General features: G+C 44.4%; 1 protein-coding gene across 1 annotated transcript; it reads left to right on the top strand.

The window, feature by feature from the left end:
- Positions 1–26,011: 26,011 nt before the first annotated feature.
- On the top strand, positions 26,012–60,706 carry LOC144668229 (retinaldehyde-binding protein 1-like). The gene is made up of 8 exons (XM_078529998.1): positions 26,012–26,160; positions 43,945–43,991; positions 47,349–47,480; positions 51,855–52,059; positions 53,741–53,919; positions 58,642–58,800; positions 59,360–59,470; positions 60,299–60,706. Exons 2-8 carry the CDS (start codon positions 43,980–43,982, stop codon positions 60,455–60,457), a joined length of 957 nt encoding a protein of 318 aa, XP_078386124.1. The 5' UTR covers positions 26,012–26,160; positions 43,945–43,979; the 3' UTR covers positions 60,458–60,706.
- Positions 60,707–60,948: the final 242 nt, after the last annotated feature.

The raw sequence follows: 60,948 nt of genomic DNA on the forward strand, positions 1-60,948 counted from the left end.
AGCTGGGTTTGTTCTCCTTGCAGCAAAGGAGATTGAGGGCAGATTCGATAGAGGTGTGCAAGAATATGATAGGTTCAGGTTGGGAAGACAAAGCTGTTCCCAATAGCTGATCGTGTAAGGACTAAGGGACACTGATATGCAGCAAGTCATAATTTCCTGGAACTCACTGACTACGAAGATGATGGAAGCGTGGATAATCGATGATTTCAAAAGGAAATTGGATGGGCATTTGATGCCATGAAGCAGGGGAAAGGGACTGGCTAAACTGTTCTACAATGAGCCACCATATGGACTTAAAGGGCCGAATGGCCTCCTGTGTTGTTATCACCCTATGACTGTCACATTGAGCTCTGTAACACAAACAAACTGCGGTTTTTCTTCCCAACAACCTGCTTCCCAATTCCACCAACACTGGGGCGGAATCTTGCTGAGGTGTCGACAAGTCCTGCCCACCGGCAGGAGAGCTGGCGAGAAGGCAAGAAGAGTTGGGAAGGCCCGCCGAACTACAAGCCATGAATCAGGCAGTGGCGAGGCTGCCAGTGAGCCTTCCCCTGAAATGAAACCCCGGGGCTGGAAATCCTGCTTAGCGAGAGCTGCGAACCATTCAGAGGCCGGCAGCTCTTGCGCTCAGCAGCACCACTGGGAAGGCTGTGGTTGCTGCTGGAAGGACACCCCCAGAGACCCAGGATTGTGGAGGACCCAGACTACAGTTAAGTAATGGGGGTGGAGTTTTATGGGATGGGGGTTGTGGGGAGAAGGGGATGGGGGGGTCGGAAGCAAGGGCAGGGGTGTGGCTCTCAGCTCCCGCCCCCACCCCTTCCTGATGTCCAGTCTCTTGATCAGGCACTAAGTGTCTTTAATCAAGGGACAACCCTCACCAGCCAAGGTGACAAGCATCCCACACCGTTTGTGCACGCTGCATGGTGACAGGCCTGCCCGCCTGCAGCTGGGTTGAGGCCCTTAAGCGGCGATTAATTGGCAGCGGGGCAGGAAGGTCGACCATGGGCCTCCCGCCCAGAATTTAATTCTGGTGGAGGCAGAAACACAGCAGGGTTCAGGTAGGCCATCAGCCCGCCGAATTAAATATCCTTCCCATTTCCAAGTGAGAGCAGAACATTCCGCCCCAACTCTCACTGAGGTATAGGTTCAACGGGCACTGGGGATGTTCTGGTAACTCTACAAGTAGGAACTCTTCATGTGTGATATTCAGCCATGGAACATAGGAGCTGGGAGAGTGGTTTAATCTCCCCAACATTTCTTGACCCAAAAGGCTCTGAAGTTCAAATAGACTAGAGCATCTTGAAATTATTTGATCTACATCCACTATTTAAGCACAATCAGATTCCTTCTGATTGGATTACAAACTATACCATTTAATAATAATGCAATTTTAATAAAAAGTCTTTTTTTAATATATTTTCTAAGTGTAGCAAAATTTTCGTAAAGCTCCATAAATGTTTGTAGTAGGAGTTGGAGTGGAAGAACTTGATGGGACTTCATTTCCCTGAGAGGTCAGGTTTGACCTTCTGCACTGCCACATTCACAGGGACAGGAACGTGAAGGTGTCTCTTCTGCTGTCAATGCGCCAGGAAAGCAGCTTTCATGAAGTTTCATTTCCTGACATGGTACCAAAGCACACATCGGATTCATTCCTGATTGTAGAGGTGCTATAATTCGCCTATGCAACCTTGGGCTCACGAGGGTCCAATCAGCCAGGACTCCTACTGCTGATTGTCAATTAGTGGCTTCATTGGAAAGTGTGCATGTGTGTACATCAGGATAGGATAGGGGAGACTCCTCATAGGCAAATAACTTAGCAGCACTCCCTTGCCGAGAAATAAAGAATGGCTACTTGGAGGTTAAGTGTTGGAGGAGGTGACTTTTTGCCCATGTAATTGAACTTCAGCAAGAGCTATGACTTCAGGAGAGGAGGGAGAAACAGGGTTTTACCTAAAATCTGTTACTTTTGCTTAAACAGAGGTGAATCGTCCAAATATTTTCATAGACTGCTTGAGATATCTGATCTGAAAACTCAAAGGGCAGCCTGTAGGAATGTAGCCTGTTTACTTCAATAGCTGCCTGTGTCTCAGACTGATTGATAAGGACCCAGAGGCACTGTGGCATGAGGCATGACCTCAGTAATACTGTCAGTACCCCTTGCCCTCAAAGTCTAATACTAACGGAGGAAACTGCACTTAAAAGGGCAGCATCATCGTGATAAAGTGCTTGGAAAATGTTTTTGGGGAGGAAGGAATCCGGATAGATTATGGTGACTCTAGAGCAGACTGGTTTCATCAAGAAACAGTTAAACTTTATTACAGAGACATTTTGAGTGCTTTCATGCTCACAGATCTTTCATTGGAAAAGCCCCGCCCCGCAGATTGCCCGCACTGAGTTCACTAGCTGGAGCGTCCACAGTACATCACATGACCCGTGATTGACAGGAGGGAGTGACTATACATCCAGTTACCACATTTCCTCCCCCTTTAGTTTTTCACAATTACTCTTTACAGAAAAACATTTAAACAGTCCAAACAATCCAACAAACATACCTATAATTTCAGGTGATTATAAATCAAGCCTCTGAGGTGCTCTTTTTATACAGCTAGAGCAGCGTAGTTCTACCACTGGAGATTCCTGAACAGGATCGACAGGATCTGGAGCTGCACTTTGAGACTTATCATTGGAACTAGGCAGTTCAGGATTTGTCAACTCTTCTGAAACATCTGGAATGTCTGTTCTAGGTCGATTACACACCTCAGAAGTCGACAGTACAACGTTAATCACAGGTTGATCAGTTAATTGTTGGGGTGTCTCTCTGGCATGGATATGATCTACGTGCTTATGGACGATTCTATCTCCCACTTGTACTTGGAAAGATAATGGACCAGTCTCTGAAACAATGGCTCCCGGAGCCCAGCAGGGCCCCCGCTGTCGAAATTTCACACGTAAACCATGTCACCTACACTGTGAGCTATACCGTGAATGTCATGGTTAAATATCTGATTACTCTGGTTTTGCGCTACCTTCGCCTCTAAACCTGGAAACACCGAGTGTAAATGTGTACACAAACAGCGTTTCATTAATAACTCCGATGGTGCTGAACCCGTAGATGAATGTGGTGTTGTACAATAACTGAAATAGAAACCGGGAAAGTCGAGATTCCAGAGCGCCTTCCAAAAGTTTTTGCATACCAGACTTAAAAGTTTGTACAGCCCTCGCTGCTGGATCATTCGATGAGGGATGCTAATTTTAATATGTCAGATTCCGTTCAGATCCATAAATTTCTGAAATTTGGTGCTGGTAAAGGCTTTATCAGAAATGACAATTTTGGGTAGGCAATGTATGCTAAAACAGTGACGTAGCTTCTCAATAGTTGCGTTTTAACGTTAGCAATTTGACTTCATATACATCCACCCATTTTGAATGTGCATCTACAATTAACAAGAACATGGTACCTAAGAATGGTTCTACATATTCGGCATGTAGTCGAGCCCAGGGTCAACCAGGCCACTCCCACAGATGCAGGGGAGCTGAAACAGGCAACTCCTGTTGCTGCTGACAGTGGAGACAGTGCTTGACCATGCTCTCAATGTCACTGTCAATACCTGGCCACCATACATAGCTTCATGCAAGCATTTTCATCTACCACTCGTGGGAGTCTTTGCAAAAGGCTCTCCATTGTTCTCTGGAAAATAGTGCATGCTAACGAGACTCCAAAGGATAGATAAGTGTACTGAGAGAGACCCTTGTGTGTATTAATGGTCACATTTTTTTCTTGACATGATATCCAGTTCTAATTGTTGATAGGCGTGGCTCATATCCAGTTTTGTGTAGGTCTTGCCTCCAGCCAACTTGGCATATAAGTCGCCTGTCCTTGGACTGGGGTACTTGTCTAGTTTTGCTGCCTTATTTACAGTCAATTTATAATCTCCAGAGATGCGTATGGTGTGATCAGGCTTAACCACTGGAACTATGTGTACGACCCACTCAGAATTGGACAGGTTGGATGCTGCCCAGTTTTTCTAACCTGCACAGCTCTGCATCCACCTTTTCTTTCAAAGTATAAGGCATAGGTCTGACCTTAAAGAAACATGGTGTCACCTGAGGATCAACATATACCTTGTCGTGCATGCCTTTTAACTTCCCTAATTCATCACAAAAAACCATGCTGTATTTCTGTAGAAGTTCTGGGATTCCATCTGATTTTAGGTGAAATACCTCCGACCAGTCGTGTTTGACCTCTGTAGCCAATCCCAACTAAAAGACTGGGTCCCTCTCCTTTCACTATTATTACAGCAGTTGGGCTGTCTGTCACTTGTAAGAGACTGGGACAGTGGCGATGCCCTTTACTTGAATAGATTCTCCTGTGTAAATTCTTAATTTAGCGGTTGTCCGCTCCAAGTTTATTGGCCATCTTCCTTCATTAAGGTATCTGAAAGTATGCTCTCCTACCACTGTAGTTGAGGCACCAGTATCCACTTCCATTGTCAGTGGCATCTCATTTGCTTGTAGTGTCACCGTAATAGGTTCAGTCTTCACAACAGTCATATTATATAAGGAGTAAGCGTCAGGAGCAGCAGCTTCAGTCTTTGTTGTACCCATTACTTCTATCATGTTTGTTTGCTGTTTTGCAGACTACTTCAACTTTGTCCGGCATTGCCTAACCACGTGACCCTTCTTATGACAGTAATGGCATTCTGCCTCTTTGAATTTATTGGTATCTGCTCTGTGTTCACCTCCACATCTATAGCACTTTGGTCTTAAAACCGGTGATGAAGCATTTCTGTTAGGCTTCTTAATATTTCTCAGAGTGGCCATTGAATCATGCTTTAATTCTGCAGATCTGGCTTTCGTGCCACACTCAGTGGCAGGTTCCCACCCAACATGGAAGTATGGTGCTATTATTTTTTTTATCGTTCATGGGATGTGGGCGTCGCTGGCTAGGCCAGCATTTATTGCCATGTGTCACAAAGCCTGCAAGTCTCTCATGACACTTTCTATGGCGAGGGAGATTTCTAGGGCACGTTTAAAATCAATATTGACCTCGGTTAGCAATTGGCGCTGAATGGCGTCATCCTTGACTCCACATACCAATGGGTTCCACAGCATATTGTTCAAAACGCCTCCGAAATCGCAGTATTCTGTTAACTGCTTGAGGTTTGCTGCATAGGTTGCAAGGGACTTTCCCAGGGCCCGATCTCTTGAACTGAATTTAAAGCCCTGCATTAACACGGATGGCTTTGGCTGAAAGTGCACTTTCACCAGGTCCACTAATTCGCTATATGACTTGGAATTGGATGTGCTCCTGGCAGTCAGGTTACGAATCAAGTGATATGTTTTACTGCTGCATACGCTTAAGAGGATTGCTTTCAGCTTTTCTTCAGTTATTTCATTCACTACAAAGTAAAACCCGAGGTGATCAACATACTGGCTCCAATATTCAATATTAACATCACATGAGTCAATTCTTCCAAACAGCGGCATGGCTGGTGAGTAGTTTTTATTAAATTCGATTTACCCACAGTAACAGGGCAAGGTGCAGAGTCGAAGTTGATTTGACCTCGTCGCCAAATGCGATGACTCTGGAGCAGACTGGTTTTGTCAATAAACAGTTAAACTTTATTACAGAGACATTTTTAGCGCTTGCACGCGCGACCAGATCTCACTGGAAAAGCCCCGCCAGTACATCACCTGACCCATGGTTGACAGGAGGGAGTGACTATACATCCAGTTACCACAAAGATCATGAGGATATTCCTGGCAACCTTGTTTCAGTAAAATCTATGTCATTGCAACAAACTCAAATGTAAAAGGCATTGTTATACACCGACTCATGAATAAGATCGAAAGGAACTCTCAGTGCCATTTATTTATTTATTTTTTGGGGGCATCGCCAGCCAGGCCAGCATTTATTACCCATCCCTAGTTTTGAGGGCATTTAAGAGCCAACCACATTGCTGTGGGTCTGGAGTCACATGTAGGCCAGACCAGGTAAGGACAGCAGATTTCCTTCCCTAAAAGACATTAGTGAACCAGATGGGTTTTTACAACAATCGACAATGGTTTCATAACAAAAACAGAATTACCTGGAAAAACTCAGCAGGTCTGGCAGCATCGGTGGAGAAGAAAAGAGTCGACGTTTCGAGTCCACATGACCCTTCAACAGAACTGAGTATAGTCAGGAGAGGGGTGAAATATAAGCTGGTTTAAGGTGGGGGGGCGGGGGGAGAGAGAAGTTGAGGGTGGGGTGGTTGTAGGGACAAGCAAGCAGTGATAGGAGCAGATAATCAAAAGATGTCACAGACAAAAGGATCAAAGAGGTGTTGAAGGTGGTGATATTATCTAAGAAAAGTGCTAATTAAGAATGGATGGCAGGACACTCAAGGTACAGCTCTAGTGGGGGTGGGGTGGAAAGACTGACAAGGTATTAGTTGTAGATTTAAAAATAATGGAAATAGGTGGGAAAAGAAAAATCTATATAAATTATTGAAAAAAACAAAAGGGAGGGGGAAGAAACGGGGTGGGGATGGGGGGAGGGAGTTTAAGATCTAAAGTTGTTGAATTCAATATTCAGCCCGGAAGGCTGTAAAGTGCCTAGTCGGAAGATGAGGTGCTGTTCCTCTAGTTTGCGTTGGGCTTCACTGGAACAATGCAGCAAGCCAAGGACAGACATGTGGGCAAGAGAACAGGGTGGAGTGTTAAAATGGCAAGTGACAGGGAGGTTTGGGTCTTTCTTGTGGACAGACCGCAGGTGTTGTCTGTGACATCTTTTGATTATCTGCTCCTATCACTGCTTGCTTGTCCCTAGAACCACCCCACCCTCAACTTCTCTCCCCCCGCCCCCCCACCTTAAACCAGCTTATATTTCACCCCTCTCCTAACTATACTCAGTTCTGTTGAAGGGTCATGTGGACTCGAAACGTCGACTCTTTTCTTCTCCACCGATGCTACCAGACCTGCTGAGTTTTTCCAGGTAATTCTGTTTTTGTTTTGGATTTCCAGCATCCGCAGTAGTTTTTTGTTTTTATGACAATGGTTTCATGGTCATCATTAGACTCTTAATTCCAGATTTTTATTGAAGTCAAATTCCACCACCTGCCGTGGTGAGATTTGAACCCGGGTCTCCCAACTCATTACCCTGGGTCTCTGGATTACGAGTCCTGTGACAATACTTCCTCTCAGACCGCAGCTTTAATTCTTTGCAATGTTCCAAGAGATTCCACATGACACAGAAATTGTGCTGGTGGATTAGTTGGGGAAAGATGATTGAATTTTTCAGTCATATCCAAAAGATGAATTGCTGTTGTTAAGCACGCTGCTGGATGTAGTTTACAACACTGTTGTTGTCACCACCCTTCTATATGGCAGTGAGACTTGGGTCACCCACCTCTGGGCGTTGGAGAAGTTCCACCAGCGATGCCTCTGCAGAATACTCAAAGTCAAATGGGAAGACAGCCAAACAACCTCCAGCATCTTCACCGAAGCCAGTTCATCCAGCATCACAACCACAATCCGCTCCAGTGGCCTGGACATGCCAAATAATCGGCTTCTGAAGCAGATCCTCTTTTCACAATTTAAGGATGTTGCCCAATCTCAAGGAGGATAGAGAAAATGTTTTAAGGACACCCTGGAGGCCTTACTGAAAAAGAGACAAATTGACATCGGTGTGCAGTAGGGACTTGTCACAAACATATGGCAGTGTCTCATAACAAGCCACAACACAGTCAGAAACTGACTGCATAAACTCTGGTGTGGAGAGGCAAGGAAAGCAGAAGGAGAGAGAGCAGAACCCTGGATGAGAACCCCCTCTACTCAGGGCAACTCTTGTCCTCTCTGCCCAAAGAGTTGTGGGCAGAGTTGTGGCTCCAGAATTGGGATACTGAACCATCTAATGACACACAAATCATGAAGCCTGGCAGACAACATCCTCATTTCGAGGGGCTGACAGTAAAGATAGATTTAGCACTGAGCCAAACCTGTCACTAACTGCGCTTCTCAGTCTGACAGAGATTAACAGAACACGAGGGTCCTATGTTTGAACCCTGATCTGTGATGAGTTGGCAAATCTCAGCCAGGGTCACAATTAGATGGACCGGAATTAGCCTCATTGTTAGGGTTGTCAACTCTGGTTTGGTCCAGGAGGCTTCATCACATAGCCTCCCACCTCCAACAGCCCTGTTATGTCAAACAGTCTTTCTTCACCTCGCCAATATTTTTGTGATTGATAACCAAAAGTGCTCAAAGAAAATGAAAAAAAGAACCACAATTTTTTGAAGGCCCCTATGATTTTTCACCTGGGTTGCTAGCAGCAGTGTCCAGGAGATCAATCTAATCTTTAATTCCCAGAGAATCCAGGATAATTCTGATAGCTTGACAACCCCCAATCTGTGCACTTGGGCTAGAGAAAATCAGGTGCACATTTGAACCAAGTATGGACAGGCTACCAGCAGCTACAGAACCATAGCCTTACCAAACTACATAATATATAGCTATTAAAATTAATAATTTGGGCCATTCTGATCTCTAAGCAGTGGCTATAATTAAAGGTTTTGCCCCAGCAGAAATGACACTACCTTATCTGTGGGAATCAGCAGCATCTCCTCGTCATGTGAACAAATCTACCTAGCTGTAACCTTTACCCTCCAATTAAGATCAGATCATTTGCCTCACCGGTTACAACCTGCACTCTGACCCCTTTGGGTTACAGGTCATTAATGTCTTATGTCACTGAGCTTGCAAATAATCACTGGGCCTTTCACAAACATCGCTTGGGCCTCCCCTAATTGCCCTCCTCCAAAGTAAACACAGTTCACCCAATCTTTCTAAATCAAGCAATCTATTAATCATGTCAAGGTGAAATCCTGCCTGATCTGATGACTGTAACATGTGCATTTTCACAGTTGTGTAACACTTATGCTTGGCATGTCAAACCTTTCAAGGGTTTGGTCTTTAAAGAAGAATCCTCTCTGTTTCAGAAAAGGGCAGAAGCCAAAGGAACTACAGTCATTTCCTACAATGTGACATAAAGAAATTACAGGATCCCTATTAATAAAGGCAACTGTTAATAAGAGTGAGAGTAACTTGTTAAACAACTTTATTGGTGTGATGGTGTCTTTTTAAGAATGTCAGGGCAGCCATTTTTTCTTAGTAAATCAGTCTTTTTCTTTGATACCTGCAGCTGAGTTGATGGCTGCATCATTTGCCCTCAAGATGCTGGCTTTGCTACAACCAACCTGCTCAGTTGGTAGTCGTCTCGTTTCCAAGTCAGAGGTTGGTCCAAGCTCCACACCCAGAACCTCACTGAGTGCCCTCCAGCAGTGCCATACTTGTTAGCCATCTCTCCACTGCTTAGATTGGATTCCACAAAGAAGCATTCAGCTGCAGACTTCATCACAGCCTTGATCAAGACCAGAATGAAAAACAGGACATTGGAGGAGTGAGGGTAACTGCCTGCAAAATATAAGGCCGCAGTTGACCGGGATACGGAAAAGGAGTTCCAGCAAAATTGAGGTCAACGGGGACCAAGTGGTTGGAGCCATTCCTAATACACAGGGAAATAACCATGCTTGTTAGAGGCCAATTAGCTCAAGACAAAATAGGAAAACCCTGGAAATGGGAAGAGATTTGTTACAACAAAAGAGATTTGTTCTCCAGCATTTTCCCACGGATTTTGACTGTCTCCTGTTCCTACCTGAGTTTATAAATAAAACATAGTCAGTGTGCTGGGTCCATCTTTTCTCTCTATAACAGTCCCAGCACTAGGGCAAGGCCTACAGCTCTTGTGTACTGAAGTTTGGGAACCCACATTTTCACAGGAGCTCCTGGCTACAGGCATATTAAGGCCACAATCGCGATCAACCGTACTGTGAGTTGCGCTGGAGGGAGATGAACCCCGGCAAGTAATTTAGCCTGATTAGGAAGGTCAGGGAGAGAGAGGATTTGGCCCGTGCTGATTACCGTCAGCCAGGATGCCCTGCCCTCATCACTTGTGACTCCCCCTGGGAAAGGAGCGTGTGGACTTCGGCTGAGGTCAGGATCGGCCTTGGCCATGATGTGCCCCCAGCCCCACCCCCCTCCCACTGAACCTCCAAAGTGGAATACCACAAACGTTCACTGTCTAGGCTGACATATTAAGAACAGCCTAATAGAAAAGATAGAGTAGGGCTGAGGTATGGTTGCCAATCCTTCAGGATTGGCCTGGAGTTTCCAGGGGTTAGAGATTAACCTCCAGGACATGACCATGAGCAACCCTGGAGAAAAATCAGTGGGGAATTAAAAATAATTGGCTGGGTGTGGGTTTTTGTTTTCATTTTCTTTGGATTTTACTTTTTATTTGTAATAAAAATATTGGAGATGCGGAATAAAGATCTGTTTGACTGATGGCCAAGAATCATCCAATCGGACAATGAAGTTCCTTTCTGCTTTTCGATTGGTATGGGGAGGTGGGATGGCACAAGGCTGGATGTGTCAGGTGACCAATGGTGAGAGCATGGCTGGGGGAGCTTGGTTGGAGGTCATGTAATGAAGTCTCCAGGAATATATGCAACCCGAGTTGGCAACTATAGCTGAGGCCAGTAATACAATTGGAGCCCAGCAAAATGACAGTAAGCTTAGGAGAGGAAGGAATAAAACATGAAAAGTGATAACAACTGGAGCCAGAAAAATTGTCAACTAGTTATGCATTTGATTCTTTGATCCCCTCCCCATCTTGCAGACCAGGAACCTGTATTACTGTTCAATATAATCTACTCTAATATTGTTAAGAAAATGAGGTTAATGTTCACTTCACTTAAGATAACGGATTTGCAAATTGTGATTCAATGTTTGCGTCAGTAATACTGTGACTCTCAAGTGGAGAATAGGCTCCCCTGTGCAATGAAAGTCATTCGGTTCCAAACAAATCCACTCCATGAATGAGAAGCCATTGTTTGTGAGTTAAGCTGGGAGGCAGAATGTAATTTACAGCAAAGTAAACTTTCTAAGTACCACTGAAGCAGGCCTCACAGAATGTACTCTTTATGTAGAAAGGGATAATCTATATTAGGATTACTCTTGGCGAACACTTGACCCAAAAACCTGCACAGGAAGTCTTTATCCTGTTAACCCTTGTGGTGTCAAATTATCTGTTTAGTGTGATGTTCCCTCCACTTTTCTGCCTTACTTTACCACTCCTTCATGCAGTTACACCATGGGCTGACTGCCCAGAATGGGCTTCTCAGATGGGGGTTCTGTGGCTTCCTCTGGGTCAGCAAGCAGGTCTCAAACGGTCCACTGCCACCACTTCACGGCTTCTCCCAACAACATTAGTCTCGCTCCTGGATCGGCTCACCTCTTACCAACTGCTGATTGGCCGCCAATTCCAGTCAGCGCCATACCAGTCATGTGACCTGCCTGACCTCTCACCCCTCTGTCATAAGCCAAAAATTCATTTACAAACTGCAACATTAAAACTAAACCACTGCCAATATTTTTAATGCATTTTTCACTGTTCAGGTCCAATAATAAAATATTATTTTAAGAATGATAAGACCATAAGACATAGGAGCAGAAATTAGGCCATTCGGCCCATCAAGTCTGCTCCGCCATTCAATCATGGCTGATAAGTTTCTCAACCCCATTCTCCCGCCTTCTCCCTGTAACCTTTGATCCCCTTACCAATCAAGAACCTATCTATCTCGGTCTTAAATACACTCAATGACCTGGCCTCCACAGCCTTCTGTGGCAATGAATTCCATAGATTCACCACTCTCTGGCTAAAGAAGTTTCTCCTCATCTCTGTTCTAAAAGGTCTTCCCTTTATTCTGAGGCTGTGCCCTCGGGTCCTAGTCTCTCCTACTAATGGAAACATCTTCCCCACGTCCACTCTATCCAGGCCTTTCAGTATTCTGTAAGTTTCAATCAGATCCCCCCTCATCCTTCTAAACTCCATCGAGTATAGACCCAGAGTCCTCAAACGTTCCTCATATGTTAAGCCTTTCATTCCTGGGATCGTTCTCGTGAACCTCCTCTGGACCCTCTCCAGGGCCAGCACATCCTTCCTGAGATACGGGGCCCAAAATTGCTCACAATATTCTAAATGTGGTCTGACCAGAGCCTTATAAAGCCTCAGCAGCACATCCCTGCTTTTATATTCTAGTCCTCTCGAAATAAATGCCAACATTGCATTTGCCTTCCTAACTACCGACTCAACCTGCAAGTTAACCTTATGAGAATCCTGGACTAGGACTCCCAAGTCCCTTTGCACTCCAGATTTCTGAATTCTCTCCCCATTTAGAAAATAGTCTATGCCTCTATTTTCCTACGAAAGTGCATGACCTCACTCTTCCCCACGTTGTATTCCATCTGCCACTTCTTTGCCCATTCTCCTAACCTGTCCAAATCCTTCTGCAGCCTCCCCACCTCCTCAATACTACCTGTCCCTCCACCTATCTTTGTATCATCTGCAAACTTAGCCAGGATGCCCTCAGTTCCTTCATCTAAATCATTAATGTATAAAGTGAAAAGTCGTGGTCCCAACACTGACCCCTGCGGAACTCCACTAGTCACCGGCCGCCATCCTGAGAAGGACCCCCTTATCCCCACTCTCTGCCTCCTGCCAGACAGCCAATCTTCTATCCATGCTAGTACCTTGCCTCTAACACCATGGGCTCTTATCTTACTGAGCAGCCTCCTGTGCGGCACCTTGTCAAAGGCCTTCTGGATGTTTAATTGACAGCCATTCTCTCCCAATGCTTCTTTTCTCCCCTTGTGCCCTGGATGGTTTGACTCGACTGTTTTCTTAGAAATTTTGGTGTACGCAGAGATAGAAGTTCAGTGGATGGAGATCTCCACATATTGGAGAGAATGAGGGCTCTGGGTGTGAATGCTCCACTGAATTCAGCACCTCTGCAGCAGTAAAATACTTGGTCCCATTTTGTACAACCCACTTATGCAATGCTAAATTTTAAGTAATGACATAAAAGAAAGCAAAGTCCCAAGCCAGATGAACAACAACCTTAACATGCACATCCGCTTGTTGAAGATACCTCCATGTCTTGACTGAATTGTTGCTCAGCGCCAGCAGCAGGTTTCACATTAGCTAAATCTATCAATAATAATAATAATAATAAAAAATATTTGCTTGGTAGTACAGAACTTGAATGTTGCTGAAAAGTGAGACATGTTGCCAAAGCTTTTTGTCTTGCCCTCATCAGGACAAATGCAAGAATGCCAAATTTCAAATGGTCACAACAATTTATTCTGATTGGTTGGCCAGTCAACTCTGATTAATGTAGGAGATCACGTGGGAGAGAGAAGTCTATGATTGAAAATTCAGGCATGGGCTCTCAATGCTCACACACCATCCCGATTTGGAAATATATTGCCGTTCACAATCGCTGGGTCAAAATCCCTTCTAACAGCACTGTGGGTGTACCTATTTCATATGGATTGCAGCGGTTCAAGAAGGCAGCCCACCACCACCGTCTCAAGGGCAACTAGGGATGGGCAATAAATGCTGCCTTAGCCAGTGACGCCCACATCCCATGAACAAATAAAAAAAAATAGTGAATGGTTGTTGGGCTGAATGATGTTTCCTAGTTCTGGATTTTCTGATGTTCTTTTGTATTTATAAGGAAAATTTGGTCCACAAGCCAATAAAATAGAACCATTATTATACAAATAGAGATATTTTATTAGCCTAACTGATGAGCAAAGTAACTTGGGATCATTTTGTGAAATCAAGATGCCATATTTGGAGATCGGAAGGTGGAAGATTGCTAGTTTAGTTACAATGAGCCAGTTGCCTTCCCCTCACTAACAAAATAAAGTTTTGGCTTGCCTCCAGCTTTACTTGGTTAGGAAGCTCACACAATGCTGCCATTCTTCCCAACAGTAGCCTCCCACTGGTGCCTGTTTTGGGCAGGATTTTACAACACAGGCTCCAGTCAGCTTGCTCTGAGCAAGCTCCTGTTTCCATATAGGCATTTGATACCTTTCTGGAGCACAGAAAGAGTTTTCAGCCTTTCAATGAATGCAGTGTGAGGAACAAGTATTTCTCTGAGCTGCTGCTCTTCCTGCCAGCTGCTTTCCATTAGCAGTGATCAACTGGTTTTCCCTCAGTTGTCGATCTGACTGAGGTATGCCATTAAACAGTCTGAGAAATTGTACAGCAGGAAGGTGTATGCAATAAACATAACAAAACTAGGAGGCATTTGAAAGTATATTGGAGGCCTGGAAGCACCTTATTTGTTCTTATGCTTGTGTAGTTTATGTGCCCATCCATAACTGTGCATCTCCAGTCAATTAGCAGCTGCCATAGTGAGCGACTTAATTCAAATCTCCATTCTACTTGTGTAAGTCTGGGGCCTGAGTGTCCAGACTTTCCGTCTTATTTGAGATTCCTTAGGGGCATACCATGGAGGCTTGTGGCACACATAGGGAAAACAACTTTACGCTCCTGTAAATTCATATATATCCCAAGCTGTAGATATTAACAAATCTTGTCTGGATAGTGTGGATTTAGGATTGATCCACCAATGAGGCAACAGCACCAACAGCCCTTTCTAAACTTGCAAACGCACAAAATTCAAGCAGGAAAATCCAATTCCAACTGTGCCTTCAGCTGACTGGGCCCTGAGATCTAGAATTTCCTCTCTAAACGTCTCTGTCTTTCCACCTCTCTTCCCTCACTTACGGTGTATTTAAAACCAACCTCTTTGACCAAGCTTTTGGTCAAGATCAGCGCTAATGTCTCCTTATGTGGCTCAGCATCAAATGTTGTTTGATAACATTCCTGTGAAGTGCCTTGGGATGTTTTATTACAGTATGGGTGCTATATAAATGCAAGGTGTTATTGTTGCTGTATAAGAAATATACATGCACCACATCCATGCACTTGCATTTCTCACCAAGGGTGAAATATGATGGTCAGAACCAGGAAACCTGGCGGCGTTTGTTGTTCTCAAGTGGGACAACAGCAAAGTGCAAAGTAAAGACTGTAAAAAGGAATGAAGAAGCAGCTATATAACACACAGGTAATGAAGTCAATAATATTTTAACACATTGAACTCATCTGCTATTTACACATCGGCAGCAAGTATCCAGTATTAGCATTTGAAGAACTTCCTTGCACATAATTTTTTTAAAAATCAGAGCATTTGAGGACACTTTATAGAAATGCTTCCACAGGTTTTGTTTCTTGAATTATGGCTGTATTGAGAGAGTTGGCAGTTTTAGGAGAGTTTGATCAGGAATTACTGAGAGTTAATCTTTTAATCCTTTCTCTGCTTTATGTAATTCTGCTTTATATAACATCACACTTTTTCCTCACCAACACGAGTTCTTGCCATTTCACTCCTTTATCAGTTTCTGAAGCTCTCTCTTGCTTAATGGAAAACAATGCAACAGGTCAAAAGAGTCAGCTTATATATGACAGTTAGTGTCAATGATTTGATTCATGATTGGAACACAGGACTGTTCTTGTCAAGAGCAGTTCAGGCAGGAATGCATATTGCTTCAACTAAGGGTAGAATGTCGCTCTTCATAGAATCCTACAGCACAGGAGGAGGGCATTTGGCCTATGTCAGCTCTTTGAAAGAGTTATGTAATTAGTCCCACCCCCCCTGTTTTTCTCTAATAGCTCTGTAAAGTTTGCTTTTTATACATTGCAGCGACTGGTCCCTGGGTGAGGTCCCCCAAATTGTTATGCTCCCAGGTGAGGAGGAATGAACTGGCTCCCTTTCTTACTTCAACCCCTCCTTGGTTGGTCGCAACAAGGTTAATTTAAAAAGAATCCCTTCCCTCGTGGATACTTTTTCCCAGTCCAAATGTATTTGTGTTTTAAAAGGAGCCAATTTAACCAGGCTGTCTTGAGTCAAAGAAAGAGTGAGTTTATTAGTTACTAAAATGTGAGAAAAAAATAACAAAAATGCAACACACATACACACAGCTTAGAAATGAGAAGAGAGTCCAGAAAAAAAGTTAAAGAAGATATACAAATCAGTCTTTGGCTTGTCTGTGAGGAGTAGATGGTGAAGCGTTGCGGCTGTTAAGTTGGGTGATTCCGGTAGCGCTGACTTTGGCAGTTGAGCAGTGGGTTTGGAGATTCTTGGCTCTGTAGGTTAGCTGAAAGGAGTTGTCCTGTTTTCTTTTCGACTCTGGCTTTGCTGAGTTGTGACTTGCTCCCAACAACAGAGAAAGACCTTGTTACTTGCAAGCACAGGGATGCTTAGTTGATGATCTTCAGCTGTGACCTTCATAGCACACACTAGCACAGTTGATCTAGAACACCAGACTAGCACACAAGAGACCAGCGTTGCAGTTGGCTTTTAACTCCTTTTCGTGTGTATTTCTGGAAGGGAAAAACAAATGTGTCTTTCACCCAGAAGCTGCTTTCTTTCAACTCAGTTCATGTCCACAGTCTGGGATATAACTCAACAGGAGATGGTATTTGCTGAGAAGGTAATCAGTTCTTTTGCATTGCATCTCTTCCTTTGAAGTGTCTCTGGCTGAAGGAAGCCTTGACACCTTTTTATGTGCAACATTGCATTCTATCTGGATTAGTTGGTCATGTGTAACCCACATAGGAATTTTCAAGCAAGTGATTACTTTATAGTCTCAGCCAGCTTTTGCTTGTAGGGTCTTTTATATATATATTTATATATATATATATATATATAGTAAAAACCCATCTGGTTCATTAGTGTCCTTTAGGGAAGGAAATCCACCATCCTTATCTGGTGTGGCCTACATGTAACTCCAGACCCACAGCAATGCGGTTGACTCTTAACCACCCTCTGAAATGGTCTAGCAAGCCACTCAGTTCAAGGGCAAATAGGGATGGGCAACAAATGCTGGCCTTGGCAGTGATGCCCACATCCCATGAAAGAATTATTTTTAAAAATTGCCTTTAGAAAGTTATGACAGAATCTGCTTCACCATACTTTCAAGCAGTGCACTCCAGATTCTAATAACTTGCTGCATAAAATAAGTTATCATAATCTTGCCTCTGGTTCTTCTGCAAATTATCATTATCTGTATCCAATTGGTTACCAGCCCAGCTACCAGTGGAAACAGTTTCTCTACTCCAGTCTTATTCTATATCAGCCACATTCCAGTCTTTGAATGTGAACTTAAACAATGTTGGCAAGTTGTTTAACAGAGAAGGCATCAGTAAAACTTGAATCTACACATACAATTTTCAAGATCAAAAATTGAGCCTGGCTATCAAAAGTGAGGCCTTCTAATACAACCGCTCTCCCACTTCAAGATCTTTTCATATCCCACAATAATACTCAGAATTTCTCTTGCTTCAACTCAGCAACAAGAAGATGTGGATATCGAGAGCATTGTGAAATACAGTTTGACACTAAGCCACATAAGGAGATATTTGGACAGGTAAATCTTGTTCAAGAAGGTAGGTTTTAAGGAGCTTTATAAAGGTAAGCACCTGGGGAGAGAATTCCAGAGTTTAGGGTTAATGGTGAAGCAATTAAAAACAAGGAATAGTAAGAGAACATCACAGATCAAGACAGGGATACTTCTACAACCACGGTGATAGTGAAAAGCCTTTATTTAAATTATATTGCTTGGGACCATTCTCACTTCCATCGCCGCCCCCCCCCCCGCAAGTTTTATTCCAAAAGATGGTATTTTACCCACTGGAACAGTTCACTGGCACTATCACTAATGGGAGGAGACATTGGGCACTGACCCCTGATCTAGATGGCATAGTATGCTAAACTCGATAGGCATTATCTCTATAACTAGATCCTATTTTGTGAGCCAAGTTATAGTGGATGAAAGCGTCGAGTGTGCTGTTGTTTCCTTCTGAAGCCCCGGTATTGCCAAGTATTTATTGTTGAGCAATGCAATCCTTGTGTCCTCTTTCAGTTGTAACATTCCAATTAAGGCCATGGGAATTGTGCCCTATCTCAGGAGCTTATGGATAAAGCCGCAAGTTGAGAGACCAATGAATTCTTTGGGCAAAACCAACAAAGGGCTATTCAGTGCTCAAGACAATGTGTTTATTTGCAATCCTTAGTTTACAGAGTAAGTGAAAAGACACTCAAAGTACGCAGCAAGTTTGCTGACACTTGGGAAGAGGAAGCGGTTGGGGGGGAATCACAACAAAAAACAAACAAAATGGCTGATAAACTCTGAAACAAGTTTATTTTAAAACATGCTTCATTATTTAAAAATGAAGAGCTGAAATGTTTTTAATTTAAAGCCTCACTTCCCATCCTAAGCCATGATTGATCATTCCAACCTAAACTAGGCTTTGAAAAAGAATTACTTTAACTTACACTAGCTGGCAAGTAGGGGCAGGATTTCAGGAACCAGGAGGCTCTCAGCACCAAAAGGAATGGTCGCCAACAACAAGGCAAGTTGTTTCACAAGGGATATTGCGAAAGACGAGGTGTGTGGGGGTCATTCTTTTCTATTTGTTCTTGAGATGTGAATGCCACTGGCGAGGCCAGCAATTATTGCTCATCCCTAATTACCCTGAGAAGATGGTGGTCTTCTTGAAGCCTTCCTGAACCGATGCAGTCCATGTGATGTTGGTACACCACTGTGCTGTTAGAGAGGGAGTTTTTAGCCCGGAGACAGTGAAGGAATGGCGATATATTTCCAAGTCAGGGTGGTGAGTGGCTTGGTGATGTTCCCATGTGTCTGCTGGCATTGTCCTTCTAGGCCATAGAGATCACGGGTTTAAGGTGCTGCGAAGGAGCCTTGGTGAGTTGCTGCAGTGCATCTTGTAGATAGTAAACACTGCTGCTACTGTGTGTGGGTGGTGGAGGGAGTGAATATTTAACCTGGTGGATTGGGGTGGGAGTAAAGCTTCATTTTGGGGTCTTGAGTATTAGTCACCTGCACATTTCTTGCCAGAGAGTTAAAAATAGAATTGCCTCTACCATATGTACCAGGGTACAGCAACATTAAAATTAGTCTAGGAACCAAAAATGGAGGGATAATGCTGTTAACTGCAACAGTAATGCACTGAGCGCCTTAAGGACAAAGTCCAGATAAAGCACCATTGACCATAATTACAGTGATGACCCACCCAGCTTCCCAGGGTCCCAGGAGGAAGCCGGGAGTGGGGGAGCAGACATAGGAAAATAATTTGGAACATTTTCTACATCGGGTTTGTGAAAGTGCAGCGTAAAAGTGTCCATACAGGAAAATAAAGAGTTTGTGAGCACAAAGGACAGAATAATTAAGAAAGAAAATGTAGGCAGGAATCATATTGTACAGTGTGAGACAAAGTCAGAATTGGCAGATACTCGACATGAAATACAATTACACACATACTATACCACATACATCAAAAGAGCAGCTCATTGAAAATGTGATCAGAGAGGACTCACACTGACAATTGGATCAATGAAAGAGTCTGTGTATTGTGTTGTTCACTATCTGTAATGATGGTTTTTCTGTGTTTAGCCCATTCAACACAAAAGTGGCATTAGTGCATGGAGAAACCAAGTTCGGTGGGTTTGGGTGAGAAATGAATTTGTAATCTCACTGTTACTTTCACCTTTGGGACTTGAGGTCAATTTGAGTCCAGATTGGGTGAAGAGCTCCTCTCTGCGTGTTCTAATAATATCAGGAGGGACATCCTTCACAGGCAAAGTGGGTAGCAAAACCGTATTACAAATGTGCATTGTGGCAACATTAATCCTGATGGGTTTCAAGTTCCTCAGATGGTCTACCCACCTGGGCTCCCACCCACCCCGAACTCTCTGCAATTTTATGGAGGGATGGGCGAGGCCTACAGGCCGGCTCACCTGTCCTTTCCTGAAGCCCTTAAGTGGCCAAATAATGACCGCTTAAGGCCATTTCCCACCCAGCCTCAATTTTCAGGCTGGTGGGTGGAGTTCAGGGGCAGGGGTGAAGCCTAGAAAGTGGACCTGCTCAGGCCTTGGGCAGGAAGGTCGGGAGGGAGTGCAGGGAGGGGGGCCTCTGTCAACAGCCTTCTTTGGGCGCCCCCACCTCTCCCCACAAGGTCTGGTCCCTGCGGGCGCTCCCAATCGCCCCCCCCCCAACCTGGTCTCTCCACCAACACCTCTAACCCCCTGTGCCTACCCCTGGGCGTAACCTCCTTGCCCTGAGACCCCACACTTACCTGGTCCTGAATTCCTGGGACTTAGGCCCAGGGGACTGCTTGTAATTCCAGTCCTGTCCACTGCAGCTTCTGGCACTGCTGGGTCCAGAGAGCTACCAGCCAATCAGGTTGGCCAGCAGCTCTCTGAGGCAGGACTTATTCCCTACTGAAGGGTGGAAGCCTCGCCTCCAGCCAATTAATGGCTGCGGGGCAGCTAGTATTGGTGGCAATGCACTGGTCACCGACTCTCTGGGTGGTGGGAGGGGAACCCCCGCCCTCCTAAAATCCTGACCTATGTTCCAATGCTTCATCACATCACTTAAGTGGGATGTTATTTTAGCAAAATGATACCTGGCATTTCTGCCTCCTTTTCCTCCCCAGACAGAAAAAAGCATGTAGAGCCCTTGTATCTTTTGGTCTGCATTGTTCAGTTAATTTCTCTTTCTACCTTTCTTATCGGCAGCACTCACTATATCTCCCTTTCTCATTCATTTGCTCTTCCCCCCACCCGTCCTTTGGTGATTTGGGTGTAAAACTAAACAGAACTGTTCTTTAATTTTATTGTAATGGGAGGGGATACAATTGCACGTCAATGAGAGGGTGACTTATTTATTTGCACCCCATCCTTTGATAGAATCTGTGCCATGTTGGAACTATAAAATGTCAATATCGGTTGATGTTCTGACTGATCTGCTTGAAGGCCCCAAGTTCGATCTGTAGGGCTCTTAAAATTGGCCTCAGCACCCCTCGAGTGTGACCCCATTAGCAGAAGGGACATACCTTTGCATTTCAGTTAAGAACAGAATAGAGCTATGAAGGGACCCCATCTGTGGTTGATTCATCTGCCCATATTCACTTTTTGGTTTCACTCAGTGGAAGAAAAGCAACTTAGGTGAAGTAGCAAAGATCAGTGTGTGCCTGCGAAACCGAACTTCAACAAACTCAGTATGTTTAGTCCATAAGACCATAAGACATAGGAGCAGAAGTTAGGCCATTCAGCCCATCGAGTCTGCTTTGCCATTCAATCATGGCTGTTAAAAGGGGAAGGGAGAAACTTGGGAAAAAGACTTAGGAACTGACAATGCCTAGCTTTAGGCATAACCTTTTTGAGGAATCGGGGGTCTCGCCTGCAGGCTGAAGAGCTGGCGAGAGACCTGTGCTGCTTCTTTTCAAAAAGACCCCCCGACCCACAAGCCATTCAGGCAGTGGCAAGGCCAGTGGCGGGCCTTCCCCTGGAATCAGGACCCCGGGGGCAGATGTCTCACCTACTGAGATCTGCTGGCCAATCAGAGGCTGGTAAATTCTTGAGCTCAGCAGCGCCAGGAAGGAGGTGGTGGCTGCTGCCGGAAGGACAGGCACCAGAGTTCTAAATTGTGGAGTGACCCAGACCACAGGTAAGGAATGTGGGGAGGGTGGGGGTCATGGGGGGAGGGGAGAAGCGGGTTTGGCAGCAAGGGTGCCGGGTTGGTTCTCAGTAGGCACCCCCCCTTCCTGACGTCCAGTCCTTTGATCAGGGACTGAGTGTCTTTGTTTAAGGGATCCCCCACAACCCAGGAGATGACCAGCTGGCTGCACAGTTTTACCTCTGTGCACATCGCATGGTGGCAGGCCCACCCACTGCTGGGTTAATACCAGCGGCAGTGGGATGAGGCCCTTAAAAGGTCATTACTTGGTCACCTAAGGTTCTCAATAGGTGACGGGACAGGACCATGGACCTTCCTGCCTAGAACATATTTCTGGTGGTGGCGGGAAGGTTGTGTGGTTCTGGTAAGCCACCATCTCACCTAATTACATGCATTTCCCACCTTCAAGCTCACCTCCAGGGAGTGCACGAGATTCTGCCCTTTATCTCAGCCAATGTAGTCAGGATTGGAGCATGAATTCCCAAAGTCTCAAAGCACCAGCTACTTTTCACAGCCAGCCTGATCAAGCCCAAACTCCATTCAGCTGATCAGGAACTTAAATTTAGTTCAATTACAGCATTGGAAGAATTTTAAGGCCCAGATTTTCACCACGATGGACAGGCTCTTTGTCATGGTGAAAATCCTGGAAATGGCCGAAAATTCTAAGTCCCACCCCCGAATACGGCGTTTCCCATCTTCGCAGGGGCGGGACCGAAGTCAGGCCAGGGTTCACACATGCATAATTCGCAGATGCAGCTAGGCATTTAAATCACCAGCTACCTCCACTGAAGTGAGATTTTGGAAGAACAAGAGAGTGGAATCCAGAATATGCCGACTAGTACAGGTAAGAGGAGGTCTGAACTTGGCGGATTTATTTGGATACCCCTTTGGAGAGGTAAGGTATGCCTTTGGATATGGTCCTGGAACATCTTTGGCAGAGGTAAGGCACCTTTTACGAGTGGTAAGGCACCCTTGTTAAAGTTCAACATGATTATGCACTTTTTCTTTTTTTTCTATTGGGGCTCTGGGGGAGTCTATCAGTATTTGTCGTGGATCTCCAATCAGTGTCACTTTTAATAATGGGTCACCGGGGAGTGCGTCAGTATTCATTTGGCCCCTTAGGCGAGTGTGTGTGTATTTATAGGGGGTCTCTGGTGAATGTGTCAGTATTTATATGGGGTTTCCAGGGAGTGTGTCAGTGTTTATATGGTGCCTGCGGTGAGAGTGTGTGTGTTTATATGGTGCCTGCGGTGAGAGTGTGTGTGTTTATATGGTGCCTGCGGTGAGAGTGTGTGTGTTTATATGGTGCCTGCGGTGAGAGTGTGTGTGTTTATATGGTGCCTGCGGTGAGAGTGTGTGTGTTTATATGGTGCCTGCGGTGAGAGTGTGTGTGTTTATATGGTGCCTGCGGTGAGAGTGTGTGTGTTTATATGGTGCCTGCGGTGAGAGTGTGTGTGTTTATATGGTGCCTGCGGTGAGAGTGTGTGTGTTTATATGGTGCTTGCGGTGAGAGTGTGTGTGTTTATATGGTGCCTGCGGTGAGAGTGTGTGTGTTTATATGGTGCCTGCGGTGAGAGTGTGTGTGTTTATATGGTGCCTGCGGTGAGAGTGTGTGTGTTTATATGGTGCCTGCGGTGAGAGTGTGTGTGTTTATATGGTGCGTGCGGTGAGTGTGTCAGTGTATATTTGGTGCCTGCGGTGAGTGTGTCAGTGTTTATACTCTTTCTGAGTCAACCAAATAAATGAAAGCAACAAAATCAGGGGTAAAATAAACACAGCCCCGAAGTTAGGTCAGCTGTAAAAAACCAAAGACGAAGTTTAATGGAAACTTACAAACATCAAATCAACATGTGATTAAAGGGGTCGATAAAGCACCCCAGTCCCCGCGGTGCCCACCGGGCACAAACTCATTGGGACTGTCAATGAACTGTCCAGCTGTCAAGGAGCTACCCTTTTGTAATTTATTCTTTCATGGGATGTGGGCATCGTTAGCAAGGTCAGCATTTGTTGCCCATTCCTAATTACCCTTGAATTGAATGGTTTGCTAGACCATTTCAGAGGCCAGTTAAGAGTCAACCATATTACTGTGGATCTGGAGTCACGTGTAGGCCAGACTTGATAAGGACAGCAGATTTCATTCCCTAAAGGACATTAGTGAACCAGATGGGTTTTTGCAAGAGTTGACACTAGTTTCATGGGCATCAATACTGAGGTTAGCTCTCAATTCCAGATTTTATTAGTTGAATTTAAATTCTGCCAGCTGCCATTGTGTCCCCTGAGCATTAGCCACAGCCTTTAGATTACTAATCCCAGTGACATTACCGCCAAGCCACTGAGTCCCCCAAAAATCCTCTATCACTGTTCTTCCAGAGTTTCATCTTAAAAATGTTGGATTGGGAGAGGGGTGGCAAATTGCATTGGGGAGAGTTGGAGGTGGAAATGTCTCTGTGAAAAAGTTGGGAGTCAGATGGGATACACTGGGGTTGATTCTCATCGCCTTGGTGCCCCAATTTGACACTATAGTGTGGTGATAGATCAGAGAATCATGGAATAGTACAGCACAGAAGGAGGTCATTCAGCCCATCGAGCCTGCATCAAGTCTTTTGAAGAGCAAACTAGTAGATCACACTCCTCTCCACTTTCACCCTCTCCCTTCTTTTGCTTCTCCTTCATGTATTTCTCCAATTCCCTTTGGAAGGTTACTATTGAATCGGTATTCAGCACCTTATCAGGCAATGTGTTGCCAATCCTAACCCACAGATACCGTTCTCACTGGTTTTTAGGACCATCCCATTTTCTACTCAGGCCTGAGGAGTGCAGTGAAAGTTCCTGTCAAAGACAGGCAAGAGCTTCATTATCATAGGTGAGAAAAAGAGACTTGCCTTTTTACAGCCACAGCATATGCTGACTCTCAGTTCCCAGTACATCCATGAAAATCTGGTGGGAAGGTACGAGCAGCAGGACCTTTAAAGGGGCCACACATTAAAAGTGCTCCTTGTGCTTTTGATTATTTTTTTTCTCAGCTGATACTTAGGCTTTCATGAGCCTTTGTGCCAATTCGTTTTTTTCCCCAAAGCTTTTTATCATTATCATTACTGGCATAGAGTTGATGAGCCGAATGGTCTCCTTCTGTGCAATAATTCTATGACTCTCTTCATTGGCACCAGGAGGTTTGCCAGTAGGGATTCTGTGCATTTTGAGATGGAAGGGAGCTTCACACTGATCCATGTAAACCATGGTGCGTTGTGATTGGGGTGTTTGAAGAATCTTCCAGTATAAGGTACTCACATCTCATTGTGCTATATCAGCCTGGTACAGCCTCCTTCGAGAAGAGGAGAGCCTATAAATAATACATACCAAAGTGAAGTCTGTAAGTTCACTGTATGCAGAGAGCATCTCAGTGGAAAGTCATATTGGGCAGGGACAAAACGAGCAGCTGACCCATTCCTGTCAGTTTATTGCTGGGCAGGTTGGTGTGAGAAGACAGTGCACCATGAACATGAACATATTCAGTAGACCAATGGCGGGAGTGTTGGGGAGGAGCAGTGGGAGTCAGGGCATCATGAGATAAAACCTTCAGGAATATATCCAACCAGAGTTGGCAAACCTAGGTCTGAGATGTTCAAGCTAAGTAAGATGAAGCTCTGGTTCACAAGAAAGGCAAAGAACACTTAACGACACAATGACTGAATTCTTAATTAATGATGGATTTGACACTCAGTTTGAAGAGAACACTATACCATGACAGATCAATATTACATGTCCTTGGAGTGAAAAACGTAACTCACTGTGACGACATAAGAACACCCCTAAACCTGCAGCCTTTCCAACAAAGCAATGTTGTCAGCGTTAAAAGCAATTAAAATTAAAAGCAGTTGTCTTTACATATTAAGTTGATATGTTCAGAAGGGTGGAAAGCCCTAACAATTTAAAACCAGTCTGTAAATCACCAGATCAGATCAACTTCTTCAAGGAGTTATCACAAGAACTATCAACAATCGTACAAAATAGTTTCTCCACGCTATCAGGTCAGTGATCTTTGTTCTGATTCCTGAAGATACATTTCCTCAACTAACAATCAACCTCAAAACAAGAAACTTCATATACAAAAATGAACTTAACTATGATGCCTATTAAACAGTAATTTGTTCTGTTGACAACACTAAGATGTTATTTGTGCCTAAATAAAATGATCTTCTTGGTAACCTGGTTGCAAAATGCGGTGATATTTCTCCATTCTGACTGAATTTTAGTGGTCAGGCAATTCTTGTGCTGCTGATATTGGAGTTTGATCAGGCAGCCACCAGCCTTTCTGCCTTTCATCCAAGTGGGTACAATTGACCGAGAAAGTGCCCTACAAATGGCTTGTTAATAAGACTTGGAACCCGTACAAGCTTTTCTTACACAATACACGTCCATCCCCTCACCCTCTCCACCCCAACCCCCCTTCCACCTGCAGTTCACAAATGGAAGGCTTGTTGCTTTAGGCTGACTTAATTAAAAGTTGTTGTGAGTGATGCCTTGTGACAATGTAATCCACATCAACTGACTCTACAAAGCATTCTCCTGAAGATCCCTGCTTCTCAGTTGTGTCGACCTCCTAGGAGAACTGGGTGCCTTCCTTTGCCTGATACAGTGAACTAACCACTTTCTTCTGCCTTCCAATACCCGGTGAGTGACAAGAATCCCTAAATATCCAATGAGTTTACTCAATTCTCAGTCTGTCAACCTTATCAAATAGAACTTGGGTGCACTTTATCAGTTTGACATAGGAATCTGTTGATTAGTCCAGGTAAAATTCATACATTGTCGTAGCACAATGGGAAGCGAATGGATAATAAGCTGTACATTAATGGTATAGTATAATGCAGTACTTAATTAAAAAGCTTAAAATCATTGGAAACCTGTGAATACTGGAAGTCTGATACAGAGCCAAAAAACATTAGAAATACACGGCAGATCTCTCAGGGAACAAACAGTTTAAATTTTAAGGTACAAACTCTTCAGCTAAACAGTTCTGACAGAGTCCCGCCTGAAACATTTCTCTTTCAGGGACAGAGTGACTTGCTGTGTATTTTCAGCATTTTACCAGTTTCATCTCAGATTTCCAGCTTTCACAGATTTACTTTTTCTCTCCATCTTTTCTCTTTTCATTAAAATAAATTTTAGGCCATATATATATATATATATATATATATATCAGTTCAAACAGATGCTCTCAGAATGCGCTCGTGCTATTATCTTTTTTTGAACTGCAACAATACATTATTTGTCTGTGAATCTGCCTCTTCTGTGCATGACTGAACCCTGTGACCTACAAAGAATGTTTTAAACTATCGGGTAAAAGAGGAAATCATGTTGAAATCACAGCTCGCCTACTTTCTAGGAAAGTCACTTTCTCCTGGGACCTTTGATTCAATGTTTAACTAGACTGTTGCTAATTTATCTGCAGCACAGTGATGTTTAGTAATATGGGATTAATATTATAATTATAAATCTGCTGCTATGTACTATTCATGCAATGTAAAATAAAATATAACCAAAGATATTGCTAAAGTCATCAGGCGAAGCATTAAGTGTGATTAGTAAATGGTGGTTGCAATGTTTTGTGTCTGATTAAAGTTCCCTCAAATCTTGTCTCGGTGGCTGAAGTGATTGGATATAATAGATATTAACAGCCATTCTAAAGCTCAGGTTATGTGCATAGTAAGACAGGAAAGATGGCTTTGGCACAGTGATGAGACAGACCAGGAAATTTCCAGCTTCAATCCCCAGTCTGTGTTAACTGCAGCCAACCTCATGTGGCAAAATGGCTGCTACAATTGTTCTTAGCACCTCTGGGCTAGGGAGTGAAAAAAAGCAGTCAAGATTCCTGCTCTTGATCACTGTTCTGTGGGCCCTGCTGGAATGTGCAAGCTGTGAATATCAGCCAAGGACAGAATCAGGCTTCTCTGTGATATCTTCTGTAATTGAATACTTTGTTGGCACTCACTTGGCCTTTTGGCACAGGTATCAGAAGGCAGTTGGCACTTGTTAGACATCTTACCTTGAAGAGTCTGTCCCCTAAAAGGAGACTACACAAATTCACCAAACAGGGAATTACAGCCTAATATACTCAGTTAACAGGAAAGCACTAAAGTGTAATATATTTGTCTATTTGCTTCAAAATCTCTAAAATTTTACCGAAATGTTTACTATTGGTTGGATGTTTGGATGAGTTGCTACATTAGATCAATGTTAGTACAAAATTAGCATTTTTTTGTTAATATTTGTAGATTTAACCTAGAGAGAGAGGGGGACAGAAGGGTGTAGCACGGAGGGCATTGCAGCTCTGGGATGCAAGAGGCAGGGTGCAGGTATGATACCCCATCCTGTTGAGTTGCCAGTCTCATTGCTGCTTTAGAAGGGTGGCTGGTGGAGAGTGAGCAGATCCTGACAGAGAGGACATCCCTCTGCTGTTCCACTGCATGGATATGGCCTCTAAATTAGACAAGAATTGCTGGAGAACTAGATAATTGTAGCATGGTTTGCACTCAGGTCTTTGAATTTATTTAAAATGTTCTCTAATAAAGTACCTGTTATTACAATGCATATATAATCGCAATAAGGTAATATAGTCACAGGTGATGTAATCACAACATACTGTGCATCCTGTATGTACCTTGTAGAACTACTAATGGTTACATCACCAGAGTGACAGTACCCTTAGACAGCTATGCTCAGGAAACAGATACTCTTTTTAAAAATGCATTGAAAAGATCAGGGGGCTAATGATGTTAGTTACCTTGATATTGGCTCAGTTAACAGCACTCTCACTTAGAATGTTGTGGGTTCATGGGCCATTCTGGGATTTGAACAAATCATCTTGGCTGAGGCTTTGGTGCGGCGCTGAGGGGAGGGAGGGTGGGATGTGGTGGCAGATTAAATGAATTGTGATCTTCAGTGAGCTCATTCATCCAGGCCATGTATTCATCAAGTACAGCATTGGTAGGTTAAATGCAGAGTAAAGAATCCTCTACACGCTCAGGACATTTAGATCAAGCCTGGAAAGAGTGCCCAGTACTGTACCAACACAATATTTCTATCAGCCTCCATATAGAGAATGATGATTCCCTCAGAGTCCTGTTACCATGGGAGTAGAGGATAAGAGGGTGTGTTCCGGTGGATGTTAAAGATTCCATCGTTTCAAAAAAGAGCAGGGAGGTTGCCCAGTGTTTTAGCCGACAACACTCTCTCCTGCTAAACAGGTTAGCTGATCATTCAGTGTATTTGCTGTTGGAGCTGTTATCTGAGCATCTGCACACTTAAAACATAATTTATTGGTTGTGAAGTTAGACAAAATAAACTAGCATTTTAATCTACCTTTCTTTAAGAAGTGATGATATTTTAGCTCCTTTTCTCCACCCGTCAAGTTTTGGTGCCTAGAAGGTTGTATAAGGTGATTCCTAAGTCCAAATTATTTCTTTTTTTTTTGGCAGAAAATTGTGGAATCTCAACACATAAATGTGTCTGGTAGGTAGAGAAACAAGGTTAATTTACAGATTTCCCCCGCTAAGGACAGACAAGTTAAAACGCGTGCCCCCAGTTTCATTTTATTCTTCGCCTCATCCGTCGCCTCAACAAGAAACTTTTTCTCTTTCTCTCAAGTGCTAAGGAACGCAAGCTCCAACAACTCATCGACACCAACACCCATCTGGGACCCTCCACCCCTGCTTGTCCCTCCGTCCCCACCCCATCTTCCAATCCCAGCCCCAGCCGCGTATTCACTATACCCCCTGACCTTCCCCTCTCCGATGCTGAACGTTCAGTGCTCAGCAAAGGACTTAGTTTCATACCCTTACGCCCTCATCTCAATGAATTTCGGGCTCGGCATGATGCTGAACTCTTCTTCCGCCGCCTTCGTCTCCGTGCCTACTTCTTTGGGCAGGAGTCCTCTCCCCGTTCAACGGATCCTTTTACCCACCTCCAATATTCTCCCTCCACTTGGACCCCTCCCTCTGGATTCTTACCTTCTCTTGATCTTTTCATTGAGAACTGTCGGCGTGACATTAGCCGTCTCAATTTCTCTGCTCCTCTCACCCATTCTAATCTGTCTCTCTCTGAACTCACTGCACTCCGTTCTCTCAGGTCCAACCCCAACATTGTCATCAAACCCGCTGACAAGGGTGGTACTGTTGTTGTCTGGCGCATTGACCTCTACCTCGCGGAGGCTGAGCGTCAACTCGCAGACACTTCCTCCTACCACTCCCTGGACCATGACCCCACCACAGAACATCAAGCCATTCTTTCCAGGACTGTCACTGACCTCATCTCCTCTGGAGATCTTCTTCCCACAGCTTCCAACTTGATAGTCGCCCAACATCGGACGGCCTGCTTCTACCTCCTACCCAAAATCCACAAACAGAACTGTCCTGGCAGACCGATCGTGTCAGCCTGTTCCTGCCCCACGGAACTCATTTCTCGTTATCTTGACTCCCTTCTCTCTCCCCTTGTCCAGTCCCTTCCCACCTACATCCGTGATTCCTCTGACACCTTACGTCACATCAACAATTTCCAGTTCCCTGGCTCCAACCACTTCCTCTTCACCATGGATGTCCAATCCCTCTACACCTCCATCCCCCACCAGGATGGTCTGAGGGCCCTTAGCTTCTTCCTTGAAAAGAGGCCCGAACAATCCCCATCCACCACTACTCTCCTCCGTCTGGCTGAACTTGTTCTCACACTGAACAATTTCTCCTTTAACTCCTCTCACTTCCTCCAAATAAAAGGTGTGGCTATGGGTACCCGCATGGGCCCCAGCTATGCCTGTCTCTTTATGGGGTATGTGGAACATTCCTTGTTCCAGTCCTACTCCGGCCCCCTCCCACAACTCTTTCTCCGGTACATCGATGATTACTTCGGTGCTGCTTCATGCTCTCGTCGGGACCTGGAAAAATTTATTAATTTTGCTTCCAATCTCCACCCCTCCATCATTTTCACATGGTCCATCTCTGACACTTCTCTTCCCTTCCTTGACCTCTCTGTCTCAATTTCTGATGATAGACTGTCCACCAATATCCATTACAAGCCTACCGACTCCCACAGCTACCTCAACTACAGCTCCTCACACCCCGCTTCCTGTAAAGACTCCATCCCATTCTCTCAGTTCCTTCGCCTCCGTTGCATCTGTTCTGATGACGCTACCTTCAAAAACAGCTCCTCTGACATGTCCTCCTTCTTCCTTAACCAAGGTTTTCCATCCGCGGTCGTTGACGGGGCCCTCAACCGTGTCCGGCCAATATCCCGCGCATCCTCCCTCACGCCTTCTCCTCCTTCTCAGAAACATGATAGGGTCCCCCTTGTCCTCACTTATCACCCCACCAGCCTCCGCATTCAAAGGATCATCCTCCGCCATTTCCGCCAACTCCAACATGATGCCACCACCAAACACATCTTCCCTTCACCCCCCCCTGACGGCATTCCGTAGGGATCGTTCCCTCTGGGACACCCTGGTCCACTCCTCCATCACCCCCTACTCCTCAACCCCCACCTATGGCACCTCCCCATGCCCACGCAGAAGATGCAACACCTGCCCCTTCACTTCCTCTCTCCTCACCGTCCAAGGGCCCAAACACTCCTTTCAAGTGAAGCAGCATTTCACTTGCATTTCCCCTAACTTAGTCTACTGAATTCGTTGCTCCCAATGCAGTCTCCTCTACATTGGAGAGACCAAACGCAAACTGGGCGACCGCTTTGCAGAACACCTGCGGTCTGTCCGCAAGAAAGACCCAAACCTCCCTGTCGCTTGCCATTTTAACACTCCACCCTGTTCTCTCGCCCACATGTCTGTCCTTGGCTTGCTGCATTGTTCCAGTGAAGCCCAACGCAAACTGGAGGAACAGCACCCCATCTTCCGACTAGGCACTTTACAGCCTTCCGGGCTGAATATTGAATTCAACAACTTTAGATCTTAAACTCCCCCTCCCCCCATCCCCACCCCGTTTCTCCCCCCCCCTTTTTTTTTCAGTAATTTATATAGATTCTTCTTTCCCCGCCTATTTCCATTATTTTTAAATCTAAAACCTTGTTAGTCTTTCCACCCCACCCCTACTAGAGCTGTACTTTGAGTGTCCTGTCTTCCATTCTTAATTAGCACTTTTCTTAGACAAATATCACCACCTTCAACACCTCTTTGATCCTTTTGTCTGTGACATCTTTTGATTATCTGTTCCTATCACTGCTTGCTTATCCCCACAATCACCACACCCTCAACTTCTCTCTCCCCCCGCCCCCCCCACCTTAAACCAGCTTATATTTCTCCTTTCTCCTAACTATGCTTCAGTTCTGCCGAAGGGTCGTGAAGGCTCGAAACGTTAACTGATTTCTTCTCCACCGATGCTGCCAGACCTGCTGAGTTTTTCCAGGTAATTCTGTTTTTGTTTCAGTTAAAACATTTGTTTTTCTAAGAGTTGTGACCTAAAGCCAGGCTGAAGACAATGTGATGCGGGATTCTGAAAGTTAAGCAAGAATGAACAATAGAAAATATGAGAAAATAGTAAAGGGACAGGGGAGGATGAAAGATCTAAAATCAGTGAAAAAGGATGGACCAATGGTGATTGTCTCTGAAACATGCAGCATCTGGACCACCATAGTGGAGGAGACTGGATGGGCTGAAATGTATCCTCTTATCCTCTACTCCCATGGTAACAGGACTCTGAGGGAATCATCATTCTCTATATGGAGGCTGATAGAAATATTGTGTTGGGTACAGTACTGGGCACTCTTTCCAGTGTGATCTGAATGTCCTGAAAGTGTAGAGGATTCTTTACTCTGCATTTAACCTACCAATGCTGTATTTGATCTGGATGTGATTGTCAGCACAGTTGAAGAAGGAACTTTATTCTGCATAAAAACAAAAAGCTAAAAGCTACTGTGGATGCTGGAAATCCAAAACAAAAACAGAATTACCTGGAAAAACTCAGCAGGTCTGGCAGCATCGGCGGAGAAGAAAACAGTTGACGTTTCGAGTCCTCATGACCCTTCGTCAGAACTGAAGTATAGTTAGGAGTGGGGTGAAATATAAGCTGGTCTAAGGTGGGGGGCGGGGGGAGAGAGAAGTTGAGGGTGGGGTGGTTGTGGGGATAAGCAAGCAGTGATAGGAGCAGATAATCAAAAGATGTCACAGACAAAAGGATCAAAGAGGTGTTGAAGGTGGTGATATTATCTAAGAAAAGTGCTAATTAAGAATGGAAGACAGGACACTCAAGGTACAGCTCTAGTGGGGGTGGGGTGGAAAGACTAACAAAGTATTAGTTGTAGATTTAAAAATAATGGAAATAGGTGGGAAAAGAAGAATCTATATAAATTATTGAAAAAAAAAAGGGAGGGGGAAGAAACGGGGTGGGGATGGGGGGAGGGGGAGTTTAAGATCTAAAGTTGTTGAATTCAATATTCAGCCCAGAAGGCTGTAAAGTGCCTAGTCGGAAGATGAGGTGCTGTTCCTCCAGTTTGCGTTGGGCTTCACTGGAACATTGCAGCAAGCCAAGGACAGACATGTGGGCGAGAGAACAGGGTGGAGTGTTAAAATGGCAAGCGACAGGGAGGTTTGGGTCTTTCTTGCGGACAGACCGCAGGTGTTCTGCAAAGCGGTCGCCCAGTTTGTGTTTGGTCTCTCCAATGTAGAGGAGACTGCATTGGGAGCAACGAATGCAGTAGACTAAGTTAGGGGAAATGCAAGTGAAATGCTGCTTCACTTGAAAGGAGTGTTTGGGCCCTTGGACGGTGAGGAAAGAGGAAGTGAAGAGGCAGGTGTTGCATCTTCTGCGTGGACATGGGGAGGTGCCATAGGTGGGGGTTGAGGAGTAGGGGGTGATGGAGGAGTGGACCAGGGTGTCCCGGAGGGAACGATCCCTACGGAATGCCGCCAGGGGGGGTGAAGGGAAGATGTGTTTGGTGGTGGCATCATGCTGGAGTTGGCGGAAATGGCGGAGGATGATCCTTTGAATGCGGAGGCTGGTGGGGTGATAAGTGAGGACAAGGGGGACCCTATCATGTTTCTGGGAGAGAGGAGAAGGCTTGAGGGCGGATGCGCGGGATATGGGCCGGACACGGTTGAGGGCCCTGTCAACGACCGTGGATGGAAAACCTTGGTTAAGGAAGAAGGAGGACATGTCAGAGGAGCTGTTTTTGAAGGTAGCGTCATCAGAACAGATGCGACAGAGGCGAAGGAACTGAGAGAATGGGATGGAGTCCTTACAGGAAGCGGGGTGTGAGGAGCTGTAGTCGAGGTAGCTGTGAGAGTCGGTAGGCTTGTAATGGATATTGGTGGACAGTCTATCATCAGAAATTGAGACAGAGAGGTCAAGGAAGGGAAGAGAAGTGTCAGAGATGGACCATGTGAAAATGATGGAGGGGTGGAGATTGGAAGCAAAATTAATAAATTTTTCCAGGTCCCGACGAGTTTATTTTATTTAAACTTTATTCTGCAGTTGACTCATGCTCTTACAGTGCAGACCCAAACCATTCGGTCGATTAAGTTGTGTCCATGTTTTTTTTCACATGAGCCAACTGATGTCATCTTACTCCCCTGCTTGATCCCCACGCCTTTTAATATTTATCTATTTCAAGGAGCTAAGTTCCTGTAAATAGTTTGTTGTGGTTCTCAGCAGTTCAAAATAGTCACACTTTTTGACACACACGCTGGAGCTGACAGCGAGCGTATTTCTTAATTCTCGCCATGCTCTGTGGGGTGATAGATTGTTAGTTTGGCACTCTGACTATGCAGTTGTGAGTAATGTGGCATTCTGACTATACATGTAGACCACGCATTACAGCAAATCATTTTGGAATAATCTAACAATATAACAAAGATTTTACCGACTCTGCTTGCAACTTCAAAAACAGTTTGTGCAGACAATTCCACATTCCAGCCACTTTCTGTATAAAAAGCTTTTTCTAACCTCCTCTTTCAGTCTTAATGAGATTATCTTAAATTTGTATCCCTTTTGTGACTGTACCTTAAGTGTGTGGAGCACCTCCCATACCTTGGCGGCCGCCTCTCTCAAAAGGCCACCATTGACGGGGAGATCCAACACCGGATCAGCTGCACCAGCTCAGCCTTCTACAAACCACGGCAACGAGTGTTTGATAACAAGGACCTCTGCAAATCAACCAAATTCCTAGTGCACAGAGCAATTGTCATCACCACACTCCTGTACTGCAGTGAGACCTGGACTGCATATCAGTGACATGTAAGAGTGCTAGAGAAATCCCACCAGCAATGCCTCCGCCCCATCCTCTGGATTCAATGGGAGCTGAATGAATGCTAGTGTCCTTCTTGAAGCCAGCTCTATGAGCATTCAGGCAAAACTCCTGCAAAATCAACTTCAATGGACTGGACACTGTGTCCGCATGGCTGAAAAGCATCTCCCTGTCAGGTTCTGTTTTCTCAACTCTCAACTGTCCTATGTTCCAGGGGAGGACAAATAAAATGCTCCAAAGACACTCTGAAGTTCTCCCTGAAGTGCAGCAGCATTGACATGAATGACTGGGAGGTCATTGCTACCAATTGTTCAAAATGCGACAACCTGTCCATCTCAAGTTGCATCATGCTTTGAGTCCAAACACCTTAATGCATTCCAAATCCCACTACCTCCTGGGACTTCCTGCCCCATGTGCCCAAAGATCTGTGGGTCAAATTTGATCTGTTCAGTCCATGAAGACCAATGACAGAAACTTGAATCAAGGGACAGCTGACACACACAGACACACACCCTGAGGACTAAATAACACAGAAATATTAATTGGGTTTCTGTAGGGCCTGTCAGAACAGGCTTTGTTTAGCCAGATAAATGATTGGCCTTTAAAAAAACATTAGTCCTGTGATGTGGTCATTGTTGGCAAGGGTAGCTGACATTTATTGCCCATCACTCATTGTCCCAGGTGGAGGCCCTCATCTTGAAGCGCTAGAGTCTCTATGGTAAAGGCGCTCCACCAATGCTGTTAGGCTGTGAGCAATAGTAAAACACAGCTAAGTATCCAAAGAGAGTGTAAGACAATCGAAAGTCATAGCAATTGGAGAAAGTCAGAATCACAAGTAAAAAAGGAAGATGACGGCAGGCAGCCTGGCCTGTGTTAATTACTAAATTCTGACATTGTTTCAAGAGACACTTCCGGAACAACAAAACATGTTCCCAAAATGATTGACTAGGAAACAGTTTACAGTCTCCGATATCCTTTCCCCATATTTTCCCCTGAAGTATCATGTTTAGGGAAGTATATTAAGTGACATTTCTGAAATGGACCTGATTCTTTCTGACCAGTGCCTGAGATTAAAGCCAATTCTCGGAGCATTTCCAGTTGGCAGCAACTTCCACTCTAGAAGCTAATATTTGAATGAAGTAAGGTTCATTGAAAGGAAAATCAGGAATGTTCCAAGGAGCAGCATGAATGCAACAATGGAAATGAATGTGATCAGGATCCAGAGCAATCAGGAGTGGAGTAAACCTCCAGTGATCAGGGGTGGACTGGATCCAGAGTTATTCAGGGAGGACTGGATCTAGAGGAATCAGTGGTGGACTGGGTCCAAAGCAATCAGAGGTGGGTTGGGCCTAGAGGGATGAACTGGATCTAGAGCCAATGGGGTGGACTGGACCAGGGGTGGGCCAGATCTAGAATGATCAGGGAGGGTTCGGTCTACTGTAAGAGATTCTTTGGGATTTTCGTGGAATAAGATGGCTTGCACCATTGAAACATTAAACAAGGTATTCTGGAAATCTCCTGGTTTCCCATATGGCCAGCTGTGCTTCACAGTGATGTAGCATCAACCTCAATCTCACAGAATTGTTTATTAACAAAGAAACACTTTCTAACTCAGACTATTGAAATGATTCCTAAATCAATTTCTATGAACAATTGATTTCCTGGACTGCGATTGTCTCTAAAAGAGGAGCATTGTTTCTAGTTTGGAGTCTACTCACCCATGTAATTCTCAACTTTCTTTCCCTACATGCCATCAGTGATGAGGGGCTAGATTCTAAATTCACACGTGCCTGGAGGGAATTGTGCAGAAGACGACGGGGCAGGTGGGGATGGGGGGGTGGGGTGGAAATTAAGCTGTTGGTGGGAATATGGGCAGCACTCCCAGTGCATTCCCATCTCCCACCATTTTAACTGAGAACAGGCACAGGAGGGCTACCCACCACTTTCAGGTAGAGGCTTATACTGTATAACTGAGGAAAATCACAGCCCAATGATGTCATTAGCACTGCGATGGCATTTTATTATCTTTATTTGGGAGATCCACACAAGGCCAAATCATGGTAGAGGTGGTGGAGTGACATAAAGAGATCAAGGTCAGTTTAACAAGTTCCATTTTCTGTGGAGTCCTTTCAACTAGAAGCAGGAATTCTGCCCTAGAACCTTGCGAAGAATCCCTAAGGCTCCAGAGGGACTTGTCCCTCCCTCCTGTTGCCAGGATCAGTAGCACCTGCCCAGTGCTAGCTTTATGCTGACAACCAACACCCTGAGACTCCTAAGTCAGTTGTTTCTGCAGGCCCCGACATCACTCCCACCAGTTTTGGGTGAGCGATTCATTCAAAACAGCCCTAGAGTTAAAACAACCAGGGCCTCATGCTGAACTCCACATGCAGGTTCCCTCCTATCCCATACCCCCTCCTGCTCTGATCCGGCCCCGCTTAAAATCGCTCTTTAGCTTGAATTGTTTTTCCTTCAGCTGGGGAATAAGGAAGTGATCGGCAAAGCTACGAAAGTATAATTCTGCAGGCTTGGTCTCTGTGGCTGAGTGAACTTAGTTGTTCCTTGTCTGTTTTAATCTTACAGGGACAGATTTTGTATGGGCTCATTTCGCTGTTTTCTCCCCACATCCTTTCATACTCCTTTACAAATAATTATTCAGTATCTTCAATGCTACACCCAGTTACACATTGTTCCTCTCGTGGTAAAGCATTCCACACTCTGATAACACTTGTCATGATAAAGGATTCTTCTTATCTCCTCTTTTTTGTATCCATTGATTATCTTAACATGTTGACCTCTTGTGTTCGATTTTCCTACCAGTGAAATAATCTATGTATGTTTGTCTTGCCCATTCCTTTCATCACTGAGTGACAACAGGTGGCTATATCCTTATCTTACGGTGTGTACCTGTGGCTGCACAATGGATCACCACTTCTGGGAAGAACTTAATGAGTAAAACCCAACCAGGCAGACAGGGCATTTACCTAGCTGTGCAGCATTTACTGTGATTCAAGGCTCACCCTTGTAGGCAGGTAAAAATTGGCTCTCTGGTGGACATCAGTGCTTCATGGCACACATTAGAACATTGTCTTGTTTTTCTTGTCAGGTTGAAGTCAATAACGTTATTACTAGAAGCTAAGTGATTGCATCCATAATGGAATTGTTGGCGCTATCCTGGGACTTGGCATTGCACTGAACTCATCACATGCACTGATTCATAATAAAAACCAGTACACTAAGGAATAGCCCTATTATACTTAAACTGTGAGTCTGACCAATAAAATATGCTCTGTTTCCCATCACTGATATTCTTCAACATCAAAAAAAGGCATTATTTGATGCTAATATTCTAAGATTATCATGTAACACTTATTATAAGTTTAATAAATCTGGAATAAAATACTAGTCTAATTAATAATGATCATGAAACTAATAATGATCAAATAACCTATCTGGTTCACCAATGTCCTCGAGGGAAGGAAATCTGCTGCCCTTACCTGGCCTGGCCTATATGTTACTCCAGACCCACAGCAATGTGGTTGACTCTTAACTGTCCTCTGAAATGGCCTAGCAAGGCAATCAGTTGTATCAAACTGCTACAGAAACTGTGCGTGTACCTACGGCACATAGAATGCAGCGGTTCAAGAAGGTAGCGGTTCAAGAAGGCGGCTCACTGTAACCCTCTCAAAGGGCAATTAGGGATGGCCAACAAATGCTGGCCTTGCCAGTATTGCTCACATTCCAGGAATGAATAAAGAAAAAAGTTTTAAAAAATATAATTTTAGGTAGTCATTCACCAACTTCATAAGTTTATGGTGAGGGGCAGGAGTTTTAGGGGGGATGTGAGGAAAAGCTTTTTTACCCAGAGGGTGGTGACGGTCTGGAATGCGCTGCCTGGGAGGGTGGTGGAGGCGGGTTGCCTCACATCCTTTAAAAAGTACCTGGATGAGCACTTGGCACGTCATAACATTCAAGGCAATGGGCCAAGTGCTGGTCAATGGGATTAGGTAGGTAGGTCAGGTGTCTCTCACGTGTCGGTGCAGACTCGATGGGCCGAAGGGCCTCTTCTGCACTGTGTGATTCTGTGATTCTGTGAACTTGTGAATCAGATTAAATTCCAGTCACCTGCAATCCTTTTCAAATGCTTATGACACTCAAACAGAGCAGAAAGAATGCCTCCTTAAAAAATATTCAGACAATCTGCTCCATTCAGTTCCTGGTATTAGTGCGTCACTCTGTACTGATTAGCACTGTTTTGCCACTCTGGTTTGCTGTATTGTGTGTTTGTGTAGATTATAATCGCATTTTATCAGATTACTCAGTAACCTTTGCCACACTGAATGGCTTTTTATTGCTGGCACTGCAGCAACAGCATGGCTGGTTTATTACCTACATTTTACTTCTCCTAACCAGTTTTCCATCTATGCCTACTCTCATGATGGCACCAATTCTTGCTTAGATCTGGCTCGGTATCTCTGTAGAACCCTACTGTCTAAGTGCTTTTCTGTGAGTGCCAATATGCTATTCATCTGTGGAGGTCATCACAGCAGGGCATCCCCATTCCCTGTCCTGGTTCTGCATCCACAACGGTGCGCACTTTCCATTGAGAATCATTGGGATTACAGCTAATTGCTGGAACCCTGGATGTCTTTCCCCTTCCTTTGCCCGGAGTACTGAGCCCAATTGTAAGACCGGTTACAGTCCTGAAGTAACACTGCTGTGAAGGCTTTTGTGCAGAATTTTAACTTCATTTCCAATCACGAGCCTGGATATCCCAGGTTAATATGCCTAATTTTCTGTGATCTGTATAATTTTCCAAATTGATTCAGGTTAAATATGAAACCTCATTTCTCTGCCTCAATTTTAAGTTCTGTGTATAATCTGGTCCATGGAGTCAGGAGAAAATAGGAATGTGCAGAGTAGCAGATATTAGAGTTGCCATTCTAAGATATATTTTAAATGACAATTCCCCAAAGTCACACTGTTAGCAGAGTATAACGAGGGCACACTTACTGAGTGAGCGCTGTATAGCACATCACAAACCAGCTAAACACAGAGGCAAGGCTTATATCAGAGATTGGGTTATAACTCAGTGTCTTCTGGTGACAGAGTGTAATAACTGAGAATCTTAAAATGAGGGGGTGATGTGACAGAGTAACATAGTTGAAAACCTTAAAGTGAGGGTCGAGTCTATAAACACACAGCCTATAATAATTGAGAGCCAGATGATCTATCATGTTATTTTTATCCCTTGTTCTCCATTATACATAACAATTCTGTGTTCAATTCATTTATCCCAATGGTCTTGAGTGTTCAGCATCAACTGTGGATAAGGAGGGATAGACATTGTGCTTCTGGACCCTCCAAATTCCCAGTTACCTGAGTTGTACCGAGACAGGAGATCACCTTCCAGATGTCGTATCTGCGGCCAACGTGTCTTAGCTCAGCATGGAAACTGAAGAGTATAACAATGAGCTCTCAGTCATTGCACTGGGCATTAATGCTGCAACACTACATGGCACTCTGTTTTCTCTCTTTTGTCAAAGCAGCTTATTTTCTAAACTAGCTCTATTCATTGAGTAAATTTCAATGATAACATTGAATAATTAGCATTTTGCTAAAGTTTAGGGCCAATTATTATTAATAACTCTACTTCACATGTGGCCAGCAATGCTCACACTTTTTTGGCTGGTTACTTCCCATAGAATTGGGAAGTTCTGTTGTAGTCACCTAAGAGCCATATTTATGACAGAACTTTACAGAAATCAGTAAACATCAAAGAAGCAAGGTACTTGCACTTTCCCTGGTTGTCTATTCCTGAAGATAAGCTTTTTTCCTGAGGGAAACAGGAACTGAGACATGGGATGCTCTGAGCAGAGTTGCACAATCAACTCTGAAGTTGAAGGGCTCATTGATGACGGAAATAAAACCTCAAGGATAAAACCTTATCGATTTACACACATACATTGAAGACAGACATGTGGAAGCATGCAGTCAAGGCTACAATTGAACATATTCTAATTATATCTCCCTATCCTCCAATAATAACATAGCCATTGTAGACTGTGTATCATCACTGTGTTTACAACAATAAGAACTTGCATTTATATAGTACCTTTAATGTAGCAAAATGGCCCAATTTGCTTAACAAGAGCATTGCTGAAGAAAGGAAGCCTTCTTTCCTGCCAATACACATGAAACTACAAGACTCCTTGAGCTAATCTTCATGTTTGGACAAGTCTTGAGGGTGTAATTAAAATGCAAATGATCTTTCTGGACATATCTTTGAGAAGTCATGAAAATGCAAAAGACCATTCCTGTGGTTAATGGCTGCTCTTCTCCAAATGATTTAAAAAACTGGTTTCACAACACTGTTTGCAGACTTTTTCACCCCAGAGTGGAAATCCAGAGATAAAAGCAAAAAACTGCGGATGCTGGAAATCCAAAACAAAAACAGAAACAGAAATACCTGGAAAAACTCAGCAGGTCTGGCAGCATCGGCAGAGAAGAGCACAGTTGATGTTTCGAGTCCTCATGACCCTTCAACAGAACGGTTCAACAGTTCTGTTGAAGGGTCATGAGGACTCGAAACGTCAACTGTGCTCTTCTCCGCCGATGCTGCCAGACCTGCTGAGTTTTTCCAGGTATTTCTGTTTCTGTTTTTGTTTTGGAAATCCAGAGAATGGATGTGAAAAAACTCTATTTTATCACGATGGTGTGTGAACGGGTGATACATGGACCCCATTGTTTGACAATGGCCGAGCCATCAGAAACCGTTTGTGAGGACAATGGGAAAAGATGCTCAGCTCACATAACAGAAACTAGGGCCTGAATTTTTCACTTGTTAGGCACGTGCGATTGACGGGTTCAGGAGCGGATGGGAAACAGGCCCCCGACCACGATCGACCTCCAACCGTCATTTCACACAGGCTGGGCAAATAACGGGCAGCCAGCGTGAAACGTGCACAGTGAAAGGTTCAGCACTGCCTGTGGGGGCAGGAAGAGGACGGGCACTGACGTCACCGCGGGTGCTGGTGAGCGCTCCCACTGAGCTCCCTGGAGGTGACAGATACCTCAGGGAGCTGCAGACCTCCACAGAATAAACAAAACAACAAAAGTGCTGCAAGATATGTCCATGCAGCACAATCAAGCACCTGAAAGCGAACCTTATAAAAAACCAGTCCCCAGATATCTCTTCTTATTTTATTTTCCCATGGAGATTTCATCCCGCCCTGGATCAAGGTTTGAGCAAAAATGTAAAGGCCGCCTGGCCGATTGGTCCATCCGCCAACCGTAAAAGTGGATGGGCCACGAAAAATTGCTTTCAAGTGCCTCCTTAATGGGTTTAATTGCCCCGCTTAATTGTCATCAGGCGTGCTTCCAGCTGCCTTGTGTGCCTGCTGAGCAAGATATCGCACGAGCGCGCGATGATGTCAGGACGCTCGGCCGACATCTTCTTGCATTATTTCGCGGCTGGACGGGTCGGGCGTGCGCCCGCCCACGGGATGTAAAACTCTGGCCTAGGTTTCTGATAAGGAGATTTAATAAGGTGCATTTTTGAAGCAGAGTGAAGGAAACATCCAGAGCAGCGAAGAAACAAGATCCCACCTAAGAAACATCACTAGGTAGAGACTCGGGTTGGCCTTGGCCTCTTTACCTGAGGAACCGGACCAGGGTTTTGATATTGTACCTGGACTGGAGGAGAACAAGAGAAAACTGCTGCTGTGAACAATAAACAACAGCGAATCCGTCTTCGTCAAACCTCCAGACTCTTCTTCAGCGGATCGAGAAAGGATTACAGGCCGGCATCCTTTCCAGACTTCACCCCAGGGAAAAGCAAGTGTGATAAAGGACTCTTGAACTCCTAGACCTAAATGCACACTACCTCATGTATTCACCATCTCTCCTTGAGTGCGTGTGTATCTGTATAAGAGTACGAGTGGCTGTGGTTGCAGATACATATATATATTTGGGTGTTGAATAATAAACATTTATGTTTCTTTTAAAACTTAAGAGAGAACCTGTCATTGTCTGTTCCTGTCAGCTACTGTACTCCGGGGTTGAACCACTTTTTAAACCATGCTGTCTTTAGTTAGTTGGATGGTGGAAAAAGCTGGAGCCATCCCTATTATCTTTTCCCTGTCCATAACATAAGCTAATCGGGGTCCAATGACATATATAGGACCTTGACACAATTTTGAGGTACCAATGAGTGGATTGTGTGTTGATATCAGGCATTGAGTGGCCAAGCTGGAACCGTTCCAAAACCAGGGAAGTTTCTCAGCTTTTAAAGAATTGTTTGTGACAGCAGGAACATGAATACTCCATCTAGCCTACTGTTGACCTGTATAATTGCTCCATAATGGCTTCCCGCCCCACTCCCACCCCGAAAGGTAACATTTTTGCTTGGCTATGCCTAAGAGCTGATGAAATTCCCACTCCTCAAACCCACGGACAAGTTTCTTCTGAGTGCTTGCTTTGCCTTTGTAACTCAGCTAAACAGATGAGGTCCAGTCCTCAAAAGGGTTCGGGCCAAACAGGAGGATCCCAAAGTCAACCCAAAATTAGAGCCACATCCCCTCTCCTTCGCAAAGACCATCCATTCCACCTCCAGATCTTCCTGCCTCTGCCTCTCACTTAGTCCATTTGTTGCTGAAGCCACGGATAAGCCTTTGTCACCCCAATAGCTCCAGTGCTCTCCTGGCTGGTTTCCCATCCTGCATCCTCAACAAAGCTCCTGTCACAAAGTCTCATGAATCCAAACCCTGCTGACTTCCAGTCCCATAAATTTCTTATAGCCTCACCCTTTCCTATCTTTGTAACTTCCTTCAGTGCCTCAACCCTTTATTCTGCTGATTCCAGCCTCTTGTACATTGCCCAGCCCTTTTGCCCCACCATTGGTGGCTGTGCCTTCAGCCACCTTGGTCCCATTCTCTGGAATTCCTTCCCTGCAAAACCATGCAAATTCTCACCTTCCTTACCTCCTCACACCTCTGTGAAGCAGTTTTCTACATTAACTGTGCCATGTATATGCAAATCGTTGTTGCATATTTTCTTCATTATCCACTGAAATTGATGGATTCTTGCTGGAGTATTATGGGAATATGGAGCTAAGACAGGTGGATAGAGTTAGGATACAGATCAGCCATCGAAGGGGCTGAATGACCTATTTCTGTCTTTATGTTCCTATGTCTGATCCTATCTTGTTTTCTGTTGCAGAGTTTAAAAACAAAGGCCAGAACTACAGAGATACAATGGCTGTGATTGTAAGTATGTGAAGAAATCAATTTTTTTTTTGCATATTTCATAACATCAATAGGCAGCATGATGTAAAGTGTGATCTCCGACCCGTCCACACAGCGGTCACACCCACATCATTGTCAGTCTGAAAAAGAGGGACTAGTGAAGAGTCTTTCAGTTTGTACTTTCAGAGTGACTGTGGTCCAGGTACAATGGGCTGAGTGCCCTTTTTCTGTGCCGCAGGCTTCTAAGTCAAGCAGCAATTTCAAACCCCTCCCAGTCTCCACACACCCCCTCAGCAGGGATTGTGAGTGACATTGGAAATCTCCACAAAAGTGGGAATCCTCCTATCCTGAAAGACTCCAAGCCGCCTTCAACTCTGAAATGAACTTTACGAACAATTTGAATCTCACTGTGGATGTTTAAGGCAGTACTGGGATCACCTGCACTTCTCAATTACAAAATGTCTCAATGGCCAGCGTATAGAGCATAGAGAATGTATTCTGATTTTTAAAAAAAATGTTTCATTGGATGTGATCTTCGCTGGCATTGTTGTCTATTTTTAATAGCCCTTGAGCGCTATCAAGTGGCATTTGCTTAGCAATTAGCTGCTCACTGATGCCCAGTTTGGGTTCCGCCAGGGCCACTCAGCTCCTGACCTCATTACAGCCTTGGTTCAAACATGATCAAAAGAGCTGAGCTCCTGAGGTGAGTTCAGAGTGACTGCCCTTGACATCGAGGCAGCATTTGACCGAGTGTAGCATCAAGGAGCCCTAACAAAACTGGAGTCAATGGGAATCAAGGGGAAAACTCTCCGTTGGTTGCAGTCATTCCTAGCACAAAGGAAGATAGTTGCGATTATTGGAGGTCAGTCATCTCAGTTCCAAAATATCACTGCAGGACTTCCTCAGGTTAGTGCCCTAGGCCCAACCACCTTCAGCTGCTTCATCAATGGTCTTCCTTCCATCATAAGGTCAGAAGTGGGGATGTTCACTGATGATTGCACAATGTTCAGTACCATTTGCCACTCCTCAGATACTGAAGCAGTCCATGGTCTAAAAGCAGCAAGACCTGAACAATATCCAGGCTTGGGCTGACAAATGACAAGTAACATATGTGCCACACAAGTGTCAGGTAATGACCATTCCAACAAGAGAGAATCCAACCATCGCCCCTTGATGTTCAATGGCATTACCCACTGAATCCCCCACTATCAATATTCTGTGGGTTACCATGACAGAAACTGAACTGGACTAGCCATATAAATACTGTGGCTACAAGAGCAGGTCAGAGGCTAGGAGTCGTGTGATGAGTAACTCACCTCCTGACTCCCCAAAGCCTGTCCACCATCCACAAGGCACAAGTCAGGAGTGTGATGGAATACTCCCCACTTGCCTGGATGAGTGCAGCTCCCACAACATGAAGAAGCTGGAGACCATCCAGGACAAAGCAGCCCACTTGATTGGCATCACATCCACAAACATTCACTCCCTCCACCACCAACGCACAGTAGCAGCAGTGTGTGCCATGTACAAGGTGCACTGCACAAATTCACCAAGACTCCTTAGACAGCACCTTCCAAACCCACAACCACTAACCTAGAAGGACAAGGGCAGCAAATAGATGGGAACACCACCACCTGGAAGTTCCTCTCCAAGTCACTCACCATCCTGACTTGAAAATACATCGCCGTTCCTTCACTGTCGCTGGATCAAAATCCTGGAACTCCCTCCCTAACAGCACTGTGGGTGTACCTACACCATATGCAGCAGTTCAAGAAGGCAGCTCACCACCACCTTCTCAAAGGCAATTAGGGATGGGCAATAAATGCTGGCCTAGCCAGCGAAGCCCACATCCCGTGAACGACTAATAAAAAAAAAAGGCAGTGGTGCAATGCTTTCATGAACCTGTGCAGTCCATGTGGTTTAGGTACATTCACCACAATGCCATTAGTGAGGGTGTTCCAGACCCACTGACAGTGGAGGACTGGCAAGCTATTTCCAAGTCAGGATGGTAAGAGACTTGATGGGGAACTTGCAGGTGGTGGTGTTCCCATGCATTTTTCCTTCTACCTAGGTAGAGGTTGTGAGTTTGGAAGATGCTGTTGAAGGAGGCTTGGTGAGTTGCAATCTGATGCAGACACATATAATCCAACTCCCTAGCCAGTCCCCATCCTCAGTCGGAGGTTTCCACACAGTTCCCGACCTGTTAACATCTTAAGTTAGGTCAGGTGGGAATCCAAAGTTGCAATTCATATAAGTACCATGGTTGGCTCCCTCAGTGAAACAGCTGGTTATGGGAGTGAGAGGTTGAATCAGAGAGACTAAGAAGATGCAAAGGTTGATCACCACTTTGGAGTAGAAGCACCACCAATGTCTCCTGTGTCCCTAAGTTCCAAGGAGGGAGTCCTGGTGATAGTGCAGAGGAGTTGATGCTGGTTGTGGACAGGCTGGGGCTTTGCTGTGATGCTTGGTTACCAACAGTAGAAAGTCTGCTGACACTCATTAAAATCATAATCAATAAGAATATTGATTAAGCAAGTGTCTAGAGAGAGTAGAACCATAACCCTTCAAAATTATAAAAGGTTTTGCTAGAGCAGATACAGAGAGAATGTTTCCTCTTGTGGGGGAGGGCATAGCTAGAAGACATCAATATAAGAAAGTCACCAAGAAATTCAATAGGGAATTCAGAAAAAAACTTCTCTACCAAAGAGGGGTCTCCCATTTAGGACAGAGATGAGGAGGAATTTCTTCTCTCAGAGGCTGGGTAATTGAATATATTCAAGGCTGAGTTAGACAAATTTTTGATTAACAAGGGAGTCAAGAGTTATGGGGGACAGGCAGGAAAGTGGAGTTGAGGGACATCAGATCAGCCATGTTCTTATCAAGTGGCAGAGCAGGCTTGAGTGGCCAAAAGGCCTACACATGCTCCTATTTCTTATGTTCTTGTGTGGAATGCGCTACCACAGAATGGGTTGAAGCAAATAGTATAGATGCATTTAAGGGGAAGATAGACAAGCATATGAGGGAGAAAGGAAATAGAAGGTTACGATAATAGATTTAGATGAGAAAAGCTGGGAGGGGGCTCAAGTGGAGAATAAACACTGGCATGGACTGGATGGGCTGAATGGCCATCCTGTATATCCCTATAATACGTAATAACCCAGCAAAGAGTCAATATGCGCAGATGGGCTGGTGGTAGGAGGGGAAGAAAAGAAAATTGGTGAGAAAAATGTATTTAATAAATGTTAACATATGTGTCAAAGCTATGCGGCCCTCATATCCATCCAGTCATTGACCACATTTGGTGACTTTGTTTTAGCAGCTTATAATTTTAATATTAAACTGTATAGAGTGTTGTAATCATTGTATTTCGTTCTTCAGCAATCAGGAACATTCCGGATGGTTTCTGAGGAGGAGCAGGCTCTCCGCAACAAACTTGAGCACCTTACCACCAAGGATCATGGGCCTGTGTTTGGCAAATGTGAGACACTGCCCCCCCACACGCAGCAGAAGGTCAGTAAGGGCGTCTTTGATGATCCCTGGTAAAGGTCTCACTGTAAAACCAGCAGCAGCCACCTCTCCTGGAGACGCCGCCTATAATGTAGAGCTGCCGGCCTTTAATTGGACGGCAGCTCTTGGTGAGCAGTTATTTTCCCCCACTCCCCCAGGCATCTTAAATCCCAGCGAAGGCCCGGCACTGGCCCATTAATTTGGTCAAGTCTCCCCCACCGAAGTGATGTGGCTTTCCCACTGGTTCTTCAACCAGTAGGTGGCAACCGCATTGGGAACATAAAATTCCATCCATGGTGTGAGATAGGATAGAGGCAACAGAATTTTGAATGGGGTTCATGTAGATGGAGTATGGGAAAACAGAACTTTGGGTAGGAGAGCCTTTAAATAGTCAAGTCTACCAATATCCAAAGCAAGGGCTTCAGCAGGAGATGGGCTGAGTCAGGGGTGGAGGGCTGGTGATGTTATAGAAGTGGAAAGAGGGGCACTTGGTGATGGAGAAGATATGGGGTTGGAATTTCGGATTAGGGTCAAATAGAAAGGTGAACAGTGGCTCTGCCAGAGAGGGGACATTTAAAAAAAATCTTTCTTGGGATGTGGGTGTCACTGGTCGGGCCAGCATTTATTGCCCATCCCATTGCCCTTGAGGGCATTTAAGAGTCAACCACATTGGTGTGGGTCAGGAATCACATGTAGGCCAGACCAGGCCAGGCAAGGACAGCAGTTTTCCTTCCCTAAAGAACATTAGTGAACCAGATGGGTTTTTACGACAATAGTTTCATGGTCATCATTAGACTTTTAATTCCAGGTTTTTATTGAATTCAAATTGCATCATCTGCCTTGGTGGGATTCGAACCCAAGTCCCCAGAGCATTGCCCTGGGTCTCTGGATTACCAATCTAGTTGGTAAATCTCTGGATTACAAATACCACTATGCCACAGCCTCCCCTAGAACTGGATTTCCAGGGAAAGGAGTTTCTGGTGAGGGCCAAAGACACTGGCTTGAAGATTTTCAATGTTTCCTCCTGAGTCATCAGCTAGAGGTTTGAGAGCAATAAGATTATAAATTCCCCATTTAACAAGCAGCACAGCATCACATGGGAAGCAACAGAGGGAGATGGTGGCATAGTAGTAAAATCACTGGACTGGTAACCCAGAGATCCAGGCTAATGCTCTGGGGACATGGGTTCACCATTGCAGCTGGTGGAATTTAAATTCAATTAATAAATCTGGAGTATTAATAAAAACCTAATCTAATTGGTGACCATGAAACTATCATCGATTGTTGGGAAAAAATCCATCTGGTTCGTTTATGTCCTTTAGGGAAGACCTGCTGTCCTTACCTGGTCTGGCCTACCTGTGACTCCAGACCCACAGCAATGTGGTTGACTGCCCTCTGAAATAACCTAGCAAGCCAAGCCACTCAGTATAGGGGCAATTAGGGATGGGTAACAAATGCTGGCCTTGCCACGACACCTAAATCCTAAGAAAGAATAAAGAGGAAAAAAGATTGTTGTTAAAGTATAGCAAAGATGCAATTAGTCTCGAGAACACAATCAACACCCAAGGTGCACTCCTGCAGTTTGCTATGTCAGCCAAAGATCTCGGCTATATCAGCTATTTTATGCTTCCTTTTGGAATGTTCAGCAGCTTTTACAGAGCATTCTCAGCCCACATCTGACCTGCTCTTCGATTTTAATGATGTTGTGACCTTGCTTTTGAATCCCTCTGAAGCAAAACGAAATAAAGTGCACATGCGCCGGGATCTACCTAGGTCTTCCAAAGGCACCTTTGTTGGATTTCACAAAAACAGCTCCTGAATTTCAAAGGCTCAGAAAATGAATGTGTTATGAACTACAGAAACTGGCAACCAGTACTGGCTTTTTTGTCTGGAATAAAACACACGCAGAATCACAGAATTGTTACGGGGTAGAAGGAGGCCATTTGGCCCATCGTGTCTGCACCGGCTGTCTGAGCATTTTAACTTCGTGCCAATCTCCTGCCTTTTCCCCGTAACCTTGAACATTGTTTTTATTTAGATAATCATCCAATGTCGCCTTGTGTGCCTCAATTGAACCTGCCTCCATCACACTTCCAGACCGTGCATTCCACACTCTAACTACTCGCTGTGTGAAAAAGTTTTTCTCACCTCGCATTTACTTCTTTTACAAAACACTTTAAAACTGTGCCCTCTGGTTCTTGAGCCATTTACGAGCGGGAACAGTTTCTCCCTATCTACTCAGTCCAGGCTCCTCATGATTTTGAAAATTTCTATCAAGCTTTCTCTCAGCCTTCTCCTCTCCAGTCCCAACTTCTCCAATCTTTCCTCATAACTGAAGTGTCTCATTTCTGGAACCATTCTCGTAAACCTCTTCTGCACTCTCTCCAATGTGTTCACATCCTCCCTATAGTGTGGCACCCAGAACTGCACACAATACTCCAGCTGAGGTCTAACCAGTGTCTTATATTAACATACACACAGACACAGCACATACGCCCAGACATACAAACATATACATGTACACAAACACAGCCTACACGGATATATGCACTGCATAAATATAGAAATATTGATGTTGAACACACACAAAGAGGCTCTGAATTCTTCCAGGCATCTTTACACAACAAATCGACCACTGGATTCATTTTTAAACATTTGGAAAATAATATCATGGTCTGAGTTGTGGTGAAATTCCATCAAGCTCTGAGTTGCTGGTTTGTTATATTTTATTAATCGAGAAGCAATCCCCATGGACAGACTGGCCTCTTGTTTCGCTTATTTGAAGTTCATGATTTTCCTTGCTTTTTCTAAAATACCTTTCAACTTTGTTCAAGTTTCTGCAGATGTGAGAATGGAATTGGTCTTTGTCTAATCTCTTTGGATGGGCTGTCATCTGGAAGCAAAATTTGAATGACTGGCAGTCTGGAGATTTAAGATTGTAGCTGCATTGCTGGAAAGCAATGGATTGAACTCTAAACTGCAGTGACTCGAATACGCCAGTTCAACGCAATTGTCTCAAGGCTTGTCTCATTTAGAATTGTTGTCATTCAGTGCACCAGTATATAATCTCTGGCTGCTCTCACAGCCCAGATCTGGTGAGGGTTGTGCAGGATCCCAGGTTGGCTGCATAGTGTCTATGGATTTATATTTGTAAGCAGTCTTGTGGGAGGGCTGCAACCATCTATCTAGTTGCTTGTGAGCTACCCTTTAGTCCCAAACTCTTCTTCAAAAGGCACCAGGGCCTCCAAAGTAGAAATCTGAAAAAAAATTATCTCGCACCTACTAAGCAGTATACAATGAGCAAGCAGTTTGCTGTCAAATCTATACAGATAATTGCCCTTTAAAAGGACTATCTTTATTATCCTTTGAAATGGGGTCAGTACACATTATGTCAGAATGAGAGAGAGACAAGACAAGAATAGCCAGGAATCGAGCCTCATTTACCATCTGCTTTGTTTAAGTGTCATAGAGCAGGCTATCTGAGTGCTGTTTGACATGTTGAAAGGTTCAAAGTTCAACCAAGTAACTTTAATGGACGGAATCATGTTAATAATGATCTTCCTTTCAGTGATGTTGCAAGTACCCAGAGCAGGTATTTATGTTTGCTGTAGCACAGCTATGTAATCCATTTAGTTCTGAAGGTGGTGGATAAACTGCAAACAGTAGATGCTGGAGTGTCTCGATGCAAGCATTTCATGTTCACCACCACCAACCTCCCACCGTCCCCACCCTGCCACCAGACCCACACCATCAGCACAGCTCTGACTTACTACAGTCCTGACGTAGCAAACATTTCGAATCCATCAAATATGACTTCTGGGACTGGTCCTGTCTTGTACTTGTTCTTTGTCAATAAGGTTGAGGAGGAAAGATATTGGCTGGAATTCTATGGGCCTGTCGCGTTGGGGGCGGGGCCATAAAATGCAGTGGGCCATTCTAAACTCCATTGACTTTGGCGGGAAGTTAAAATCCCGCTGCCGTAAAATTCCGCCCATTGTTAATTTTTCAGATTGCTTAACTGCTTAACTGAACTTTAAAATGTCATTTTATGTCTTCCATTTTGTAATTACTTTCTGCCTTCTTTTAAGAGTCTTAAACCACTCCTAACTATAGGTCAGTGGGCACATGGTCTGTTTGGAGGCACAATCCAGCATTGTTCTGAATGGGTTACCAGGAAGTGCACAAGAAGGGCACAGACTGACTTATTTTGCCTTTTCCTCCTCAAGTTCCATTCTAGACCATTTGAGATCAGGAATTCCCATTTGGTGCAGGCAAAAGAAAGCCCACTTTGTCCCAAACTGGGATACAGTCCAATATTGGCTTTAGACACTGCTAACTTCCTGAATAATGACTATAGAGTTTCTTTTCTTTCCAAAGGCTAAGGATGAATTGAACGAGACAGAGGAGAAACGAGTGTTATGCGTGAAAGAGCTTCAGAAACTTGTTCTCGAATCAGCTGACACTGGGGATGAGATCTGCAAGACTGTGTTTGAAAAGACAAAAGACAAAGATAATTCCTTCTTCCTGCGATTTGTTAGAGCAAGAAAGTACGATGTGAAAAGGGCTTACGAGCTTCTCAAAGGTGAACGATGAAACTGGCTTGATTAAGAGAAATTGGAGGTGTCGGCACCCAGCTCACTACCACAATTTAGAGATATTTCCCAGAGTTGGTTTTACACTGACCAGTTCTCTGAAATAGTATCTGATGCGAATTGCTTTATCTTCACTACTTGCTTTCCACTGAACCGTGAACGGAAGATCAACTTGTTACTGTAGTGATTGAACATCAATTTAAGCAATTCTCAGTTGATAAAGTGCCCGGTCCCAATTCAGCCATCAGTTGAACTGCGCAACCAATGAAATGCAGAGTTAACACCAAGCGGGCACTGAAATGATGTTGTGGCAAAGATTGTAGATGTCCCTGATTGGCTACATTAAGTGTTTTTCCAGTTAGCTCAGAATATCCCTGGGACTGAGAGAGCAATGCTTCCAAGGGAAGGACTGGCAGACTTTTGACACTTTGCCAATTGTTCCTTCAGATTTCCTTCCAACTGGGCACGGTTTGCTGTAGTGGTTCTTCATGTGTGAGTCTGGTTAGTAAGCGCTGAAAGGCTGTTTGATTGTGAATGGCATTATAGCTGAATCTGGATTCTATATCACATAAAGACCACCCAGGTGGAGCCCCCATACACCAAACCGGAGGAGGAACTTTTGTATCTCTGTTGTTCGAGGACACAAGATTAATTGTCCGTCCCTCCTCTTCATCCTGGCTAGCTCAGCACATACTGTAGGTTGGGTCACAGCCAGCAATAGCTTTGGTTTCTGCGGAATGTCCGAGCTCAAGTCTTGATCCTTCATTGAAATCTAATCAGCAAATGAGAAAGCATTTAGCCACTAGAAACTCAGAAGATGCTCATTAAAGAGGAGACAGGTCTCCTATGTCTGCTATAGAGTAATTACTCCTGATAAGACCCAGAGTTTTGGCATGGGAAAGTAGAGCTTTTCTGTGTTAATTAGTGGCCTCTCAATGTGAAGGTTCATCTCACTGCTCATGAGACACAGGCAAACATTGTCCAGTGATTAAGCAAAGCAAGAAATAACCAAATGAGACCAGGAAGAGGAGAAAATGCTGACGCACAAACAAAAAAACATGTAAACAAATCCTTTCAATAAATGGGAGACCAAGTAATTAAAACTAGATGATCTCCCATGGCATTGCTCACCAATGTGGTCTGGAGAATGGTTCGGATAGTGAGCCTGATTCTCCTTAAACATGACCACTTTCCAGCAGCTTACTCTTTCACCAGTCAGAGAATTACATAGATTTTGCAGCCTAGAAATGGACCATTTGGCCCAACTGGTCTATGCTGTATTCATGCCCCGCACAAAACTCCCCTCACAACACTTTATCATACTCGTATAACCTTCTTATCCTTTCTCCTTTATGTAGCTTCCCCTCAAATGCATTGCTGCTATTTGTCTCAACAACTCTACCTGATAGTGAGTTCCACGTTCTCACCACTATCCGAGCAAAGAGGTTTCTCCTGAGTTTCTGATTGGATTTATTAGTGACCATCTTATGAGGAAGATGCACAAAACAATCATCCCAACCTGAGAAGTGTACAGACACCACAACAGAAGACCTCATGCCTAACTGAGATAGAGATTGCCACCAATTTGTTACAAAATACTGAATATTGCGGTGTCCAAGTCCTGCCCTCAGCTGAAGAGATTGATTAATTCCAATTTGTTCTCTCCTATAGGCTATGTCCGTTTTCGGGAGCAATATCCTGAGCTTTTTGAAAACCTGACACCTGAGGCCGTACGCAGCACTATTGAGGCAGGTTACCCAGGCGTTCTCCAAAGTCGAGACAAGTATGGCCGTGTCGTATTGCTCTTTAAGATTGAGAACTGGGATTACGAGGAAATTACTTTTGATGAGGTAATAGAACCTGTCTCCAGTAAGGTTCAGTTTATTCTAAAATAACTGAAGAGGGTGTGTTTATCCAAACTCTTGTTAGAACCATAGAACCATAGAACACTACAGCACAGAAAACAGGCCCTTCGGCCCTTCTAGTCTGTGCCAAAATATTATTCCGCTAGTCCCATTGACCTGCACCTAGTCCATAACCCTCCAGATCTCTCCCATCCATGTATCTATCTAATTTATTCTTAAAACTTAAGAATGATCCTGCATTTACCACGTCAGATGGTAGCTCGTTCCACACTCTCACCACTCTCTGAGTGAAGAAGTTCCCCCTAATGTTCCCCCTAAACCTTTCCCCTTTCACCCTAAAGCCATGTCCTCTTGTGTTTATTTCTCCTAATCTAAGTGGAAAGAGTCTACTTGCATTTACTCTGTCTATACCCCTCACAATTTTGTAAACTTCTATCAAATCTCCCCTCATTCTTCTACGCTCCAAGGAATATAGTCCTGACCTGTTTAATCTTTTCCTGTAACTCAACTCCTTAAGACCCGGCAACATCCTAGTAAATCTTCTCTGCACTCTCTCAATCTTACTGATATCCTTCCTGTAGTTAGGCGACCAGAACTGCACACAATACTCCAAAGTTGGCTTCACCAATGTCTTATACAACCTCACCATAACATCCCAACTCCTATATGAAGGCCAGTATGCCAAAAGCTTTCTTTACAACCTTGTCTACCTGTGACGCCACTTTCAGGGAATTATGTATCTGAACTCCCAGATCCCTCCGCATTCCTCAGTGCCCTACCATTTACTGTGTATGTCCTACCTTGGTTTGACCTTCCAAAATGTAACACCTCACACTTTTCCTCATTAAATTCCATCTGCCATTTTCTGGCCCCTTTTTCCAGTTGGTCCAGATCTCTCTGCAAGCTTTGAAAGCCTTCCTCGCTGTCCACAATGCCTCCAATCTTAGTGTCAACAGCAAACTTGCTGATCCAATTCACCACATTATCATCCAAATCATTGATATAGACAACAAACAACAATGGTCCCAGTACAGATCCCTGAGGCACACCACTAGTCACAAACCTCCAGTCTGAGAAGCAATCATCCACTACCATACTCTGTCTTCTCCCACACAGCCAATTTCGAATCCAGTTTACAACCTCTCCATGGATACCAAGTGTCTGAACCTTCTGAACTAACCTCCCATGTGGGACCTTGTCAAAGGCCTTACTGAAGTCCATGTAGACAACATCCACAGCCTTTCCTTCATCTACTTTCTTGGTAACCTCCTCAAAAAACTCTACAAGGTTCATTAAACACGACCTACCACGCACAAAGCCATGCTGACTATTCTTAATCAGCCCTTGGCTGTCCAAATAATTATATATCCGATCTCTCAGAACACTTTCCAATAATTTACCTATTACTGACGTCAGGCTCACTGGCCTGTAATTACCTGGTTTACTTTTGGAGCCTTTTTTAAACAACGGAACAACATGAGCTACCCTCCAATCCTTCGGCACCTCACCCGTGGCTAAGGACATTTTAAATATTTCTGCCAGGGCCCCTGCAATTTCTACACTAGTCTCCCTCAAGGTCCGAGGGAATATCATGTCAGGCCCAGCGGATTTATCTACCTTTATTCGCTGTAAGGCAGCAAGCACCTCCTCCTCTTTAATCTCTATATGTTCCACGAAACTACTGCTTGTGTCCCTTCCTTCCTTATACACTATGCCAGTTTCCTGAGTAAATACTGATGCAAAAAAACTGTTTAAGATCTCCCCCATCTCGTGAGGCTCCACACATAGACGACCACTCTGATCTTCAAGGGAACCAATTGTGTCCCTTACTATCCTTTTACTCTTAATATACTTGTAGAAACCCTTTGGGTTTACCTTCACATTATCTGCCAAAGCAACCTCATGTCTTCTTTTTGCCTTCCTGATTTCCTTTTTTAGTATTTTCTTACATTTTCTATACTCTACAAGTACCTCATTTGCTTCTTGTTGCCTATACCTGCAATACACCTCTCTCTTCTTCTTAACCAGATCGCCAATATCCCTTGAAAACCAAGGTTCCCTATGCCTGTTAACTTTGCCTTTAATCCTGACGGGAACATGCAAACTCTGCACTCTCAAAATTTCGCCTTTGAATGCCTTCCACTTACTGAACACATCCTTGCCAGAAAACAACTTATCCCAATCCACTCTTCCTTGATCCTTTCTCATTTCCACAAAATTGGCCTTTCTCCAATTTAGAATCTCAACTCAAGGACCAGACCTATCCTTATCCATAATTAGCTTAAAACTAATGACATTGTGGTCACTGGACCCAAAATGTTCACCTACACATACTTCTGTCACTTGACCTGTCTTGTTCCCTAATAGGAGATCAAGTATTGCATCCTCTCTTGTTGGTACCTCTATATATTGATTTAGAAAACTTTCCTGAACACATTTGACAAACTCCAAGCCATCCAGCCCTTTTACAGTATGGGAGTCCCAGTCAATATGTGGAAAGTTAAAATCCCCTACTATCACAACTTTCTGTCTCTTACATCGGTCTGCTATCTCTCTACAGATTTGCTCCTCCAATTCTCTCTGACTATTGGGCGGTCTATAATACAACCCTATTAGTGTGGTCACACCTTTCCCATTCCTCAGCTCCACCCATATGGCCTCTGTAGACGAGCCCTCCGGGCTGTCCTGCTTATGCACAGCTGTGATATTTTCCCTGGCTAGTAATGCCACTCCTCCCCCTTTCATCCCTCCCCCTCTATCATGTCTGAAACAACGGAACCCCGGAACATTGAGCTGCCAGTCCTGCCCCTCCTGCAACCAAGTCTCACTAATAGCAATAATGTCGTAATCCCACGTGCCAATCCACGCCCTAATCTCATCTGCCTTTCCTACAATACTCCTTGCATTGAAATAGATGCACCTGAGAACATTTCTATCACGTACTGACCCTTGATTTCTGTCTATACATGCATTCCTCGCTTGACCTTTATCCTCCTCCACCTCACTATCTGCTCTAACACTCTGGTTCCCCTCCCTCTGCAAATCTAGTTTAAACGCCCCGGAGCAGCACTAGCAAACCTACCCGCAAGGATGTTAGTCCCCCTCCAGTTCAGGTGCAAACCGTCCCGTCGGAACAGGTCCCACCTTCCCTGGAACAGATCTTCTTTGTTCAAATTATCTCTTCTCCTCTCTTGAATTGGCTTGGAAAATCCACAGACGCTCAGAGGGATAATTTACAACTTGCAGATCCAGCGGCCATTATAGAAACCATCTGACTTTCCTTCTCTTTGATCTCAATGGCTGATGAAAATCAGACATTGTCCATAGTGGGAGCCTGACCTGCAACACCTGTTTTATACTCCAGCGCTCAGTTGAAAATGATCCCCACGAGGTGAGGTTGGATGGAGGGTGCACTGGATGCACCTGTCATTTGTTGGCAAATCAGGGGACTGATGCCTGACACCAGAAAGTCTTTCAGGCTCAGCTGCAGATGTTCCTGGTGTGGGCACAAAGCCAGCGAGATGTTGAAATCGGTGAGCTGCAGATTCTCAAAGGCATGACTTGTTGGGATAACTCCACTACCTCAGCCAGGTAGCTGTTCTCCATGTGTGAACCCAGGCGGTGAGTGCCAAGAGGCTGTGGAGGACATTGCCAACCTGTCCCCCCTGCCCTGCTATCCATACACACTTTCCAGCAGGGGTAAAACAACTGGAGTAGAAAGACTGATTGATTTTTTTTTTCCTTTCCCTAATCAGGGAACTGAACCCGACTGTGGTACCTCTATAGTGGCCCCAGCTGCAATCACGTAACTCTACAAAGAACAGTGACTGAAGCTGGGACCGAAACACTGCTTGTCAGTTGGCTATTTGACCATGAGAGGATACCACAGTTTAATCATTCTGAGGTTCACACCTGATGTATAATGATCAGGAACCGTGGTTGATGGTTCTGCTCATCGGCATTTGTGCCAATTGAAGCAATATTGGTGAAAATTCCAGACGAATTCAGCTAAAAGAATGGGCTTAGTTTTACCAGCCCTTTGGGGACAGGCTACAAGCACAAAGGCTGGCAAGGCAGCATGGGGAGGTGACAAACCCATTGTCTTCTTGCTGCCATGTCGTTTTGCCAGCAGCGGGAAAGATGGCAGATGGCCTGCCCATCTGGAGCCCAGCTGAGCCAAATAAGAGCTTCTTCCCACCTCTCCTGGCATTTTACCACAACTTGGTGGTCTCCTAGCAGGCTACAGAGTGGGGGCAGGTGAGCTCCTTGGTTCACGGAGTGGCAATAGCTGCTGCCATCTGCTGCACTCTCAGCGCCAGCATTGCCTGCCCTCAGCGACCCACCCCTCCCCCTCCACCATACTAGCTGGGAGTTGCCTGACTCCGGGGCCACCAGACCCCACTTACCTGACTTTAAGGCCATCAATGCGCCCTCATCCTCCAGGTGCAGCACTAACAGTTGCCACCAGTGGCGCTGTTGCGCTGCTCAGCTGCCAGTCCTTCTTAACAGAGAGGGCAGCCTTGGTAATAGCCACTTAATCAGTCACCATCAGCAAAATGCCGTCCCAGTCCCACTGCCTGTCGAGGCGTGCTTACCCCTCCCCACTTATGGTGAGACCCCAATGTAAAATCCGGCCCATCGTTTCTTTTGGAGATCTGACTCAGAAGGTAATTGCGAGTGATTTAGAACAGCTCTCTTTGTTGTTAGATCCTTCGTGCTTACTGTGTGATCCTGGAGAATCTTCTAGAGAACGATGAGACCCAGATTAATGGATTTTGCATCATTGAAAACTTTAAGGGATTTACAATGCAACAGGCTTCTGGCATCAAACCATCAGAGCTCAAGAAAATGGTAGACATGCTTCAGGTGAGTGTTGAAAGTTATCAAGCCAGAGGGAACTTAACTTCTCCCCATTTCATTTGGTCTCCATTGTTCCCCTCCAGCTGAGGGGTTTCTACCAGTGCTGCTCCAAACTTGTCACTGGGAGGAGCTTGCAGTGAAGGCCTATGATTTTCCTTCCCTCCTCCTCCCCCTCCTCGTCCTTGGGGAGTCCCAGACCTCCAGTCACCCCCTCCCCAAAGCAACTCAGCCAAAATTGGAAACTCAGTGGGGAGACAATTGGAACTTTTGTGGCATAATCATACCCTATTTGACAAACATACTTCAACTGGGCTGGACTTAAAAAACCAAATCACCAGGGATCAAAAGATTTCAAGGGACCAAATCACAAAAGTAGATGGTTTGATTTTAGCTGATTCATGAAATGATGTCACAAACACTGGGCTCTAAGAATTGGGATATTGTCTTGGTGTTGTCCCATACTTATCTGGTAGCCCCATCTCAAGACAAACTCAGATACAGCGAGCAAAGGGACAATGAGGAAAGTTCAATTGTTTCATCTCTGCTCCGCTTTTGGAATTTTCAGGACTCCTTCCCTGCTCGGTTTAAAGCCGTATACTTCATTCATCAACCTTGGTACTTCACCACCACCTACAACATGGTCAAGCCTTTCTTGAAGAACAAACTTCTGGAGAGGGTAAGTGAAAAACAAAGGGTATCGAATGTACTTTTAAGCACTTTTCCAACCTGTTGCCCTCTCTCAAGTTCTACTAAGGATTGCTCCATATGTTCTATACAAAAACTCCAAATAATTGGCTGTTCTGAAGGTCTGCAGCTCTTTCCTGTCTCAGGAGATCAAAGCTAGGCTTGGAGAATAAATTACTAAGGAAGGCTATTGAAGTAGGCAGTATAAATTGGCTCAAGAATTCCAAGGAGTAAAAAGGGAATGATAGATATGATGGGAAGGAAGGTGGATGGGTCACAGCTCTAGGCAAATATATCAAATCCATGCCCATGTTTAGTGAAGGAACTGTGACTTTCAAATAAAAACCTTAATGTAAACATTAAAAGACACAAAAGAAAATACAATCATTAAATTTAATGATGCTATTTTGAAACATGTTTTTTTCAAATTTTATTCAAGTATTTATAGTGGGTATTAGCAATTTCAGTTACTGAGAAGAAAAATGGCAGATGAAAAAATATTCAGAATGCATTTGAACAATTTATGGGAAACTACCGGCCAGAGAATCAGAGTAATCTAATCTAACTATAAAATAGCAGTGATTGTGCATCAGACAGTGTGACAACTTCAACAGTGAAAAGACTTTTCACCATGCCACTTAAGAGCTATTGCAGGTACTTGCAATGTGTTATCAATTAAACATGTGGCCTACATACCTAACTTAATATACAATTGCTTTATCCATTTAATTTAATCCTTTAGAAGTGATTTTATTTGCTATGGCTTTTGCCGAATTAGATTACTTCTGACATGGAATAAACATGAACTGTCTCTTTACAGGTTTATGTCTATGGTGAGGAACTGGAGGCGTTTTTTAAGGAGATTGATGCTGATATTCTCCCAGAAGATTTCGGAGGGAATCAAGCCAAATACAACGGCAAAATGGTTGCTGAGAAAATCCTCGGTCCGAGTATTGAGTCAGAAGATACTGCCCTTTAGTTCCCATAAATGGTGTTGAAGAAAGCCTCAAATAGCGAGGGTCAGGCTAGTTATTATATTATACTCAAGGGTTTTTTTTTAAAAAAGAATTGTCTACTTAAAATATTGCACTGCAAAAACTGAATTTTTCAGAATGTTTCCTTTACATAATTGGTGTTTTCATGGCAGGCCCAAGCTGCAACTAAACCATTGCCTCTTTTCTTGTTGAAATGTAAAATTAGCAATAAAGGGGTTTTATGAGAATCAAAATGCAGCTCCACCAGTGGCTTCATAAATGCAGACAGGCATGCATTCTTACATCACCCTATCACATCTTTCAGAACCACCTCCAATTGGTTAAATAGGTATTAGGTGAGGTGAAAATAAGAGGAAATACTGTAAGATCTAATTCAGGTTTACAGTGCATGTATACAATGCACAGAGTGTGATAAATAATGTTGGTGAGCTGTAAGTGCAAATAGCCAGTTGGCAATGTGATGTTGTGGTGATAG

The sequence above is a fragment of the Cetorhinus maximus genome, chromosome 26 (genome assembly GCF_964194155.1).
Source record: "Cetorhinus maximus chromosome 26, sCetMax3.hap1.1, whole genome shotgun sequence".
NCBI classification, from domain to species: Eukaryota; Metazoa; Chordata; class Chondrichthyes; order Lamniformes; family Cetorhinidae; genus Cetorhinus; species Cetorhinus maximus.

What these genes read in the sequence shown, in the direction of transcription:
- LOC144668229 (XM_078529998.1), top strand. An exon ending in CCCCCCACACGCAGCAGAAG is followed by an intron (nt 47,481 to 51,854) that starts GTCAGTAAGGGC and finishes TTCTTTCCAAAG; the next exon opens with GCTAAGGATGAATTGAACGA. An exon ending in AGAACAAACTTCTGGAGAGG is followed by an intron (nt 59,471 to 60,298) that starts GTAAGTGAAAAA and finishes GTCTCTTTACAG; the next exon opens with GTTTATGTCTATGGTGAGGA.